General features: G+C 38.5%; 1 non-coding gene across 1 annotated transcript; it reads right to left on the minus strand.

The window, feature by feature from the left end:
• Positions 1-41,278: 41,278 nt before the first annotated feature.
• Positions 41,279-41,384, minus strand: LOC122096499. The gene has a single exon (XR_006145322.1). It is a non-coding gene; the product is annotated as a U6 spliceosomal RNA (small nuclear RNA).
• Positions 41,385-72,089: the final 30,705 nt, after the last annotated feature.

A 72,089-nucleotide genomic window follows, 5' to 3' on the forward strand; every position in this document is an offset into this window, starting at 1 on the left:
TACTTCACAGTACTTTTGTAAGCAAAAAAGGACCTTTCTTGTCCTCTTTGGTCAATCATCTTGAGGCATAAATTTGCTGTAGGCTGCTGCTAGGCCAATATTTCAAAAGAGTTAATGATGAGGGCATAAGAGATACACCGGGGAACGTGGGAAAAAAACATTCAAATTAGACATATTACTCATAAAAGGCAGAGAAGGGGTAGGAAATTTGATAACAACCCCAAGTGTATTAGCCTTCATTTAGATAGATATGCATGAAATCTAATAAATGATTTTTTGATCAGTCTAGGGAAACATTCTCTAACAATGCATTTATTTAGTGCAGTGGGAATATATTCCTAAGAAATTAGACTGTAATCAGCAGATTTTAAGATTAATTGGATCTTGTTGGACTGGTATATGCCTTCCTTTGCATTTGCTTTACAACTAATTATAAAGCATAGAATAGAGACTACACTTAATTTAATACATAATTTAATTTTTTACAATATGCTTCTAGATTCAATATATGATTATATTAATCCTTGTTGTAGTGGGTTAACACACAATGATAGAAATCGCTGTATTTGCTGGGCACTGGTGGCTCTAAAGCTAGCTACTCAGGAGGCTGAGATCTAAGGATCACAGCCTGGGCAGGAAAATCCATGAGACTCTTATCTCCAATTAACCACTCAAAAAAGCCAGAAGTGGATCTGTGCCTGAAGTGGTAGAGCACTAGCCTTGAGCAAAAAAGCTCCAGGGCTTCACTCAGCACTAAGACAAGCACTAAAAAGAAAAGAAAGCTCCTTTTCCCCCAAAATATTCAGCAATTGCATATAATTGGTACAACACGCAATAGCTGGAGCAAGAAGGCACTACAGATTTTTCAGAATGAGATTGGAACTATTCACAGGTCACTGTATGTGACTGCACTTTCTTCTCAGATACAGCTAGAAGTATAAATAATAAACCACACCCGAAGAATATTGTATTAATTTAAAATAATCTTTCCTATAACTAATTCTCCTACTTCCATGAAGAGATGAAAATGCTGTAGAATGTGATTCCAATCCATGTACATACTTAACTCAATGATATATGGTAATTAATTCAATAACTAGGAAACCTGCTTCGAGTAATTGATAGATGTCAATTCTTATGTTTCTGCCTGTCCTGTCACATTGGTGCCTGTATGACACTTCATCTTTGAGTATTCTCAGGGTGTAGATAGAAAAGGTTAGGAGTATGACATTTACTTTCAGACAGAAAACAATTCACATTAATAACTAAAATATCTCCCACAAATCAACTAATAATGGTACAATAATCAATAAGGGGCATCCTCTAGCAATCATATTTTTGAAACTCTGTAAAGCATAGAATCCATGGACAGTTTTCAACCCTTCTGTTTTTATTTTCAGCCCTCTGTACTTTGTCCATCAGGTAGAGATGAATAGATGCTAGAAATTCTATAATTGTCAGGGTTCAGATACAGTTGGCTGGAGCCCAGGTTCTAATCACAATAGCATCCAATCTTGATTGTCTAACCCTTATGATGTGTTCAGTGCATGTTATTCTCCCACTATAAATAAATGGTGTCTCAGAGTCATGCTAAGAAGTCTAGGGACAGTACAGCAAGCAAAGTTCAACTGGGCTCCTGTGTCAACACACAGACCTTCACTTCCATGTTTGTACCTGTCCTTGCACACGGTATTAGTCTTTGTAAGGTAATCATCTTGGTTTCAGTTCTGATCAGGTGCTGAATGCTGTGTTTGATATGGAAAGTAATCTCCATAGGAACTCAAAAAATATAATTGAGTCCCCTTGGAGTATAATTATATTTTAGAAGCTTCTCTGAATACTTCTCCCACAGGAATATTAATACGTAGCATAAGAATGCCTTTCAATCAAAGGCATAGATTTCCTTTGCTCCTTTTTGAGAATCAGTTTGGGACTGTAGGAAACTGAAATAGAGCCAAAAGGAGATTCAAAAATATTCAGGAATGAGTACTTGGACTCTTCATTTGATGTCATTGTGGAATCATCTGGCAGTACGACAAGAAACACCTCAACCACTATCCTCTGGTAACTGGTAAGCCAGTGTATTCAGAAGCAGCTCACAGCCTTTGCTTCAGGGCAGTACATTTCCCACACATAACAGATTTTAAAATGTCATATATTTACCTCCTCAGAGCAGAGAATGCTTGTGTGTGTGCTCTCTCCCACTTTCTATAGTTCTAGGGATCAAATTCAGGGCCTTACCCAGGTTGCACAGGCACTGTACTACTGAGATACACCCCCAGCTCTTGCTTTTACTTCTTTCTTTTTAGAATGGGACTTACAATATAAGCACAGACTGCCATTAAAGTCATTGTACTGCCCAGACTGGAACTACAGGCACAAAACCACCACCATTTCCTATAACTTCGTATATTTTTAAACATAAATTATAACCCATGGTTATCATTTTCAAGTAATTTCTAACAAGCCTCTTCAAAGTATGCTCCACTGACTCTGGTTCTGGAATTTATTTTTCTCTATCTGGAATATATTTTTCCCCTCTCTCTGCCAGCCAACAATTAGTCAATACCCAGATCAAGTTTCATTCATCCATGCTGCACTTTCCAGCCTACATCATTAACTTTATTTTCAGCATTATAGAATTATTCCTAAGATTCTGCCCCTTGGGCATGTTGTTACCATGTGTACTTAGAACAATACCTGGCATATTTCTGTGTACACGGGGGGCATATGAGCTCTCTCTGAATTCTTTCACAGAGGGAGAAAGTTAATGACTGGACATAATTCTGTGTCTCTTTTTGCTTGTGGCTAAAATTGAAGTCAGTGTAAATACTAAATATAGATTTTTTTCTGTAAGACTAAACACTTTGGCATCTAAGAGTTTTATGAAATGTAGTTTTCAACAACTGGGAACTAGTCATCTGAAACACCTGCGCATTTCCCTCCCCTCCCAAACAGGCACTTTCTTTCCAAAAAAAGTGTACAAAGCCTTGGCTAAGGGAGGCTTCACATCAAAATTCACCACCTCCCAGCACATATTCACAGTCTGTGGAGAAAGTGGGAAAGAGGTGTTCGAATGGGCCAACCTAGACGGACTTCCTGGTTTCATCATCTATGACCTGCATGAGCTTGAGCTGTGTATTTGGCATCTCTGTTTCTCAATTGACTCTTCCCTTAAGTGAGTTGATAGGACCTCATGTTGAATCTGTGGGAAGAAATGAGATCACATGCATAAAGAGCTAACACCTTGCCTCAGAAGAAATTTTAGATAAAAATTGATTCCTTCCTCCTCTCACCATATTCCCTAGCTTTCTCTTTCCTGTTTCAAAATTTATAATATTTTTGCTTTCTCTTAATCTCACCCAATATTCCCCTCAGGTAAGATGATAATGTGTGTGTTAAGGGTGGGCACAGGACAGAGAGGGTGATACAAAGCTTGGTCAGCAATTCTGACAGTAAGTATCTCACCCATATGTCAGCCTGGGTTGGGTTTGATAAAAGGTACACAGAATTTTCTACCAAAAGCTAACTGCTGTCCACTGCCACAAGCTTGAAACTCTTGCGACTTCCACATGAGAAAGAAATAGGGATTCTATATTTATCTCCTTCATCCCCCAATATTGCCCTCCAAAATGTTAGAAGTTAGTTAGACACAGAGTTCCAACAATGGTATCTAAAGGGAAAGAGAAAAATGCCAGAAAAAGATATAAAAGACTCAGAAAGTAGAGCAGTGATTAAAGCATTGGTCCTACCCGGTAGACCAATGTTCTGACATCTTACAAAAGGAACAAAATTAGAAGTTATTGTGGTTTGAGATCAGATTCAAATATGACGCTGAAGTCAAAACTTTAAAATTGATATAGCAAACCGTGGGAGTCTGGAAATGATTAAAAATCCATGATTTTGTAGTAATATGTTTCTGGATCATTCAATTAACACCAAGAATCATTTCTTTTTCTTTCATTAATAAGTTTTTTTTATTGTGAAAATACCATAGAGGGGTTACAGTTACATGAGCAAGATAATGAGTACATTTCTTATCAAGCATTGTTGCCTCCTCCTTTGTTTACCCATACCATCCCTGCCCTCCATCTCCCCCACAACGCCCCCCCTCCACCAAAGTTGTAAAGTTCGTTTTTCAACATAACATCTTGTACAACGCTTTGTTGCAATGGGTCCACCTGTATCCCTATTTAAGCAATTTGTTTTTTCCCTTCCCCTCCACAAATTATGCCAACATCAAATTAATTCTATTGTCAAGGTGATGTACAAATGGGTTATTGTTATGTATGTAATAAGGTAGTGAGTACATTTCTTGTGAACATTGTTGCCCTCTCCCTTGTTTTCCTCTCACTGACCCCACAAGTTGTAAAGTTCATTTCCAACATGTCTAATGTTTCTAAGTAACCCTGAAACAATTGGCATATATATATATATATATATATATATATATATAAGATTAAATGTATGCCAATATGTTAGTACAATTATTCATGACAATAGACTAAGAGGCCTATACTTTTTCAAAAGTTTTTCCTAATTTGTTGATGAGAAAACTAAAGCTGAGAATGTAATTCATTTGTCCAGGATCACACGTCTAAGTGATTAGTGGGGAAGGATTTGAACTTGGACTCCAGTTGGATATAAATCCTAGAACTGATACACAAATGGCATTCAGCTTTCACTCTCCTTCATTTTCTATTTGAATATGAGATGAGACCCTTCTAATAAAACAGTGTTTTGTTTCTCTACTTTGTCTCTCTGGAAATTTTAAAGAGCACATTACTTCCTTTGTGAGATTTTTGTCTTGTAATTATTTGTATGTATCTCCCTCCCATTAGGTTGGGAATACCACCAGACCTTTATGTGTACTTCTTTCTAAAATACTTACTGAAAGAACGTATGCTAGCTGATTTTTTTTACATCTCTAATCCCATTTAAAATAAGAGCTATATTCACATTCAAAGTTGCCATAGTTGCAGTGATGGCACAAAAACCTATTTATATCCAGCCTTTCAGTCTTACAAGATCTGGTTTGATCCTCTAGCATATGTCTGCATCCTTTTAGCCTTCCCAGAGAAAAGCAGATAATTTGCCCAGCATAGGTGGAAAGGAAGAAAGAAACACACCCCAAATATCACGGACACACTGCCTAATAGCTGGCATCGTCCAGAGGGTTAGGGGGAGGTGGCCCCACTCACCTCCTAGCCTGCTTTCAAAACGGAGGTTAGAGACATGAGGATGGAGACAGAATTGCAATGATGATAAAAATGTTATTATAGCTAGGCACCAGTGGCTCATGCCTGTAATCCTATCTATTTAGGAAGCTGGGATCTGAGGATTGTGGTTCAAGTAACCTGGGCAGGAAAGTCTGTGAGACTCTTATTTCCAATTAACTACCAAAAAAGCCAAAAGTGGAGCTGTGACTTGAGTGGTAGAGTATTAGGATTGAGCAAAATTACTCAGGGGCAAAATCCAGGCCCTGAGTTCAAGCCCCAGAATGAGCACGCACACGCACACACACACACACACACACACACACACACACACACACACACACACACACACACTAACAATAACAATAGTTTTGGATTCCTTAAGGGATAAATTTTTAATTATGCCAAAGAAATACTGGTAATTTATGATCAGAGAAAATGTACAATGAATGACAAACATTCCAACATTACCAAAACTTGAAAACCTTCACATAACGCAGCCTATACTTTTAAACATCATTGTTTACACAGTGAGGTGTCATTATCAATCAGGTTGGTGAAATTTATTGCTCTCAATAATATTGAGACAGAACTTTTAATCTACAATATAGGAAATATAGGCTGCCATAGTTCCGTCAGAGATTTTGTAAAGATGCACATACCTGTGATCAAGTTTAGGTTGTAGACCTTACTATTGTATGGATGCAAAGAAACATGTACCATGTTCCTATGTTTGATGGGGCTAAAAAAGAGTTAGAAATGATTGAACTAAAAACTACCTTCGACAGGAAAAGGGTTACATTGTGATATTGTCATAAAAGGTTGAAAATAAACAAAACAGGGTGACATATATCATCACTCATGGATCTCAAAAACATGTCTCATGAAAAGTCAAGTGGGACAAGAGTAGTATTTATATAAATGTTAAAGCCTTATGAAACTGGATTGTGTTGCTTATGAGTATACTTGAATGTGGTCAAAGTATAAATAGATGCATGGATACGACATAAAGCAATTGTGGAAAGTGGTTGTCTCTGGGGAGAAGAGAGGAAGTATTTCAGAATGGGCACAAATGTGCCTCATTGACCTTGCTTCTGATTTGTTTTGTTTTGTTTTGTTTTTGTCAGTCATGGGGCCTGAACTCTGGGCCTGGGCATTGTCCCTCAGCTCTTCAGCTGAAGTCTAGCGCTCTACCATTGAGCTACAGCGCCACTTCTGACTTTTTTTGTTTATGTGGTGCTGAGGAACAGAACCCAGGGCTTCATGCATGCAAGACAAACACTCTACCACTGAGCCACCTTCCCAGTCCCAGACCTTGCTTTTGATTTAAGCCAGAGGAAAGGTACAGCAGTGTCTACTTTTTTTCTATCCTTTTAGAAACTTAAACTTTCTACAAGTGAAAGTCACAGATGCCTATAGTGTTCTCAGTATTAAAAATAGAAAGCAAAGAAAATACCTAAATTTTAAAAAATAAGCTCAGTTGTTATATTATACCAGGAATCGGGGGGTGGGGGTGGCAAGTGGATCACTCAATGGAGGAAGAATGGCAAACTCATTTCTTTTCATATTCAGACATATTCAAACAGTAGTTGTATGCTACATTTCGATCTAGAAAAATGCTCTGGAACTCACTCTGAAAACAATCACAGGCCACATACACTCAATTATTGAGATAACCATTTCTTCGACTCCAGAACTTCAGCAATTTAGAATTTGGGAGGCACATTGGAAACCCAGTGTAGAAATGTGTAATAAGGGGCCTGGGAAAGTGGCTCAGTGGTAGAGTGCTTGCCTTGCATGCATGAGGCACTGGGTTTGATTCCTCAGTACCACATAAGCAGAAAAAGCTGTAAGTGGTGCTGTGGCTCAAGTGGTAGAGCACTAGCCTTGAGCTGAAGAGTTGAAGGACAGCACTCAGGCCCAGAGTTCAGGCCCCACAATTGACAAAAAGAAAAGAAAAGAAAAGAAAAAGAACTGTGTAATAAGCACAAAAAACTTTCTGGTCAGAAGTCAAAAAATTAGAGAAGGCAGTAAAAGAGATTTGTACAACGGGAATAGATTAATGTTAACTTACCATATTTTCAATATCTAAAAAATGTTATTGGTCGAGGAGGAGTAGGGAAAAGAAAAAAGAAGAAATTGATGGGTTGAAAATAAGGCTTGCATCGGCTTCTCCTGAGTGTCAAAGATTTTTCATTTTCCATCCTCTGATTGGCCACAATTAGTCATGAGGTAGAGAAGTCCTGTAACCTCAATCTTCTGCTCCTTCTATATAACTAACTGTTTTTGTGTCACTGAACACTTTGTAAAGAGGACTGTCTGAGTGCAATGACAAAGAGATAAACAACAACAGCAAAAAAGACATAAGACTTCATCACTTTTTAACTTTTTAAGTAAAAAATTTATGCATATAAAATGAAATATACTGTATGAGTCAAGCAGAAAAGGTCAGATAAGGTGATGTTAGGAAAATGAACCCTAAGATATGTATTTAAATGTTTTTTTTTCTTTCATGCATTTGTTTCTAACTCATTTATAAGATTCTTTCTTTGTTGCCTTGTATGTCCCTCCCCCACAGTATAACCCCTGCTTTCACTGTATTTGATGTCAGTATAATTTGTGGAGGGGAAGGGGGAAAACAAGTCATTTAAATAAGGATACAGGTGGACCCGTTGCAGCAATGAGAAGTACAAGTTGTCATGTCCAAAACGAACTTTACAACTTTGGTGGGGGGGGGGGGGGGAGGATTGGGTGGGAGGGTGAGGGGAGGCTGGGAAGGGATGGGAAGGGTAAACAAAGGAGGAGGCTACAATGCTTGATAGGAAATGTACTCATTATCTTGCCCATGAAATTGTAACCCCTCTGTACAGTATGTTCACAATAAAAAAATGAAATATACTAAATATTATTAAACATTAAATATAATCAAACACAATACTATAATTGAATTAACTTGTGTATTTAAAATAAATATAACTAATTCCTTCCCAATATTTTTGCCCTTGAATCTTGCACTCTTTTGTTGTTGGTGGTGGTGGTGGTTGTGGTAGGGCTTGAACTCAGGACTTTAGGCACTGTGCCTGAGCCATTTTGCTCAAGACTAGCACTCTACCACTTAAGCCACAGCTTCACTTCCAGTTTTCTGGTGATTAATTGGAGATAAGAGGTATTTTATCTTAAGTCAGTAGTGCTAGCTTTAGGATGATTGCCTATTACAGGTTTAAGATATAGTATTGTTTAGTAATTGATACTATGCCTATAAACAAGTTAGCTGGGGATTCATTCTCATTTTCATTTTTCTCAGTAATGTAAATTTCTGTGTGTGTGTGTGTGTGTGTGTGTGTGTGTGTGTGTGTGGTGTGTGTGTGTGTATGTGTGCCAGATATTGGGCTTGAACTCAGGGCCAGTGCACTGTCTCTTAACGGTTACACTCAAGGCTAGCATTCTACTACTTGAGTTACAGCTCCATTTCTGGCTCTTTTGGTAGTCAATTGGACATGACAGTCTTATGGACCTTCCTGTCCAGTCCAGCTTCAAACTGTGATCCTCATATCTCAGTCTCCTGAGTAGCTAAGATTACAAGGACAAGCCGCTGGTAAAGTAAATCATAAAATGAGAATAGACCACCCATTGAATTGGTGCTAAGCAATAAAAGGGAAATATTCTTGCATGACCTCAAGTCTGGAGAGTGAAGTTTATCAAAAATCCAGTGATCACAGAGATGGAGCTGGAAGAATTCAATTATTTCTAAGAAGTCTGCAGAATTCGCCAGAAAACAGCTTGATGGAGAGTGTGGCACCATATTATGTGGACTCAACACACACACTGGAGATTCAGCAAATGTCTAGGCTCATGCCTTGAAAGCTCCATTGCCTGTGATCTGACAGCGGCTTTCTATATTAAAAAAATTCCCTAATGATCTAAACCATCCCTGAAATGTCCTTTGCAACATGGCTCACTATGACTCCAAGTGTTTCGTTTTCTTTTGTTTAAAGTAAGTATTGAAGAGAACTATGTTTCTTTGACATCTCAACAAATAAAATTTACTACCTGCAGAGTGCCACTCTAGCAAACCAGCGGTTCTCAGACAGGGTTATTTTTGTCACCTACAATGCATTTGATAATGCTTGGAAATGTCTAATTTTTATGATTGAGAGTAGAGGGCGAATATTGGAATTTATTTGGTAGAGGCTGGAGGTGCTTTTAAACACCCTACAATACACTGGGTAACTCCTACCCCCAGCCTCAAAGCATTAGCCAGTCCAAAATGGCAACAGAGACAATCTTAATTCTGATGCTCTGAAATAAGCCAAGAGAGAAAAAAGAACTCTACTATGCCTTTGATAACTCTTCTTCTCATCTCCATGTTCTTTCACCAAACTCAGCAGTATAAGTCCACAGTTTTCCAAGCTGGAACAATCCTGTAGTCCTTTGTGCAGCAGCCAGCTCAGAGGCAGGTGCTCAGAGAACAATGGTTCTTCTTGGTCCTCTCCCAGCGAGCCTCATTTAATAGACGGATGGCACAGCCCACCAGAGAAGATGGCATCTGCTCCCCTACCATCCTTTCATGGAATCCTTTGATTGTCATAACAGGAAGCCAATAGAAAGTGTTTAGGAATTTATTATGTGACTGTAAAAACAATCAATAAGACTAGAAGACCAGAAAGGAAAATTAAACAGTTTCTCTTGTCTACTGTTCAGAATCTTCTTTCCTATATGAAATTACAGATTCTTGGTGCATGCATGATTCTAAACACGGTAGAGTGACTATCAGTTAATTTTATCTTACTGTCCTCATCTTTCCCTCTCTTTCTCTTTCTCCTGCTCCTTTCTCCTCCTCTTCTACCTCCTCCTCCTTTCTCTTCCCCTCCTTCCCATCCTCTCTCCTCCTCCTCTTGATCTTGCTGTTAAGCTTAAGCTGGCTGCATACTCCTAATCCTCCTGTCTCAGTATCTTAAGCACTGGGATTATGTCTCCGTGCCATACCTAGCTTGTTACTGTTTTCCTTTGGTACATACAACAATGAGATGTACAAAATGCTATGTTGAAAAATGAACTTTACAACTTTGGCGGGGGTGAGGAGGATGGAGGGTAAAGAGGGTAGAGGAGTATAGGCGTGGAGATGGGAGGGCAGGGAGGGTAGGGGAAAAACAAAGGAGGAAGCAACAATGCTTGATGAGAAATGTATTTATTACCTTACTCATGTAATTGTAATCCCCTCTGTACGGTATTTTCACAATAAACAACTTATTAATAATAAAAAATTATAGGCGGACTATTTCTATACTCAATACAGCATTACATTCTAATGAGGTAATACAAGTAAAGCATGTGTTTAGACATCCCATAAGATAGGACTCTGTTCTCAGTCAAGTGGGAATCAGGCTGTGAAGTCAGAAGAAAAGCTTTCCTGGAGATTCTCAAGGGAACGAAGTGGAACAACAGTGTGGAGTATAAACACTGGTCCCCCCAGTTTATATCACTCTTTCTAAAGTATGCTGTTAAGACATTGCAAAAGGATGGCAAGCTTATGTGCACATCATAATAATTAGGTAATACTCTTCAGTGACAAGCACTAGATACGGGTGCTTTATAGTGTTGTTTTAGAATTCACTGGATTTCACATTTACCTATTGATTATAGTGTATCATGCATAGCAATAGATTATGAAAGTGTGCTGTTGTGTAAGTTATCAACAGCTAACTTGAGTACACTCTTGTGTGTCAAATACACATTTGTAGGGTCAAGTACTGATTCTACATATATTGTTGGTGAAAATTTTAGCTGATATATTTACCTACGTTTTCTTGTTTCTTTATCAATTTAGGTGTGTTTTCCAAAGGCATTATTACTAGGCATGTATGGCTTTGTAAAATCTAAATCTAAACTGATTACAATTTAAACTTAGCTTGCTTTATTATTTTACTAAATGCTGTTTATCAAGTAGCAAAAGCCCAAACATGCCCAATTATGACAGAGGGAGCTCTCCTCTTCCTTGGGCAGACTAAACATGTTCTCATGTTTAGTCATATTATGCTGCCATGTTTAGTCCTATATGCTTCCCTCAAACATTTATACCTCAAGCCCAAATAAGGGCACTATAAAGGATAATTAGCATTAAAGTTTTAAATTTAATTTCTCAGTTGCACTAGTCACTGTTAAATTGTTGTATGCTTATGGTAAGCTAAGTGTAATGGTATCAGACAGAGAGATGCAGACATTTCTATGTTCACAGAAATTTCTATTGGCTAACACTGAACTATATTTAGATAGATTTAGTCCTAAATCATTCATTTTGACACCCCTCATTGGTCATTTTCCCATTCTAGTTCACATAAGACTGATCAGTTCCTCGTAGCTGATTAGTCTACAAATTCCCTAAACCTCTAAGTAGATTGGAAATATTAAAACTTGATCTTAACTGGGCTTTGTTCCTCAACTATAAAGAATTCATCAACTGGAAATTCATTGCTATAGTTATTTCTATTCTTTTAATATCATAAAAAATCAGTAAGACATAGAAAATGCTGGAGCATGGCTTTATTCTGTGCTGGAAAGCTCAATGGCAAAGTATTCTGCACGGTGTCAGTAAACTCTTAGATGCAATATCCACCTAAGGGAGGAGAATGTACTGGGGCCAAAATATATACTATGAATATTTTCTATCAGGGTGGAATGTCTAATCTAAATCTTCCTGGCTTTTGAGTTGAGAATGAGTATGATACCTCAAAACTCTCTACATTGTTTAAAATATCCTCCAGTTATGTCATCATCTTTCTCTTACTAATGCTAAACCATCCCTCACATCTGTTCCAGGTCCTTAGCTTAAACTAACACTCTCTATCCTGGACGGGTTTGGAACACCTAGGCTTGGTCCTACTTCTAATCTCTTTAGAGATGGTACTCTTTGAAATGAGCCACTGTTCATGGACCTTCAGCTCCTACCATCCCTGTTTGTAATTCTAACATTCTTCAGTTGGACTTTCAGACACTCCTCAGTCTCACTGTGGGACACACCATCTTCCCCATGTCTCCACAGTGTCTTTCTTTTATCCCCACAGCAACTGCCTCTTTGCATTGCTATTGTTCCTGCTGCTGATGCTCTCTCCTTTCCTTTCACCAGCGGATACCAATTTCCCCTCAGTAAGAAGCCATTTTGGCAGGACAGCCTTCCCTCTGCCTCAAACTGAATTTCCATTAGAGGCATATCCCAGTTTCCTTTCACAGCAAATGCTGCAAGTGCCTTCACTTGAGAGACTAGGATTCATATCTGCCCACCTTACTTTTTTACCATGTGGTAACAGGACCTAGATCTCTTTGCTCAAGATAACCATCTGATACCTAGAAAAAAAAGAGTAGGCTCTTAATAAATATGTGTACAATGAATTAATGAATAACAAGTCAATTGCCTATAGTAAAATGGAGCAAAGGTGATATTTCAGTGTAAAATTTGGGAGATGCTGAATGCAAGAAATCTTATTCTACAGAAGCAGTGGTGGATTTTTATGCCAGGTTGATATAACAAGTATTCTCAGAGTTGACATAAGACACTCTGAACTAACACTACCAGAATGGTTGTTGCAAATATAAAATCTGAAACACAACTATCCGGGTTCCAATCCTAGCTCCTTAGTTAACCAGCTCTGGAAATGTATGCTGTCCATATTACTCTCTGTTTGTTTTTTCTTTTTTCTTTCTTTTGTTTTTTAAGTGCTAGGGCTTGAACTCTGGGCCTGGACGCTGTCTCTCAGCTCTTTAGCTCAAGGCAAGCACTCTACCACTTGAGCCACTGTGCCACTTCCAGTTTTCTGGTGATTAACGGGAGATAAAAGTCTCACGGACTTCCCCAACTGGGCTGGCTTTGAAGTGCCATCCTCAGATCTCAGCCTCCTGAATAGCTAGGATTACAGGCATGAGCCACCAGCACCCAGCGTCATTCAGCTATTTCATTTATTTTATTAGTTCTCTTTTCATGGAAAAGGAATCCTTGCTCTTTGGTGAAGATGAGATTTCTTTTATGATCTGGATGCTCTCTGTGTCCCTTCCATATCAAGACTTGTTAAGTCTTTAGCCCACTTATTTATTGGGCAGTTGTTTCTTTGAGGATTTGTTGTTGGGGGATTTAATTTTTTGAGTTCCAAGTATATTTTAGGTATGAGACCCTTGTCCATTGTATGGCTAGTGAAGATCTTTTCCCAATCTGTGGGCTTTCTATTGATTTTGCTAGCTATGTCCTTTGCCATGCAGAAGCTCTGTAACTTCATGCAATCTCATTTGTCCAACCTTTCTTTGATTTGTTGTGCTTCCGGGTCTCTATTAAGAAAATTTTGGCCTGCACCAAGGAGACCTAGGGTTTCTCCTATTCCATCCTGTAATGTTTTCAGAGTGCCTGCTTTGACTCTTAGAGGTCTTTGATCCATTTGGAGTTGATTCTGGTGCAGGGTGATATATAAGGATCTAGCTTCAGTAGAAACTTCTCTGAAGAAGAAATAAGAATGGCCAATAGACACATGAAGAAATGCTCAACCTCCCTAGCCATAAAAGAAATGCAAATCAAACAACACTGAGATACCACATCACCCAGGTAAAATGGCAAAAATCAAGAACTCTAATAACAACAGATGCTGGAGGGGATGTGGACAGAAGGGAACCTTACTTCATTGTTGGTGGGAGTGTAAACTTTTTCAACCACTTTGGAAAGCAGTATGGAGGTTCCTCAAAAGACTTCACATAGAGCTCCCCTATGACCCAGCAATCCCACTTTTGGGCATTTACCCAAATGAGCACAAGCAAGACCACACTAAAGCTACCAGCACAACTATGTTTATTGCAGCATTATTTACCATAGCTAAGATATGGAACCAACCCAGATGCCCCTCAGTAGATGAATGGATCAAGAAAATGTGGTATATATACACAATGGAATTCTATGCCTCCATCAGAAAGAATGACATTGCCCCATTTGTTAGGAAATGGAAAGGCTTGGAAAAAATTATATTAAGTGAAGTAAGCCAAGCCCAAAGAAACATAGGTCCCATGGTTTCCCTTATTTGCAATATCTAGTATATGCATGAGTCAAGCAGAAAAGGTCAGATAATGTGATGTTAGGAAAATGAACCCTTAAATATGTATTTAAATGTTTTTTTTTTCATGCATTTGTTTCTAACGCAGTATAACCCCTGCTTTCAATATATTTGATGTCAGTATAATTTGTGGAGGAGAAGAGGAAAAACAAGTCGTTTAAGGATACAGGTGGACCCGTTGCAACAATGAGACGTACAAGTTGTCATGTCGAAAACGAACTTTACAACTTTGGTGGGGGGGGGGGAGCATTGGGTGGGGGTGTGAGGTGAGGCTGGGAAGGGATGGGAAGGGGAAACAGGAGGAGGCTACAATGCTTGATAAGAAATGTACTCATTATCTTGCCCATGTAATTGTAACCCCTCTGTACAGTATTTTCACAATAAAAAAAGACTGTTTGAATTGTCTATGTTTCCTATACTATTCTTGTCACCTACCCAAAGTGTTCCACCAAAATATCTTTTTGTACCTGTCTTTTATTAACAGATATTAATTGTACATACCACTGGAATCTACTGTGATATTTCCACACATGCAAAGTGTGCATTGATTACATCAATCTTCCTTTCTTCCACACTCACCCATCCTCCAGAAATCTTTCTTAGTCCCTATACTGAAATGCCTTTAACCAAAAGTAAAATTTTTAAAAAAGTTTAATTTTTAAAAAATCTTGTAAATTTTACATTATTTTAACTTCTATCAGCACTTGACACCATTTAACACTTCCTTCTTTTAAAAAAATTCATTTGTGAACCTTGAACTCAAGACCTGGGTGCTAACCCTGAGCTTGTCTGCTCAAAGCTAGTATTCTACTACTTTAAGCCACAGCTCCACTTCTGATTTTCTAGTGATTAATTGCAGATTAGGGTCTTATGGTCTTTCCTACCTGGGCTGGCTTTGAACCACAATCCTCAGATCTCAGCCTCTTGAGTAACTAAAATTACAGGTGAGTTTCCAACCCACTGCTAATACTTGCTTCCTTTTATAATCTTTTTTTCTTGATTTCTTCAGCAAAATGAGGTCTGTTTGCCATCACTCTGGTTTCTGATCCCCCTTGCTTCCTCCCTCCTCTCCCTCTCCTTTCCCTCGCATCCCCTGTTTTATTTTGTTTTGTTTTGGTCCTGGGAATGGAATCCAGGGCCTTGAGTATGCTAGCTTAGAAAGCTATCACTGAACTTTATAGATCTAAACTTTCTCTCGTTTTGAAGAATAGGAATTTATGAGGTCTATATTTATATACCTAGTTTCACTCATTCGTTTATTAATCCAACAAACATTTATTTGATCTGCCAGTACATATGATAGAAAACTTCATAGGCTATAAAACCATACATATCAGAATACCTGCCTACTATTTGTCACAGGTTGGAGAAAGACACATATACACCCCTTATAAACAAATTCTAACAACCAAAATAGCAACAATCATCATCTTGTTGTATTGATTGAATCTTTGTACTTCTTGCCACCACCAAGGATGCCACCTCTATTCAAGCCATCACTGGCTCTCCTTTGGTCCTCTCCTGATCACGCAAGCTACTCTTCCTCAAAGATCTTACCATACTTTATTCCCTCTTTTGGTGTGCTTCCATTGAAAGCTAGGAATACTCCCCAGAATAAAAACTCACCCACACATGCACAGCCACACATTTTGCAGAGGGATAATCTTGGGATTTTACAGGCATCCTGACAGCTACCCTATTTGTATCTCATAGGCTGGTAATTCCCAAACATGAACCTTCATCACAAACTCTCCTGAGATGCAAACCTGCAGATTTATTCACTAGTTAGTAGGCCATCTCCCCCTGAATGTTTCCAGCCTCAGCACTTCTAAGTTACCAAAAGCAAATGAACTAATCATCTTTCACCCTCAAACCTACTTCTCTAGCCATGTCCTGTGCAAGCTCATGAAGGTACATTTCATGTAGTCCTAGCCTAATCCAACTCGAAAGTCCCTTTGAGACCTTCTTTTCCCTCATTATCACTGTAAAACAATGACTTCATTCCACTTTTTCTTCCTCTTCAGTCTGCCTATAAGCCATCTACCTCTCTGTGTACTCACCCTCTAAATGTTAGCATGCACCTCCATGTTCCTCTGCATAGATCACTGCAGCAGCTGACCCTTTGGTTTTCTTATTACTTGTTTGCCTGCAATCCATTCTTTGTGCTTCACCACACAGGTCTCCTTCGAAGCTGCCTCCATGTCAGTCAGCAGACATCCTACTGTTCTTGTGATAAATACCAAGCTTACCAATGACTGTCCTCTTCTCCCACCCCACCTCCCCCACTAGAAACCACTATCCTGTGTCTATGCTAATATTTTCTGCCACAGTCTATATTCCTATGTCAAAGTCCACAGTATTTCTTCTTTCTAGAACCCCCTTTTCTTTGGCATCTCCAATCCCCTGACTACTGTTCTACTCTTCTTTCAAGCCACTGCTCAGTATCATTTCCCAATAGAGACTTTTTATTATATCCCAGGCTGATTTAACTATAGCTGCCTTGACTTCCCCATCATACCCTTGTGGAAAGTTTATTTATCTTACTTTATCTATCTTATTTTATTGCTTTGCTTCTATTTTTAAACATTTTTATTGCTATTTTAAAGGAGATATACAGCAGGGTTACAGTTAGATAAGTCAGGTAATGAGTACGTTTCTTTCTGAACCATGTCACCCCTTTCTTCACTCTTTCCAAGTTTTTCTCTCCCATCCTCACCCACAAGTTAGATAGTTCATTTCCACAATAGTGTCTAGAGAGTATCACTGCTGCATTTGTTCCCCCTTTGTCCCTCCATTTCTGTGCCACTTTGCCCTCCCAAAGATAAACAAACAAGACAAAAGGAAAAAAAAAACAAAAACAACAACAAAGAAAAAAGCCTCTTGTTTCCATGTCTCCATCTTTTTTGTTTTTGTTTTGTTTTTTGGTCAGTTGTGGGGCCTGAACTCTGGGCCTGGGCACTGTCCCTCAGCTCTTCAGCTCAAGACTAGCACTCTACCACTTGAGCCACAGCGCAACTTCCGGCTTTTTTCCCCTGCTTATGTGGTGCTGAGGAATTGAACCCAGGGCCTCATGCATGCAAGGCAAGTGCTCTACCACTGAGCCACCTTCCCAACCTCTCCATCTTTTTTTAAAAAGAAGTTATACCCATGTTGTGAAAGCACTGTGTCTGTCCAATAGTGTAATTTCCAAATTTTCTCTCCATCATTAATTCCTTGGTCTGTTCTGACTGGGCTGCTTTGTTGTAAAAGTGGATGTGAACGCCCTTACTTCTTGCTTTTCCTCATGCAGGTATCTGCTACTGCTCTGAGTAAAATGTCCCACCATGCTCTTGAGGCTCTTTGAAGATTTGGTTTTCTCACCTCAGATTTTTTTCTTTATTGAAAAGATGATGAGCAGGGTTCAACAGGGGATCTCAATAACCCAATTGGTAAGCACATAGGGCCATACATAACGAAGCGTATCAACATGAACTCTAAGAAATGGAAGCAAGAGGTCCTTAATATGTCCTGTATGTAGTTAGGTTTTTTTGTTTTGTTTCATTTTGTTTTTTTTCTCGTTTCTCATAGTCTTCTGCACCTTGTGTCTTGTATATAAGTTTGTTCGATCTGCAAAAGGGAAAGGGAATCATGGAAACAGCATGACAAAAGATGAACTAATGCAACACTGTTAGTCACATGACACGATGTTGGAAATTAACTCTACAACTTGCAGGGGTGAGGACTATGGAGGGGCAAGCAGGAGAAAATGAAGGATGGGGTAACAGTGTTTTAAAAAAGGCACTTTTGCTTTTATTTTTATCTTCTTTAGTGTGTGTGTGTGTGTGTGTGTGTGTGTGTGTGTGTGTGTGTGTGTGTGCCAATTCTTGAACTTGTGCTCAGAGCCTGGGTGCTACCTACTACTATTACTACTACTACTATTACTATCTTTAAAGATTTGTACAAAGGAGTTGCCATATACCAAAGCAGTTTACAAATATATGTGGATCAATATCACCCCTTTCAACATTCCCACCCATCCCTCTCCTACCCACCCCCTTCATCACTCCTCTTAATTTTGCAGGATACCCCTTGTTCTTGTCTGTATTTCCCCTCTCTTCTCTTCTTCAATATTCGACCCCTCTTCTCTTGATACCACCCCATCCCTTTCAAGTACCTGCTTCCTAGTGTTTTATTTTGCTAAGCTTTTGATTTTGGCTTTCTAAGGAATGTTACTATTTGAGATCTCTCTTGAATCTATTGTATTTCAGTTAATACATTTTTATACACTTGCATTGTATTTACTTACAATTCTCTAAGCTAAATCTAGCTTCTGCACATAAGGAAAAACATGGGCCTTTAGTCTCTCTGGGGCTGACTGAACATAATTTTTCCCAAGAAATTTGACTCCTGTGCATTTACCCAAAAGATTACAAACTAGAATACAATAAAGCTACTAGAACAACTGAACTTATCGCAGCACTATTCACCATAGCCAAGGTGTGGAATCGGTCCAGATTCTCCTCTGTGGATTGATCGAGATCGATCATTAGAAATAATGATAGTGTGTCATTTGTAAAGAAATGGAAAGGCTTGGAAAAATTTATCCCTGAGATTTTTTTTTTTTTTTTTTTTTTTTACTCAAGGCTAGCATTTTACTACTTGAGTCACAGCACTACTTTTGGCTTTTTTTGGTGATTAATTAAAATGAAGAGTTTCACCAGCTTTCCTATCCCAGCTGACTTCTAACTATAATTCCCAAATCACAGCCTCCTGATGGAGGCACTGTTGCTCAAGCTATGTTATTAGATTTTGGCCTTAGACTCAAGGTCTTCTTGCCTGTTCTTCTGGAGTGCTGTGGTTACATACATACAACACCACATTTATCTAACTTACTTTTTGAGAGTCTTTTTTCCTGTGAAAGAACGAGCCCTGAGAGGAAGGTGGGATGCCCTCACTCATTGTTCTGTTTTCAGAACAATATACAGCACCCAGAAAGCATAGTTACTCACAGGATACCTGAGTTATTCAACTATGTATAGGCTTTGTGTTCTAGTACGGAATCTAAGTCCTACAGGAATCAACACATCCTCCCCAACAATAGATGAAGGGAAATGGGACAGGAGATGGGGACAAGTCTTGTATGGGTGAATCTTAAAGAAATGGTTGTTTAACATGTTGAACTGAAGCACATTTGTACAACTATTTAAATATAATTTTAAAACATTAGAAAGAAAAAAATAGATGTTCATATTGGTGGAAAGAGGAGATGAGATATCCAAGTAGTAGAAAATGTTCAAGCAAATATGAAAACAAAAGATGATTATGGGGGGCTGGGAAGGTAGCTCAGTGTTAGAGCACTTGTCTTGCATGCATGGGGCCCTGGGTTCGATTCTCCAGCACCACATAAGCAAAAAGGAAAAAAAGCCAGAAGTAGCACTGTGGCTTAAGTGGTAGAGTGCTAGCCTTGAGCTGAAGAGCTGAGGGACAGCACTCAGGCCCAGAGTTCAGGCCCCACAACCAGACCCCCCCCCATGGGGGTTATAGGGGACTCCATATGTGTAGTCTTTTTGAGGGACCTTCATATTACTTTCCAAAGTGGTTGAACAAGTTTATACCCCCACCAACAATGCAGTAAGGTTCCCTTCTGTCCACATTCCCTCCAGAATCTGCTGTTATTAGATTTCTTGATTATAGCCATTCTAACTGGGGTGAGGTGGTATCTCAATGTTTTGATTTGCATTTCTTTTATGGCTAGAGAAGTGTCTGTTAACCATTCTTATTTCCTCTTCAGAGAAGTCTCTCTAAGCCCACTTATTAAGTAGATTTGTTGTTGGGGGATTTAATTTTTTGAGTTCTAAATATATTTTAGATATGAGACCCTTGTCCATTGTATTGCTAGTGAAGATCTTCTCCCAGTCCATGGTCTTTCTATTGATCTTGCTAGCTATGTCCCACATTTGAGCATTTACCCAAACAATAACAAACAAGGCCATACTAAAGCTACCAGCACAACTATGTTTATTGCAGTATTATTCACCATAGCTAAGACATGGAACCAACCCAATGTCCCTCAGTAGATAAATGTATAAAGAAAATGCTATATATATATATATATATATGACATATATATATATGTCATATATATATATATATATATATTAATTCTATGCCCCCATCAGAAAGAATGACACTGCCCCATTTGTTAGGAAATGGAAAGACTTGGAAAAAAATTAGATTAAATGAAGTAAGCCAGACCCAAAGAAACATAGGTCTCATGGTTTCTGTTATTTGCAATAACTAGCATACATCTAAGATATTCTTACCAGACAAGCAGAAAAGGTCAAAAGCTATGTACATATGACCATATAAGATGATGCTAAGCAAAATGAACCCCAAGATAGGGAGGGACACAAGAGGTTTTTTCTTTGTCGCTGTTGTTTTTAATGTATTATGTGATTTTTTTTGTTTCTTTTGTATGTTCTTCCCCCATGGTATAACCTCTGTTGTTACTGTATTTGATTCTGGTGCCCTTCACCTTGTATATACATTTCTTTTTCTAATTTGGGAAGGGGAAGAGAAATAACAAAATGTTTAAACAAGGATACAGGTTGACCCATTGTAACAATGAGGTATACAAGGCACCATATTGAAAATGAACTTTTGGGGAGGTGGGGAGGAAAGGGATGGTAGGAGAAAAACAAAGGAGGGGATAACAATGCTCAATAGGAAATGTACTCATTACCTTACTCATGTAACTGTAACCGCTCTGTACAGTATCTTTACAATAAAATAAATAAAATAAAATAATGCAAAAAAGATGATCACTGTGAAAAGATCTGGCTACCTGAATTAAATTACTGAGAATGGAGAGTAATGGGGGTAAAATGTTGAGGTGGTTGAGTCTCTCAGTATGAATGGTACAGGATGATTAACCTCACCTGTGGACACAGTTACCCAAGATAAAACAGAATATATTAGATGACAATTGCAAAAACTCTTGAGGAAAGGAGAAATCATTTATGAATATGTAAAAGTTTGCCCTTGTATAGATTTCTAGAAGTAATTAATTCTAGCCTCAGGCTCTCACATTAGTTCTAAGATGAATCAGGTCCCTTTGGCCCATGGCAAGCAAAGGCAGGGAGGATACAAAAAGGCTGCCATATACACACAGTGCGCTGGCATCTCATTGTGTGTGTCAGCACAGCCTGTCACCTTTTAATTCCTCTGCCACAGTTAGCTAGAGGACTGGAGAGATGAAGTCTCTAGAATTGAGGAACCAAATTAGGAGGAAGGGGAAGTCTGAACTGCTTGCCAAATTCAATTCAAGAATACGCTTTGGGGCTTGAATTCTTTTGACAATTTGTAGTCATGTAGTTTTCAATGAATATCGAGTCTGTGGAGTAGCAGTCAGTAAATCATTTTTCCCCCAAATTGCCTGAATGCAGTAGAAATTACCTACACATACTGAATATTGAAAATGGGGTCGTAATTTGAAAATATTTGCCTCAAAATAATAACAAATTAAGATAGCTAAATTCGCTTTTGAACTATTGGCTTTTGGAGAGGGGAGAGGTGGTTAAAAAGTTTAAGTGGCAATAATGACAACCTTTGCCAGTTGTTGGCAGTGTAGATTCTAACAAAATGATTTTTTCATTCCCAGCTTAGCTGTTGGTGCCATCTAGTGACCATTCCATCAATAAACAAGGCTGAGCTCATAAAATGCCCTCAAAGAATTTCATACAATTCTTTCTTTAATATCACTAAGATTATCCCAAAAAGAAATTGAATGTTCATAATATTTACACTATAGTTTAAGAAGTTATAAACGGTAAGCCACAAGAAAGAATGATTCACATGTTAAGACAAATATATTTTAAATTAAAAATGAAATACAATATTCAATTATTAGCAAAGAAGCAAAGATTCTAGAACCATCCTTCACATATTAAGGATTAAACAGAGAAACAATGACAGATTAATAAAGATTTTCACTCCTCTGGGAATATTATATAACATGAAGTATTAATATTTTTAAACTGAGTAATGGGAGGAAGTGTTAACTCAATCCCTACGCAGATCTCAAAATAATTTTATCGTTATTAGTAGCCAGAATGGTTAATATCAAAATATTCAAAAACTTACGATGTTGTTTAGAGACAACTTTCTCTCTAGGTTTATGGATAAAATACAGGTCTGTGTCTATGTAATAATTTATTTTAGAATATTTGTTTCACCTTTATATTGGCTACTTTGTATTACTGCTTAAAGCCAGCACAGCCAGTCTGTTTGGTCACCACCAAGTAATATAAACAGTGGCAATTGAAGCCTTACTTTAATTTCTGAGGGAAAACAAATGCAAGAGTCTGAAATGGTCCTGTGAGACCCTGAAGTTTCATCCGTGGCTCTACTTCCTGCTGAAGGCTTTCTGCTTGAAGAACTAACCAACCTCTAATCTGTTATAAAGGAACTGGAGAGGTCTGACCTCTTTAGTTTTAAGTTGCTAGATTGTCTTTTGATGTTTTGTTGTTAGGGAAGTTCTTAGAGTATAGTTCAATAGAGACATGGTTCAATAAAGAACACCATCAAGCTTTGATGAGATTCCTCTACAATGAAAAGATTGTTCTTCAGACGTTTCGATTGTTTCTCTGGGTGTGGAATAAGTTTGCCAAAATCTTTGTCTCATTCCTCTTATGAGCAATGGTTCTCCAAACAGCCTTTGAGTAATGGCTAAGGAAATATAAAAACAAAAACAAGGTACCACTGTATTCCCTTCTTTCACATCATTATATTTATATAAAAGGCATTAATATTCAAAATCATTTGGTATTTGCTCACTTATTTAGTCAATGATTAATTCCTTAATGTTTATCACATTACTGTTGGACAGAGCCTGTATGCTCAGTCACAGTTCTCGTTCTCAGGGAGCTACCAGTGAGAAAAAGACCTATCTTTCTTTCTTTCTTTCTTTCTTTCTTTCTTTCTTTCTTTCTTTCTTTCTTTCTTTCTTTCTTTCTTTCTTTCTTTCTTTCTTTCTTTCTTTCTTCTTGTCAGTTGTGGGGGCTGAGCTCTGGGCCTGGGTGCTGTCCCTCAGCTCTTCAGCTCAAGGCTAGCCACTTGAGCCACAGCGCCACTTCCAACTTTTTTTCTGCTTATGTGGTACTGAGAAATCGAACCCAGGGCCTCATGCACATGAGGCAAGCACTCTACCACTGAGCCACCTTCCCAGTCCTGAAAGACATTTCTTAGTGAAAGATAGCATCCACCAATAGAAACCGAGAGTTGAAGAGATATTGTGATTTTTAGATTTCAGCAGCAAAAGCAATGCCAGTATTCTGGGAGGTCAGGAAAGGAATGTCCACCATTTTAAAGCATGGTGTGTTGCTTAGGCATTGAAGGGTATGCTTGGCTGTGGTTTCCATGATCTCCCTATGGTTTATGTGTCAGAAGCATGGTGCTCAGTGTGGCAGTGTTGAGGTGATGGAGCCCTTGGGCTCCACCTAGTAATAGGTCATGAGATCATTGGGCCCCCACACTCAGAAGAGGATAATGTTAACCTTGTGAAGTGAGTTAGTCACCATGCAGCCAGTCCCCTTGTTTTATCATATTGTTATACAGCCAAGAAGATGACCCCTAGAGTCCCTACTGATGGAGAGACATTGGGTTTGGACTTTCAATCTCTAAAATTGTGAGATAATTTGGGGAGAGGGAAGTCGAAGGAATAACAGAAGAAAATGAGGGAGTGGTAACAGTGTTAAAAAAGAAATGTATTCATGATCTTGCTTATATAACTACTGAACCCTCTCTGTACATCACCTTTACCATATATTTTTTTAAAAATGATGCTTCTAGAAATGAACTCCAAGTAACTGGAAAAAGTCTGTGAGATAATAAAGCTCTTATACTAACAAAGTAACCAGCTTCTGGTATTTTATAAAAACAGAACGTAGACTGGTATAAATTGTTTAGGTTTCAGTGGAGATAGATAAAGGTACTGGCATTCCATCATCAATTGTAAATAGGATTACCTGATACAAAATAAATCTACCTCAAAACAATGAGCTATTAGGCTATGCATGATTGAAGGGTGAACATACTAGAATTTGACTTGGCAGTCTGTGAAGCTGAGAGAATAAAAATGTATAGGTATATAGTGGACTTATTGAATTAGTATTTGATCAAAGGTCATGGAAAGGTCACATACATTGACCCAAGATAATAAAGGAGAATAAAGAAAAGAGCCAAGAAGACTCATGACAAAGAGGTCAGAACTCGAAGTGCAGATCTTGGAGAAGAACTGATGGAATGTTAATTATCTGGATTTGGGGAACAAAGAGAAAGAGAGGATGTACAAAGCATAACAGCAACTTAGTTTAAAAGCCCGGGTAGCTAAAAGTATGGAGAGAAATTAATAGATAGATAAAAAGAAGAAAAGTGAACTTCTTTGCTAGAGAAGTACTGTGCTGAAAACAGACTACAAATGATCTCACTTTCAAAAATACACACTGTACTTCAAGTCTAAAAGTCTGAGATTGGAAGATATTTCTGAATAATGAAGTTCCATTTTCACGAGGATAGAATCCATGATTTACTGTCCCCAGTACAGCTAGAGAGCTAATGATTAATTAAATATGACCTTGGATAAGGATCTCGGTACTTTGGCAGACCAACCACATGATTTTTGATATGCTATTTATTATGAAGTCTTTTATTATAATTACCTAAATTTTTCCTGTAATTACTCATTTGTTCACCCTAGTTCTATTAATGCCTAACAGAACATTCTCCTTTACAAGATGTCTTTCCTATTATTTCACAATAATTAAGTTCCTTTCGACTCTTCACTAAAGCAACAATTATCAATTTCTTCATCTATTCCCTAAGCAAAATTACACATGCACTGCTAACCTGATGACTTTTTCTGAAAGTTCTTCAAGATTCCATATCTTTCAATAATACCAAACCTACCATGGAGAAAATCTCAAGATATATCCTGTGTCTACCATCTCGCTTAATAACTAATACAGAGGTTCCTTCCTTGAATGTATCAGTACATATGAAAAATTTCTCTTTAAGAAAGTCCAAAATTAGAGTTATGGAAAGATGCTCCTTGATTTAAGGACAGCACTTAAGAGGAACTTAGAATTTTAGCAATACTTTGGAGACAGCCCTATTGCTAGGCTCCAAGTTTATATCAGGAAAAGTTCTCTTAAGAGGTCACTCAAGGGCAATCTTGGGTTGGCAGGTAAAACATCTATTCATCAAACTAATACCAGAGTCTTAACTCTACTACCATTAAAAAATTAGATCATTGGGCTGCAAAGGTGGCTCAGTGGTAGAGTACGTGCCTCATATGCATGAGGCCCTGGGTTTGATTCCTCAGCACCACATAAGCAGAAAAAAAAAAAAAGCCAGAAGTGGTGCTGTGGCTCAAATGGTAGAGTGCTAGCCTTGAGCTGAAGAGCTAAGGGACAGCGCCCAGGCCCAGAGTTCAAGCTCTATGGCTGATTAAAAAAAAAAAGAAATCATGGATTATACCTATATACCAAATTTAGTTGTGTATATTAGCTGGATTATACTTCTATACACAATTTAGTTGACTAAAATGTATATTCAGGAATAAAACTTCATGTGGTAAGCCTTCTGAACAATTAAAAATTTAACAAAATGAGTATCAGGACACTGACAATTGTAAGGGGGTCGGGGATTAGTGTGAGTGTGGTAAACGAAAGAAAAAGGCAACATCAAACAAATACAATAAGAATGCTCAATAATATATATGGTAAAGGAATTAGGAATCTAGGGTAGAAAACAAGGTGGGGAAGAAGAAAGAAAGGAATGACTGATCAAGAAGCATGGACACTTTAACAGTAAATCCCCTTGTACAACCTTTTGAAATTCAGGAAATAAAAAAAAATTTAAAATGAGATTCAGTTTCTGTTTTACAAAAATGGGATAAAATGGAATCCAAGTCATATGATCATATAGATATAAAAATTGGGCTGGTGACATAGCTCAATAGTAAAGTACTTGCATTGAATGTAGAAGGTCTTTGGTTTCAGCCCCAATATCACACACACACACACACACACACACACACACACACACACACACACACACACACACACACACACACTCAACATCAAATTGAACAATATATGGCAGGTAAACCACATGAGCATTTCATAATTGCAAGATGGAAGAATGGAGACAAGTTGTTGAGAGCCTTACACTAGGAGCTCATGGATTAGAGAAATCTCTATACTGTTAGAACCATTGAATCTTTGATTAAAATTTAATTTAATTGGGAGATAGAGTATGCTACCCTATACCTATAATACTTCTAACTAAAGTTATCCTGCCCACCAGTACTCTTCTTTGCCTTTCCATTACAGTTGCCTTTGTTCTTTAGCTCAGTTCTCCGTTGTTCTCATTCAGGCACTAGACAAATCAAGTGCCACCAGACACTGGTGGCTCACACCTGTAATCCTAGCTACTCAGGAGGCTGAGATCTGAGGATCACAGTTCAAAGCTAGCCTGGGTCTGAAAGCCTGTGAGACTCTTATCTCCAATAAGCAACCAGAAAACCAGAAGTGGTGCTGTGGCTCAAGTGGTAGAGTGCTAACCTTGAGCTGAAGAGCTAAGGGACAGCGCCTGGGCCCAGAGTTCAAGTCCCACAACCAAAAAAAAAAAAAAAATCAAATGCCTACCATGCCCAAGGCACAATGTTAACTGCTTTCAATAAAGATGATAGACTTACTATAATTGTCCAGGATTTCTCATTTTTTTCTTATTTTTTCCACTGGTACTGAGATTTTTGAACTCAAGGCTGCATGCTCAGTTAGCTGGTATTCTACCACTTGAGCCATACTTCCAGCTTCTTACTGGTTATTTTGGAGATGGAGTTTCATATATTTTTCTTCCTGGGCTAGCTTCAAACTGTAATTTTCTCCATTCCATCCTCCTGAGTAGCTAAGATTCCAGGCATGAGCCTCTGGTACCCAGCCTGTGTTCTTACTTGACTATGCTCATTGAAATGACTTGAATAATGAAGTCCAATAAAAAAAAGTATGGAGAGCCTTGAAATAATCATGCAAAAGTGATGGGAACTGGGCACTGATAGCTTACACCTGTAATCCTAGCTACTTACGAGACTGAGATCTGAGAACTACGGTTCAAAGCCAACCTGAGTAGAAAATTATGTTATCCCCAATTAACCACCAAAAAGCTAGAAAAGAAGATGTGGTTAGAGTGGTAGTTCATTAGCCTTCAGCACAAAACTTAAGAATGGTGTCTAAGACCAGCACCAAAAGAAAATAGAAGTGATAGGAATGTTAAGTGGCACCGCCTGTTTGAAGAATAGCCATTTAAATAATTGAATATAGTTTCTATATGACCTAACAGGTTCTCTCTTAGGAATATACCTACAAGATTAGCCACACAATGAAAATGAATACACAAATGTTTATGCAGGAAGTATTTATAGCAGCCAAAATAAAATGTAACTCAAATATCCAGTAATGGATTAAAAATGCAATATCTATGTACCAACAGAGTATTAGTCAACCATGAAGAGGAATAAAGTACAGTTTGCTTGTGTCTTAAAAATACTCTACTAAGTGAAAGATGCCAGTCCTTCAAATCCACATAGTATTCCATTCATATAAAATTTTTGAACAGGGAAGTCAACAAAAACAGAAGGTACATCAGAGGATGTGTCAGGCTTAGGGTACATCTGGGGATGAGTGATAGCTGAAAGTTTAATATGGAGTTTCTTGGGGGGAGGTATCATTAAACTGTTCTAAAACTGATCACTATTCTAAAATACCCAAAGTTTATATAATAGATAACTGAATTCACAGTATGTGAATTGAATTTCCAAAATGGTGTTAACAAGAAGAGTCAGGTTAAGAGCTTCCTAGAATTTAATCATCATGAAAAAGTACAATCTATTGAGGACAGCAAGAAAGGAATTCGATTCAGAGATGAAAGATTAGAAAAATGACTCTCGCATGGAGACATGCACATAGTTGCAGTAAAATGAGGTTGACTATTGGACATTTTAGGCCAGCCTGGTCTACATAGCCAGCCCCTGTCTTTAAAAAGAAAGACAGGAAGAAGAGGAACCAAAAGCAATGCTAAAGCTGAGATTTGAAATATGAGTGGATATCTAGTGTCCAGAGTGGCTTCCCTCTGCACCTTTAGCAAAGTGATGTTTCAAGGTGAAATCTGCTCATGCAGAGAAGCACACAGAAGGACTTCCTAAGTTACTGTTCATGTTCCATTTCTCTATGTGTATAGAGGATACAAAAGTGTTACTTTTCCTCTATATAAAGATTATAGATGCATTGAAATGGATGATATATTACAAAATGAAAACAAAATCTGATTCTATCACTGCCCTGCCTGAAATCTCTCAGTAGTCTTGAATCACTGTCTCTGGAGAGGTTGCAGTGCTAAGTCAGGGCTGTTCTGAAATCATTATATTTGTATCCTCAGCTACCTGCAGAGTACTCTAAGGGGACGGGGGGGGGGGGTGAGGGTTGGAGAGGCACCAATAAGGATGTAACGTGGAACACCAAAGTCTCCTGCTATGTACCTTTTCTGGATGACTGAACTCTCCCATTCCCTCTCATCTACATATCATTCCAACAGCACTTAACTATTTGCAGTTATCCAAACATGAAAACACAAATAGTTCCCCAGTGATCACAACAATGCACATCTTTTTCTTATTGCTCTTTGATAATTCACCTATTTCTCATCTCTGAGGAGGCTGCTGAGCTTAATAGATAATAAGGACTCTGGAAGCAAAGAAGAGTTGGGTGGTTTTCCAGGCTTTAAAATATAAAGAATTTTATAGAACATAGGTCTCAAACCTTTGGTCTCGGAACCCTCGTATATTCCTAAACATGATTGGTGATCCCCAAAACCTGTTTATAATATAAATTATACCTACCAAATCTGTGAGACAATATGTTGAATGGATAGTGTATTTTAAATGTGTCATAAAATATATTAGCACAAATGGCATAGTTTTATTAAAAGGATCTACATTCAGTGACAAGTTTGGCATTGTTGTATATTTTCTCATGCCTTTACTGTGTGGCTTAGTAGAAGACTCAGGTCAATCCATGCTATAAGTAGTTTGGGATGAAACATGATGAAAACACAGCTTCACAGAGATAGTAGCTGGAAAAGAGAAGTATACTTTAACAGCCTTCTAAGTTCGATATTCGTTGAAATAATACCAAAACTCACTGAAATATAATTTCTGTAATATGAAGAAGAATGTTGAATCCAAAGCCAATTGCCTTTACATGTTTTGTTCATTTGGAAAGTTATTGCTTCACTGAGTTGTACAAAATTTTCAAATGTTCAGATTTAATTATTGAAAAATTGAAAAATCATGTTCATCAATATCACCACCTATTTCATCAGGCAAGTTTTTAAGTATTGGAGGCTGGTACTCCCACAGTGATGAACCTCAGTTTTCAAATTTTCATCTTTGAAGGTCAACTTTTATTAGTGACAACCAATACTGTATGTTGTTTTTCTTAAAAGGAAAAGTTCATTTTATTTCATTTTTAAGAAATTGTCTTCCAAATGTGCAAATAGGAGTAATTTCAGTTAGAAAATCATTCTTTCAGGTAAAAAATTATGCTCCAAGCATAATACTGTTACATCCTGATTAAAAGCATCCGTTAGTGATTTCTGACATTTTCTTTTGACTCCCAGTATGTAGTGCTCAATAACAAAACAGCAAATAGAAAATACCAAGTTCCTTTAGATAGCTTTACCTACACCTAAACTCAGTAAGGTAACTCCATAACACCCCTGTATTCTTTTGACAATAAGAATGTTGTCCTCAGGGAATCTCAAAGTCTTAAAGTACTTTAGAGATCCTCTAACCATGCTTTGGGATGCCAAAGTAGAAAAAAATGTTTCCTAAATTATTTGTATCATTGAAAAGGATGCGAAGAGTTTATTAAGTTACACGCATTCAGATAGAATCAAAATTATAATCAGATACAACCTACTTCCATAGTTCATCATAACAACACTTCCTCATCCATCCTAGCCCTTGTTGCCACACACTGGGCCTTCAGCTAAGAGTTTTCCTTATACACACATCATAATATCTGGCCAGAGAATTCCAAAGTAGCGAATGTAGGTGACTGGAAAGAAGCAGAGTCTGTATTATCCTAAACCTATGACTTCATTGCGTTGAGTTGAAGGATCACTGGATTGCAGTCAAATTCTTCTCCTTTAGGTGTCCAAAATAAAAATAAAGAGTACTTTGCCTATATTACACTTGAATTCTACCCATCTCTAAGGTTGAAAGGCAGGCATGAGGAGTGGGAAAGATTAGGGAAAAGAAAACAAAGGCAAAGTTGAACTCTCTCCTTTTAATGCTTCCCTTGAGGCGGGTTCTGCTTTATTTTTGTTGTTTTTATTTTGTTTTGTTTTACTTTGTTTATGTTCTCATGTATGTGTGTCAGTACTGGAACTGGAACTCAGAACCTCATGTTTGGTTCTTTTGAGGCCTTTTCAAAATCATAGCTAGCAGTCTACCACTTGAGCCATACCTTAAACTAGCCTTTTGCCTGGTTAATTGAAGATTAAGATTTCCCCCCCTAGGGTTGACTTTGTAACTCTGTACTCAGATCTCAGCCTCCTGAGCAGCTAGGATTACAGGTGTAGGCCACCAGCATCTGATTGTTCTGCAGTTTTTAAGGAAGAATAGCTGTATCTTTTACCCAAGAAAAATGAGAGGAAAATACTTGGTAGTTGTTTAAATAAAAATAACACATCCAGGAATTTTAGTTGGCCAAAGCCTAGGCTGATTTTTCAGGATGCAGTAGGTCATACGCTTAGGGAAAGCCATCTGCTATGTGTCCTCATTCTCCTTCTGCTTCATCTCTTACTAGACCAGATCTGCACCGAGAAATCTGCATCTCTAAGGGAACTGCTAATAACCATCAGACCTTGTGCTTGAATAGCCTCATAGTTTGCAAATAGTGTCTTAGCATTTGTTAATCACCTAGACTGGTTAAGGCGTATGTGCATTTATTAGTTTATTTAGAAAGAGTAACGACTTATTGAGCATTTAATAGGTGTTAGATTCTGTGCGAAGCCCATAATATGTTGTCTTAGTTATTTTTCTCTCTGCTATAGTAAGACACCTGATAGAGGCAACCTAAGAGAGGAAGGACTTGTTTTTACTCACCATTTCAGAAATTTCAGTCCACAGTCCTTGACTCAGTTGATTCTGGGCCTCCGGAGAGGCATCATGGTGGCAGGAACACCTGAAAAAGAGGCTGTTCATCTCAGAGCAGACAGGAAGTTGAGAACAGAATACCTGGGCTAAGTGGCTTTCTCTGTTTTTCCCTTTTCTTCCATGGGGGTCCACAGGGACAGGATGGTGACACCTATAGTTAGAACAGATCTTCTCTCCTTCATTAATCCTCTCTGAAACACTTCCAGACATATCCATGGGTGAGCTTTACCACACTCTTAGGTGCTTCCCAAGCCCATCAGGTTGACAATCAAAATTAAACATCAAATAGATATAGTCTTTCTTCAATGCCTTTCAGATAGAGCTATTGGTATCTTCATTCAACAATGAGAATGGCCTCAGGGAAATTAAGTAATTTGCTTGGTGTCACACAATTAGAAAAGGCTAGAACCCATACCCATAGGAAGATGAAGCTTTAAACCACTATACTGTTTTAGCTACAATTGGTCCAGAACGAGACCAGAAAGTTAGTTGAAGTATTCAGGTCTTTAAGAGAAAAGGAAACATTTATTAAGATACAGCAAACACAGTTTTTCTTTTTTCCCCCTCTCACTAACAGGATTCTTGAATAGTTTACCTGGCCAGAAGAAAAGCATGAGTCCTCTTACCAGGCTTTGTGGTAAGTGAGTCCCAGAAGAAGTGCAATAGCTCCATCACTGAAGCAGGCTGCTGCTGAGAACGAAGTGGTGGCCAACAGTACATTTTAGGTTATAGAGATTTCCTCCTTGTATGTCATCAACTCCCTACTTGCATCAGATGAGGTGGGACAATATTACATTCTGCTCCTGGGATTACATGGATCTTGGATGACTGTTGTCACACACACAGATCTTCTCCTGGAGGTAAATAGGTTTCCTGAGGAGGCCTCAGTTTCAGGCTAGGCAGAAATCATTCCACTTACAGATACCCAAAATGTCAGGTGGAGCCACTTCTGCAGGGTGGACTGAAGGCTTGTGTGAGCAATGTAGATGTCCGGGGAGGTTTGTTCTAAAATCAATACAAAGTCTTCATTTGTCTCTTTAGAAATATATTGAACCTTAATCGATTAGTTAAACTATGTGTTGTATTTTCTTTCTGTTCCCTAAAACAATCTTTATGGCCATAATCTCTATTCTTGATGGAAAGAAGGCAATGCCTCACCTTTTCTTCATAGATAGGAGGAGGAACAGAACAGGATCCAGTTTAATAAAGTGAACTGTTAAGATATCAACAATCTCCTCCATTTTGGATCCTTAGATTTCTGGCTTTTATTTTATTTTGTTATCCACAAATAGTAAAATCCTCAATGATTTCACCCTGTTTTGTATGTCATAAAGAAAAAGGAATTGGTCATTTAGGGCATTAACTTTTGCCTAAGTCACTCCTCCTGGGGACCTAATTTGGTGTGGGCAATATGAATTTGAGGACAAAGCAAAGTAACGGGGACAGGGATTCTGGCATTTTTCTCTTTCCCAATCTTCTGGTTGGTGGTCTGTATTCTACTTCAAGAAGGAAGGACAACGTAAGCATAAATGACAAGGCAGTGCTTGATAGTAATTGCAGCAAAATGTAATTTATGGTTTGGATTAACAGGGTCAGTTAATTATAGTGTGGTAGCTGTGGTCATGGACCACATGTTGCTAACAAATTCATACGTAGTCGACATCAGAAAACATACATGAAGGTGGTGCTATAAGATTACAATAGAGTGGGAAAACCTGAGCCTAGCGGTCCTAACATCACAGCACAGTGCATTGCTCATATGTTCCTGGTGATTATGATATTAATAGGCTCACTATTCTACTTGCTCCATAAAGTTATAGAGCACACTCACTTATATACAAACACAACTATACATGATCCCAGGGCATCTAGGATTTGGTGTGATGTTTATACAATGACCAGGGCATTGTCTAATGATGACTTTCTTAAGACAGTGACATGTGGGTATCAACAGTTTCAGGTAGCATCCAAAGAAATATAAGGTCCCAACTAAATATTACCAAAAGAAGTACTACTGCTATTCTTTTTCTTGGACGCCAAATACGAGTGGAGCACATCCTGATTTAACCTTTTGTTAACTGTTTGTCCCCAGGCAAGTTGTTTCCTACACATACACCTCCCATATCTGTAAAGGGGAAGCATAGTAATAGTTCAAAGGATGATTATGCAGATTAAATGAAAAATGCATGATACATATTGGGCCCAAACGAAGGCATTGCAACTGAGAAAATCATAGCCCCATTGGAGAGCATACACAGGAGTATCTGGTAAGATCTCTACAGTCCATCTGCCTGGGTTTGAATACCATGTCTACATCTTCCTTGCTGGAACACTTAATAGGAGTTACCTACTATCTCAGACTTTCATTGTTTTTCTTGGTAGAATAGAAACAATACTGTTCAGGATTGTCACCAGGATTCATTGTCTAATTCACCCCCCAAAAAGTCCTAAGTGTTTATAGGGTTAAAAAAATGGCCAGGTGCATACCCTTGTGGCCATTGTTTTGCTGTAAATATTAAAGGGCTATTTGGCTCTGCTTTTCATACTTGAGTCCCCAAGATGTGTCTGACACTCAGGTAAGAAAAGATACCTTACATACATGGAAGATCTCTCTCTCTCTCTCTCTCTCTCTCTCTCTCTCTCTCTCTCTCTCTCTCTCTCTCTCTCTCTTTCTCTCTATATATTTATTTATATATGTGAAATATATATATACATATATATATATAATTTACCTTAGAAACCTGGCAGGAAAACAGGAGAATCAGGCTGAACAAATGAGAATTAATAAGAATTTTCATGGGACTCAGCAGCTAGAGGTATTTAGGCAGACATGTCAGAAACTCACCATCTTGTGATCACCTTACTTCGGAACACATTCCCATTCCCAGTAGTGTACTGTCAGAGAAAAGGTAATTTCCCAAAAGAAAATCTGCTACCATTATTTAGGGAAGCCTGGCTCATTAAAAAGGAAAAAAAAAACTGATCCTATTAGCATACTTTCCTTCAACATCTAAATAAAGAGCACAATTTTCTTACGGAATTTCAGAGCCCAAGTGGAGAATTAGAATTACATAGTTATTATAGTGGCCACTAGATGGCAGCCCTAAGGGTTAGTCATTATTTAAGCAATCCTGTGATTTTGAAATTATGATTCCAAATATATGCACCTGAGGAAACTGATCCTCTTGGAAGCTCACCAACATTCCCCATGTACAGGATTTTATAAGTAATAAGTAGGCCATGTTCTGTGCATTCTTCACTAGCCCTCCTAAATTATATTTTTTCAACATTCAAAGTCTCTAAAACATAAAAAATACTTGTAAATTATGAGGGATAAGCACAGTATTCCACACCTATAGGCCCAGCTACTTGGGAAGTTGAAACAGGAGAATTGTATGAACCCAGTAGTCCAAGACTAGCATGAGTAACATAGTAAGATTCTGCCTTAGAAACAGAAAGAGGAAGAGAAGAGGAGGAGAGGGCAGAGGAGGGGAAGGAGAAGAGAGGAGAGGAAAAGGGGAAGGGAAAAGGAGGGGAAGGAAAATGTAAGAAGAAAGTAAATTTAGAGAGACCTTTAAGATCATCTACTCTAATCTGTTCATTTTTCCAAGTGAGAAAACAAGAGTCCCAGAGAATTTAGGTCAACTTTTCAAAGTTATTCAATTGATTTGTAGCTCAATCTAGACAAAACTCAATCTTGCCTAAATCAGGGCCAATTTAACAAAACACACTTCTTTTATGTGCAGACTTAAACCAGTCTTTAGGATAGTATCATCTGCTCAAGAAGCAGATGCTTACGAATCCGTGGACCTCTTAGGCATCTCGATTGATAATCAAGCCCAGACTTAGCTGTGTCAGGGATAATCTTGAGCACTGCTGTTCTCCTCTTGGCTATAGGACAGCTGCTGTAATGACAGATGTGTTTTGTGGTGCACCCATAAAATGTCTGCTCTCACATAGTGAATTAAACGACATAGTGAATCAGATAACACGAATAAATCAAAGAAACATGTCTGCTGCCAGAAAAGAGCACTGGGCAATCTTCTCACCACGCATAGGGAAATGGCCTGTGCTTCAGCCTAACTCACAGGACATTGATCACACTGAGAAAGAGCCCGCTGTCAACACGCACAAACCCAGAGAATTACAATTCATTCACCTTGGCAGAGTTTTGTTTTAGTTCAATGTATAATGGAACTTTTCAATATTCCTAAGTGCCATTTCTCTGTGTGTAGCAGTTTTATTATTAAAAGCATTCTTTCTAAGGATATGGTGCTGGGCCATGAAATCTTCAACCAATACAACATTCAGAAATCATCAGAAAAATGTTTTCCTTATTAAGTGAATAGCATAGAGAACCTTGTAGTATAGAGAACTTTAGCATGAGTGCTGGTTCTACAACTAGCTGAGATTCTGGGAGAAAGTCATTTGAATTTGCCACTTTTGTGTGAAGTCATCTATAGATAGGATAATGATATCTGTCCCCAATTTAGCTAGGATTACTTATTTGCTGGTGAAGATGAATTTAGACAGACACTAGAGGTTCACACCTGTAATCCTAGCTGTTCAGGAAGTTCAGACCCCGCTCAGGCAGAAAATTCTGTGTTTCTTATCTCCTATTATTTTTAGAAATTTGATATTATTTTTATTAACCACCAAAAAGCCAGGAATAAAACTGTGAATCAAGTAATAGAGTGCTAGCCTTGAGCATAAAAGCTCAGTGACAGAGCTGAGTTTAGGTCCCAGTACCAGCACACACACACACACAAACACACACATACACACACACACAAAACACAACACACATGTGCATGAGCACACACACATACAATGTGTATGCGCACAAACAATAATATACATTTAGCAAATTTTGAAACTTATTTATAATTAGATATATACTAATACTCAGGAAAGATGAAAAGATTTCACAAGGAACTAAAGCCATAAGTTAGGAATATAAAATATATGAAACCAGTAAGGACTTGTTAATGCTAGGCAAAGTGCTCTACCATTAAGCTACATCCCTAACTCCATTTCCTCCTTTCTCTCACTGTATCTTCTTCAATCTTCTTCCAGCTCTGGGCTGAATAATCTTCTCAGCTTTCCTGTCCATAAGCAGCCTCAGTGTGGAAGAGCAGCTGAATGTGGTTGGCTATGTGGGCAAAGTCACATAGCAAAAGCTCTGTGGGAGCACTTGCCAACAACATGTGAGTTCACAATAGTTGCTGCTCACGTGTAGGTGCGCATGTATGTGTGCACGTGTGTATGTATGTATTCATATATGCATATGTGTATGCAGTATGTGTGTGTGTGTGCATGTGTATGTGTGTGCATGTATCACACACAGCACTGGGACTTGAACTTGAGGCCTCTACTTTTAGCTTTTTACACCTAAAAACTGGAGTTCTACGACTTGAGAAACATTCCCAAATCCATGTATGTATGCATATATGCATTGTGTATGTGTATATGCATGTGTATGTGTGCAGGTATGCACACACAGCACAGGGGCTTGAACTCGGGCCTCTACTCTTAGTTTTTTACCCTTAAAAACCAGATTTCTACCACTTGAGAAACATTCCTAAATCCAGGTTTTTTTGCTGGTTAATTGAAGATAAGAGTCTCTGATGTGTCTGCCTGATTGGCTGACTTTGAATCTTGTAACGTGTTTAATATAGCATTAATTTACTCCAAATATTAAATAGTATAGCTATCACTTGTAAAGATCCCCAATCCCTTTATCCTCAGCTTTCAAGCCAAGAGCTTGGAAAATGGAAAGTTTTTTGTTAGTTTTTTAGTTAAATTATTAGATGTCAAAATTGAGGTAGAGCAGAAAACTCTTAATATTTATTCCATTTGGTATGACAATGTGCATAATTTTGCTAGTATTACTTATTAGCTGTATAAAATAATGACTTGCTATTATATTCTTATACGTATTTACTGTGACCTTCCATCATACTCATTTCCCTACATCCTCTCTTGTTCCCTCCACTCTCTCCCCTTAAACAATTGCCCTCTATTTGTCTTTCTGAGTTTGGTTTCTTTTCTTTGGCATGATGGTCTCCAATTGCATCCATTTTCCTGCATAATTTCTTTCTTTCTTCTTTTTTTGTTGCTGGAAATAGGATTTGAACTCAGGGTCCTGTACTTGCTAGACAGGTGCTCTACAACTTAAGACATACCCCTAACTTTTAATTATTTTTAATAGGCATTGCTGGTCACAGCCACTATTTATACTTTTATATATTTTATTCCTCCTAGTTTCACTACTCATGTAACCTGGATGATAAGTGTATACCACTGTACTCAGCATTTTATTGGTTGAGATGGGTATTTCTAATTTTTCCTGGGCTAACCTCAAACCACAATGTTCCCAGTCTCTTCCACTCTGTGGCACGAACCACTATGCTTCCTAGAATGTTGTTATTTCTGGAAGAATAATACTCTGTGTGTTTATAGACTACATTTGCTTTAGATTGCATCAGATTTAAAAGTTTCTGCTCAGAAAAGGAAAGAAATATCACAATAAAAGACAACCTACAGAATAAAGAACATTTCTGCCATCTGTCCACCTGACAGAGGATTAATATCTAGAATACAAAGATAAAAAACTCAAGCACCAAAAGAACAAGCATTATAATCGATAAATGAGAAAATGAATTAAACATTTCTCAAAAGAAGCGCAAATGGCTAAACTATATGTAAAAAATGTCCAGCAGTGTTGAAATAGAATAGGGGAATAAAAATCAAAACTGCTCTGATTCTATCTCACCCCAGTCATAATGGCCATCATCAAGAAAACAAACAAGAAATACTGATAAGAGTGAAGAGCAAGGGAATCCGAGTACACTATTGGTGGGAATGAAGACTAATCCGTTTATTATAGAAATCAGCATGGAGATTCCTCAAAAAACTAAAAATATATATGATCCTGCTACACCACTCATGGCCATATAGCTAAAGGAATGTAAGTCAATACACAATAAGATACACCTGTATGGCCATGGTCACCACAGCATTATTCCCAATAGCCAAATAACGGAACCAGTATAAGTGACCACCTGTGTCAGATGGCAGGGATTTTCTCCATTCTATAGGCTATGTTTTCATTCTCTTTCCCTTGCTGAGAAGAAACTATTTAATCTAATGCAGTCTCAAATGAGATTTATGTATGCATGTATTTTGCTACAGAAATGGCAGAATATTTGATTTTAGTATGTTGGTCAGAGCCCAGTGAGGATACTTCACAATACATGACATAGTCCCTTTATCTTTCTAATATCAAAGTTTGAATTCTTAACAGATAGAGTCTCAAGATGTTTTGATAAGAGATTAAAGTTTGCATGACTGTTGCTAAAAGTTTTAAATTTGGTTTAGCCTTTGGACGGCAAGCCTATGTAATACTAAAATCAATGTTTGAATATTGTTAACACAACAAACTTCTCACTGGTTTTTAGTCTTAAAAGATTTGAATTGTCCCTTCTCAAGTGAATGTCACACTGTTCAGCAACAGCAATAACAACCTAAACAAGGGATCTATACCAGTTATTAAATAGGTCAGAGAAGAAGTACATGGTATTTGGTCATTTTCTCATCCATATAATCATTGATTCAATAAACCTTTTACTCCCATGTTTTCTGTGTCTATATACTATAGATAAAACCTAAACAAATTCAAGGGAGGCATATGCAGCCCTGATATTAGTGATATCTAATTTGCTTCCTTTTTCTCAAAGTTATGATAGAAAGCACATGAAGGAAAGGAATTGCAAAAAGCCAGCTCCTACAGGGAGCTATTTACTTTATTGACACAGTAGACTCTTAAGTTTTTGTAGCTCTCCTTCACCAATGACAGGGATCTACAGGACTGGACTGCATGCCTGCATTTTACATGCTTGTAGTCTGCCTTTTCCTTAGAAGTCTGATCTCCAAGGCTAGCTCTCTGGCAAAGGAGACCAGGCAGAATGGATTTTGGCCTAATTGTGTCTGCTTATTGCAATACAATGTCCTTAGACTCCCAAGGGCTCTGCCCCAAAGCTTTTGCCTACACAGCCAACTGCATTTGGCAAGAAATCTAGCAGACAAAGCAGTGAGATTGGTTCCATTACTGTTCTGGCTTTGCAGTCTGTAGTGCTTTATGGCACAGGGCTCAGATTCTTTGGTTTTTCAAGACTTTTTATACTCAAGGAAGCAGGTACATTTAAAGACCTGGACTTCTTTATCAAAAACTGATTATATCTTCCATTAAGGATGCCCACAAAAGTCAGCCTTTCAAGCTGAAGTTTGTTTTATAGATGAAGAAACTAAGGTATTATCATTTGTATCTTTTTCCCTCCCAAACTCATGTTGAAATTTTATTGTTATTGTAAGAAGTGGGACAAGCCTGGATTACACACAGTTATTTCTGGTTCTCAGGAAGCTCAAGCAAGAAGATTGCAAATTCAACACTAACCTGGGCTCCATAGCAGAAGACTGTCTCAAAGAGCAGGGAGATCCAAGTGCTGGTGGTTCAGGCCCATAATCCTAGCTTCTCAGAAGGCTGAGATCTGAGGATCACAGTTCAAAGCCAGAAAGGGCAGGAAAGTCCATGAGACTCTTATCTCCAGTCATCTTCCAAATCCAGAAATGGAGCTGTGGCTCAAAGTGGTAAAGTGCTGGCCTCGAGCACAAAAGCTCAGAGACAACACGTAGGCCCCAAGTTCAAGCCCCAGGACAGACAAGAAAAAAAGAAAAGAGTAGGGAGGAAAGGAAGGAAGAGGAAGAGGGAGAGAGAAACATGCGACCATGAAAAATCATCATGAATGCAGTGATGTCATTGACAGAAGAAGAGCTATTTTACCAAAGGACAGGTTTGACCTTCTACAAAGGGATTCCTTCTGCCATGGTATGATGCATATGGAAGGCTCTTGCCAGATGACAGCCCCTTAATTTTGGACTTCCCAGACTCTGGAACTGTGAGAAATAAATTGCTTATTTTCCAAATTACTCAGTCTGTAGGACCCTACATCACAGAACAGAACAGGCTAAGAAGAAAGTCACCAAGAGGTGACACTCTGCTAAATCACTAGGTTCTTAAGTGTTCATAATAGAGAATAAACCCAGTCAACTGCAGACATGAGACCAAAGTTATACAAAATGATTTCCCCACTCCATTAGACAAATAGAGACATCTACTGACAGTGCAGAGAATGTGTTCAGCTCCACTTGGCTTGAGTGGGTCCTGGGATATGGGTAGAACTTTGCCAAGCATATTATGGATAGGCTTAGAGGGAACCAGGGACTGAATTCAGTCAGAACAAGATTCCCAAAGACAGACAGATTTATGACAACATTGGTAAGACCATAGGAGATCATTTTTTATGAAACTTAAAAAAGAATTTGGCTATGTAAAAAACAAAGGTAAAGTGGCTGTATGTTGAATCAAGGAGGGCCTCATTATCCAAGGTGCTTTTTTTTTTTATTAAAAATATGGGCTGGGCACTGGTGGCTCATGCCTGTAATTCTAGGTACTCAGGAGGCTGAGATCTGAGGATCAGCGTTCAAAGCCAGCCAGGGCAGGAAAGTCCCTGAGACTCTTATCTACAATAAACCACTCAGAGAGCCGGAAGTGGTGCTGTGGCTCAAGTGGTAGAGTGCTAGCCTTGAGCTGAAGAGCTAAGGGACAGCGCCCAGGCCCAGAGCCCCAGAGTTCAAGCCCCACGACCAGCAATAATAACAAAAAATATATGGAATGTTTTACAAATATGTGTGTTCTCATTGCTCAGGGGCCTGCTAATCGTCTCTCTATCATTCCAAGTTTAGTATATGTGTTGCTGAAGTGAGCACCCAAGGTGATTTTTAATCCATCCTGTAGACAAAGCCATGATCAGGGAGGCCGGTTAGCCATGAATTTAATGTAAGCAAATTTCCCCTTAAGAACATTATTCTCATGGCAGTGCTGGGAATGAATTGGAGGTAGATAGAGATCAGGTTTCCAGAAATTTTACAAGAATATTACAGCAGCCCAGGAAAGCTTGATCAATACAGTTCTTAATGCATTAGCAGTGGGAAGGAGAAGCCCAGTTTCTAGGGACATTCAAGATGGAGAAACATCAGGTACAAGTGCAATTGGATGAAAGGAGAGAGAAGCCCGGAAAAAGTCCCAGCTTTCTGACTTGCAGAATTACAATGACATATAGACATACCTTTGTTTCTGTTATCTTTTTAATTTCTGTTTTGATTACTTGCATAGGGCATCTATTGAGTGCCTCCTTTGAGCCAAAATCTCAAGTAAAAGCTAACAGTTGTAAGATGGGTTACAAAGAATGCTTTCCCTGGTTAGGGAGACAGACACATAGGTGGACAATTTCAACACAATGTAATAAATGTTATAAATACATGCACAAGAATCACTTTCTGGAAGTGTAATTACTCAGTTACACTTACCGAAGCATTTCTTAATCATCCTTGAGTTCTCAGTGAGGTGACCATTGCCTCTCAAATAGGAAGGACTGCGCATTGAGCTGGGTGGGTCCTTGGGTCAGTTAAGATCTCTTTAGATCTAGTAATTTCTTAGGAATCGTACAGGTTCCTATTTATCAGAGTGACTAATATATGCTAATCTCATGACTGTATATATTCTTGAACCCTTAGAGTTCATGTCTATAAAAATGCATGTTGAAACAGCAAGAAACCCGGGAAAATGGTTTCCCTTGTTTGCAAGGACTAGTACATGTCTAGGACAAGCAGAGAAGGTCAAAGGCTATGTACATATGACCATATAAGATGACGTTAAGCGAAAATGGTTTCCCTTGTTTGCAATGACTAGTACATGTCTAGGACAAGCAGAGAAGGTCAAAGGCTATGTACATATGACCATATAAGATGACGTTAAGCGAAATGTACCCCCAAGACAGAGGCACAAGTGTTTTTTTTCTTGCTTGCTATTGTTTTTAATGTACTTACAATGCACTATGTGATTCTTTTGTTTCTTTTGTATGTTCTTCCCCCACAGTATAACCCCTCTCCTCACTGGATTTGATGCTGGTGTTCTGCACCTTGTATATATATACTTTTGTAATTTGGGGAGGGGAGGGATATGGGGGAATGCGTAAATGGGGATGTATTGTGACAATGAGATGTACAGGACACTATGTTGAAAATGAACTTTACAATGTGGGGGGCGGCGGGGATGGAGGAGTTGGGGAGGTGGGGAGGGAAGGGATTGTAGGGGAAAAACAAAGGAGAAGGTAATAATGCCCAATAGGAAATGTACTCATTACTCTACTCATGTGACTGTAACCCCTTTGTACAGTATTTTTATAATAATATATATACAATAACATATAATTATATATATATACAATAATATAAATAATACATATACAATAATATATAATATGTATACAATAATATAATATATATACAATTATATATATATATATATATATATATATATATATATATATATATATATATATATGAAGAAACCTGGGATAGATCCTTCTTGACTTTGGGAAGCCCCACCATTTCATTGGAATCAGGAATTTCAGAATATAAAGACTCTAGAATCTTGTCAGAGAATATCACCTAGGTGAGGTAACCGATTCTTTGACCCTTACCTAAGATATCAACCTTCCCAACTTAATGAAATCATTAGACAAACTTTCCAAATGGTTATCCTGCCCTTGCTATCTCTGAAAAAAAATGGAGTAAAAAATTTCTTTTGGGGGAGGGAAGGGATGGTAGGGAAAAAACAAAGGAAGTAACAATGCTCGATAGGAAATGTACTCATTACCTTACTCGTGTAACTGTAACCCCTCTATACAGTATTTTTACAATTAAAAAAGCACAAAGTATTCCTTTGAACAATATTGTGTGCCTAATTAGGATACTCACAATAGGTTTTTAGTTCAAGTAACTTCTTCAGGTATTTATGAGAAAAAAGAAATAATGTGTGCTTTTTAGCCTCCTGTCACTTACAATCACTTAGTTTTAGTTGCGTTAGAAAGATTTGCATAGATTATTTCCAAGTCAAATTGTCCAAAACTTAACAAAACGTTCACACATTCAATTCTTCTCTATGCAATTCACAGAACACACAAGGTGTTTCCTGTTCCCTAAAGAGATGAAACTAATTTAGTGGTTTATATAGAAAACAGTCTGGTTCATAAGGCCTTAAATGAAACAATTCTGAATATATGCAAATATATACATTATAATTGTCCTACTTGCACTACAAAATTGTTCAATATTAATCATTGGCCTGATAAAAACACCTGTTTTTTCATGTTTAAAATTCTGTGGGTCATGAGATGTACAAGTCATTATGTCGAAAACGAACTTTACAACTTTGGTGTGGGGGGGGGGAGGGGGAGGAGATTGGGTGTGGGGGTGGGGGGAGGATGGGAAAGGGAAACAAAGGAGGAGGCTACAATGCTTGATGAGAAATGTACTCATTATCTTGCCCATGTAATTGTAACCCCTCTGTACAGTATTTTCACAATAAAAAAAATTGTGGTACCTAAAAATAAATAAATAAATTCTGTGGGTCAGAAATTAGGACAGGAAAACGTGGGGATAATTTGGTCTTCAGGTGATCAGCAGCAAAGCCAGAGCTGCCCTGGTATCTTGGGCTCGAGTCATTAAAGAACTGATGATTCAATGTCTGATTTATTGGCAATGATGACTTGAAGACTAGAACTACTGACCAGAGCACCTGTGCCTACTTTCTCTGTGAACTCCACTTCTAGGAGCATCATGATAGTTGGCATGACCTTGGCTAGGAAATCATACAGTGTCCCTGCCATCATACTCTATTGGTTGAAACAATGAAAACCCTGCCAGGATTGAAGTAGAGGAGAATTAAACTTCATATCGTAGTGTTGTGCTGGCAAGGGCACATTGGAGTAGAGCACATATGTGATGGGAGATGTCTTTGAAAGTTAGAACTTGATACTGTTATTATAATTTCATATAAATGGAATAAAATTTCCTTTTGAAAGCACTGCAATTTTTAATATTTTGATATGAAGAGCCAGAAATCTCAATATTCAAGCTCTAAGAGGTTTTTAATGTAGCTAAAGGCAGGAAGCTTCTGGGCTTAGCAGCGTACATTATAATCACTTTAAAAATCATATATAAGTAGTAAATGGTTTATTTCCCAGCTGTCCAAATGACATTTTAAGCAGGAATCAAGAATAGAAAAAGTGTACTTTCAGAATTTTTAGTTCACCTCACCTGCTTCAACAGGTCAGATGGACCACATCACTGGTATGGAGAGGCTATAGAAGCTTAAAAGAACAACAACTCCTAGTGTATTTTTCTGCCTTTGTATTTTTGTTTGTTTGTACATCTGCTTTTAGCCATGATAACATATTGCCTCATGGGAATAGAGTACAGATGCCCTCTACGTAAAGCTACGGCAAATGAACAACCACTGGCCAACAGGAAGAGTGAAAAGTGAAAAAAGCCTTTCAGTAAGGGAGGTGGGGAGTCGGAGAGGAAGCCACTGGCAGCAGTTGGCCAGGAGAGAGAGTTACCTGGGCCTGGGCCTAAACCTATGAGCTATTTAGCTACCTGAAATGTAGAGAAAGCAGAGTTTTAGGGAAATCTGGACCAGACAGGTTTTCCTTACAGTACAGAAGCTTAAAATTTTTTCAAATCCCACAGAAGAGGTAATACAGAATGGCCTAGGAATGCATCTAGTTATTAGAAGCTGAAAGCAGGCTCACATTCCCCACAGGTGGGCATATTGAAACAAAGGGTTCAGAGACCTAGAAAGACTTGAGCTTGGTCTTGGACACCATCAATAATAGGAACTTTGACTATGTACATAAAGCCTAAGGGAGTGACCACACAATGAATTTATATTGCTCAGCTCTAGGGATGCCCTGCTCCTGGCGCCTCTCTTGGTGCCTTTTTATTTTTTAATTTAATTTAATTTTGTTGTAAAGGTGATGTACAGAGGGGTTACAGTTACATAAGTAAGGTAATGAGTACATTTCTTTCCTTATTTTTGCCAGTTCTGGGGTTTGAACTCAGGGCCTGGGCACTGTCCCTGAGTTTCTTTATTTTTTGCTTAAGGCTAGTACTTTACCTCTTGAGCCAGCACCATTTCCAGCCTTTTGTGTTAATGTGTACTGAGGATCAAACCCAGGGCTTCATGCATGCTAGGCAAGCACTCTACCACTAAGCCACATTCCCACCCATGAGTACATTTCTTTTTGAACATTGCTACCTCCTTCCTCATTTTTGTCCCACTTGTGCCTCTTGTTAATGTTGGGACTTTATCACCACCGAAGTATGCGGTTTTTGTCTTTAAAAGTCTGATATAAGCTCTCTTCTGGGCTGCTGGTCTTTGAGACAGAAGTCCACCATGCAGTCGCTGTCCTTTTAATAAAGACTTCCCATTCAACCTCTCAAAATGTGGTTTCTCTGTTTGCTCACCATATAGCAAGAGGAGTCTTCTATTTTTTTTTGGTCGGTCGTGGGCTTGAACTCTGGGCCTGGGCGCTGTCCCACAGCTCTTCAGCTGTAGGCGAGCGCTCTACCACTTGAGCTACAGCGCCACTTCCAGTTTTCTGGTGGTTTATTGGAGATAGGAGTCTCACGGTCTCTCCTGCCCGGGCTGGCTTTGAACCGAGATCCTCAGATCTCAGCCTCCTGAGTAGCTAGGATTACAGGCATGAGCCACCAGCACCTAGCCAAGAGGAGTCTTACATACATGCAGCCCACCTACCACACTAAATATTAGTGATCTGTACAGAAGAGAAAAATGCTCCCCTCTGCCTTCCTGGACACAATGCTGGTGCTCTGCAAATTAGACTGATAAAAGATAGACTAGCCGGAGGCAAACAGCAGAGGTTTATTAACATGTGCATGGCCCTTGCTTTTGGAAGCACTCTGTGATGATTAACTTAAAGTTGTGGTTAGAAATTGGGGTCAAGAAACATTATAGGATGGAATAGGAGAAACCCTAGGTGTCTTTGGCACAGGCCGAAATTTTCTTAATAGAGACCCAGAAACACAACAAATCAAAGAAAGGTTGGACAAATGGGATTGCATGAAGTTGCAGAGCTTCTGCATGGCAAAGGACATAGCTAGCAAGATCAATAGAAAGCCCACGGACTGGGAGAAGATCTTCACTAGCCATACAACAGATAAGGGTCTCATATCTAAAATATACCTGGAACTCAAAAAAATAAATCCCCCAACAACATATCCTCAAAGAAACAACTGCCCAATAAATAAGTGGGTTAAAGACTTAAAGAGAGACTTCTCTGAAGAGGAAAGAAGGATGGCCAATAGACACATGAAAAAATGCTCAGGTTCTCTAGCCATAAAAGAAATGCAAATCAAAACAACATTGAGATAACACCTCACCCCAGTTAGAAAGGCTATAATCAAGAACTCTAATAACAACAGATGCTGGAGGGGATGTGGACAGAAGGGAACCCTACTGCATTGTTGGGAAGTATAAACTTGTTCAACCACCTAGAGCTCCCCTATGACCCAGCAATCCCACTTTTGGGCATTTACCTGAATGATCACAAACAAGACTATTCTAAAGCTACTCCCACAACTATGTTTATTGCAGCATTATTTATCATAGCTAAGATATGGAACCAACCCAGATGCCCCTCACTAGACGAATCGATCAAGAAAATGTGGTATATATACACAATGGAATTCTATGCTGCCATCAGAAAGAATGACATTGTCCCATTTGTTAGGAAATGGAGAGACTTGGAAAAAATTATATTAAGTGAAGTAAGTCAAGCCCAAAGAAACATAGGTCCTATGGTTTCCCTTATTTGCAATAACTAGTATATGTCTGATACAAGCAGAAAAGGCCAGATAAGTTGATGTTAGGTGAAATGAACCCCAAGATAAGTATTCAAATGTTTTTCTTTCATGAGATTGCTACTAACATATTTATAAGATGATTTCTTTGTTGCTTTGTATGTCCCTCCTCCACAGTACAACCCCTGCTTTCACTGTATTTGATGTTGGTATAATTTGTGGAGGGGAAGGGAAAAAACAAATTGTTTAAATAGGGATATAGGTAGACCTATTGCAACAATGAGATGTACAAGTCGTTATGTCGAAAAACGAACTTTACAACTTTGGCGGGGGGGGGGGGAGGAGGGGAGGGGGGAGTAGGAGATGGGAAGGGATGGGAAGGAGAAACAAAGGAGGAGGCAACAATGCTTGATAAGAAATGTATTCGTTATCTTGCCCATGTAATTGTAACCCCCTCTGTATGGTATTTTCACAATTTAAAAAAAAAAGAAAAAAAAGAAATTGGGGTCTTGATATTTAATTTCCTAGAAAAAGCGGAGAAGGGATACTTATAGAAGAACAAATGACTTTCTGGAGATTAGAAGACCCTTAGGAGAATGGATGGGAGATAATAACTTTATAATAATGCCTAGTAGGTATGCTCTCCTGGGATAAGAGTTCATCTTCACAGGGTACCTGTAGCTCACACCTATAATCCTAGCTACTCAGGAGGCTGAGATCTGAGAATCATGGTTCAACATTATCCCAGGCAGGAAAGTCTTTGGGATTCTTCTCTCCAATTAGCCACCATAAACCTAGCAGTAGAGCTATGCTCAAGTGATAGAGAGCCAGCCTTGGACAAAAATGTTCAGGGACAATACCAGGCCCTGAGTTCAGGCCCTAAGACTGGAACAAAAACACAAGTTAATCTTCATTTTTTAAAAACAAGTTCTGCTTTTAGGCAGCAAAGTGAGCTCAGAGAAAGCCTCTTTCTCCTTTTATTAAATATCAAATATCTTCAACTCAACATAAGCCTTATGCTAGAATAACGTGTTTTAGGATGGCCTTTTTGGAACCTCTTCAGTTCATTTAAACCTTTCCTTTCTAGAGTGGGAGCACACACTGGGAGGTAAGAATCTTTCTTACATATATTTCTATCACTAGGCCTGACACTAGGGGATTCTTCAGTCATTTCCAACCAGAAGACTCAATGATCCTCATCAGTAGCAATCTATAGATAAGGGCTCAGTTGCATGTGTTACTCTTGGTTTGTGTAAGTAAACAGATCAGATGTAAATAAATGGCAAAAGTTGCAAGTTTGAAAATTCATTCTCCAGCATCCTTCTAAGCTTACTGTTGTGACTTTTACCTTGAATTATGAAAAATTACATAACTAAGATTCCCAACAGAGAACTGCACTTGAAGCTCATTCAGTTTTGTTCCAACAAAACTCAGATTCTAGGTACATAATGATGATACCCCAGAGCTATTATCTGTGTAGATTGTAGCTCTGGTGTTGATAATGAGCATATCTGAGCACATTCCATTCCTCTCTCTGTTTTAATCTCCACAGTACTCTGGTCATAAAGCAGTGAGCATGGCCAGTTCTTTGTGCTTTGTGTCTGCTCTGATTCTTTTCAGCATTGTCTTAGGTTAAAGGTGAGATTCCATTCCTGGTTCTCAGCTTTAACTCACCTGGAACAAACCTTTCTTTGCTTTTCCTGTCTCTATTTGTGCTTTCCAAAAAAAAAAAAGACAGGCTTTGGGACTACTCCATGTTCTGTCCTAGAAAATTTTTTTTTCCCTCAAGTCTGTAAAGGGAATGTGATAACTATATTCCTTTTGGTCACACCCCACCCAGCCATATGTTCTTGTTTTTTCAGCACACTTAGATTTTTTTGCAGGATGGCAATATGTTGTTTTTTGGGGGCTGCTGCTTGTTTGGGAGTGCTTTTTTGAGTCCTGTGGTCGTGAGAAATATGCCACATTTCTGGGATGGGCCTTCTTTGACCAGATCCCATATTTCATGAGAGCGAGCTAGTATCTGACTAAAGAATTTCAAGGCAAGGGAAGGCACAGCACTTTTGTCTCCTGAAAGGCCTCCAGATATGGAATGAGAAGTCAGTGAGCAAAACAATCTCCATTTTAATTCTTATAAGTAAAAATGATGGCCTACTCCTAACACACTGAGAAATCTATCTGGTTTTGTTATTTGCTTGAGTCCATAGTCTTACACTCACTCAGATGTAGGTAGGGACAAGATTTCTTTCTTGTTTAATTATTTCAGTATTGGCTATTTAACTTCTGTTCTTATATATGCCCTTAACTAGGGTGAATACTTTTTTGTGATCATTATTTCTCCTACCACCGGGAGATGTGATTTTAATAACACTATTTGTTAAGACAATAGACGACTTACTCTCTCTGTATCTCTCTGTCTCTGTCTCTCTCGTACTGACTCTCTCATTACAGTATACCACTTGTACAAAAGGTTTCACTGTGATATTTTCATACATGCATATAATGTACTTCAATCAAATTCACCCCCTCTATTGCTGCCTTTTATCCCTGCTACTCCACCCACAGCTTCTGTGAGACAGGTCTGTGAGATAGTGAATTTGCCTAGTCATGGAGCCACCAAGCGGCAGAACTGAGAAAGTGTAGCCCCTTGATGTCTGGTGTGATATTCTTACCAGGTCTTAATCTCTTGCCAGGAGCTCTCCTCAGTAAAATGAAATCTGTAACTAGAAACAGTTTACAAGTTTCTCTCCCAGCAAAGCTTGTCATTATCTCCATCTACATGTGGTTTGTCCTCTTTGAACTTCATGCAGGAAATCGTTCTATTCATTCATTCGTTCGTTCGTTCGTTAATCTATATTTTGGTTTCTTGAGACAGGGACACCTAATATAGCTCAGGTTGGCTTTGAACTCTCATCTCTCTTGCTTCAGCCTCCCTAGAGCTGGGATTGCAGCCTGGCTCCACCATGCCATCTGCTTCCTCCTTTTCTGTTGTTTTTGGTGTGTGTGTGTGTGTGTGTGTGTGTGTGTGTGTGTGTGTGTGTGTGTGTGTGTGTGTGTGTGTGTGTGTGTGTGTGTGTGTGTGTGTGTGTGTGTGTGTGTGTGTGTGCCAGTACTCCAGTACTGGGGTTGAACTCAGGGTCTTAGCGCTGTTCTGTAGCTTTTCTGCTCTGGTCTACCAGTGGAGCCACAAGTCCCCTTCTGGCTTTTGTGCTTACCTGGACTTCCCAGACTTCCCTGTCTGGGAAGGCTTCTAACTATAATCCTCAGATCTCAGTAACTAGTGTTACAGTCATGAGCTACTTCCTTCATTTGTATTCATACTCCTAGAAAGACTATTACATGCTTATCTTAACTACCATTGTTTATATAGGTGACTTAGTTTGTACAGTTGATAAGGGCAATAAATGTGGGACTTGTTCTCACTCGTGGCTTTACCTTGTTAAACATTTCATTCTCTGGGTTTAGAATCAGGCCTAAATTTGAATCCAGAGCAGTTTGCTTTTATCTGCTATTGTATAAAATGCTTTTATATAAATGGAGGTAGCCATGTCAATCTATAGAGGTATTATGAAGAACAACAATGTGATTTCTAATTACTAATTGAATGCTATGTATTTGACCTTTAATCCCCCCCACATTTTGTACAAAAATTGATGTGGCTCTCTAAGACTTCCGCCCACCTCTCTTTTGTTGTTGGTGGAGGTAGTTATGGAGCTTAAACTCAGGGCCTAAGTGCTCAGTTCCTGAGCTGTCGGGTTTTTTTGTTTTGTTTTGTTTTTTCTTTTTCACACAAGACTAATGCTCTATCACTTTGAGTGACAGCTCTACTTCCAGTTTTTTAGTGGGTAACTAGACATCAATCTCATAGCCTTTCCTGCCAAGATAGCTTCAAGCCGGGATCCTCAGACCTGTCTCCTGAATAACTAGGATTATAAGCATGAACCACCAGCACACTATTTCTCCCTGCCCCACTCTCTGTTTCGTGTGTGTGTGTTGGGTTCTGAGCCAGGGTCTGGATACATAATCTAGTCTATCCAGATTAGCATCAAACTCTTAATCCTCCTCAAACTCCTCAACCTCTCAAGTCCTTGGATTCCAAAGATATGCTATAACCTCAGCTGTCCTTGTAGTTCTTAATATCCATTCCTTTTGCTACACAATGACCCACTGGTAGATTATCCTTTGTAGGTACTCATTAAATTTTTAAGTAAGATGCTCTCATAGTCAACTGGAGAGAAGGAAGGAGTAGCTCACTTTGGTCTTCTGCTGCCACTTGGTCCACCTGATAAGTGAGTCACAAGGTGACAGTAACCTGGAGGCTGGCTTCAGTTAGGAGTGAGTATTAGGATGCAAAGGAGCAGCTATAGCCACACTGCACGTGTATTTTTAACTGCCAGGGCCTGCCTCTTTATATCAGCCTGATGATTTGATTCTGAGAGTGAGTCAAATAGCTCAGAACAAACAATACCAGCGTCACATATTAGGAGCTCAATAAACATGTGAGATCAATAGAATGACATAAGAATATTTTTTCAAATTGAATACCGAGTAAGACACTTAGAGTCACATAGACCCCAGAGACCCTTAATCATAGTCATAGTCTCTATATTGATAAGGGGAAGTTACCAGATTTATCATTGTTGGCTTACATGGTATGTGTATTATATGCTATAGTCACACAGAGAAAGGAGGAGAGAAAGAGAGAAAGAGAGAGAGCATGCAAAATTATCACTGGTAAAAGAGAAGGAAACTATCTCTTTATTTGTTCTTATCATAAGATTTAAGGTTTAAAAATGCATCTCTGGTAAATTGCTTGAGAATCTTCACACTCCCCCACCTCCTAGAGGAACAGGTGAGCAACTCTTCTATTAAAAACAAATTTAAAAAAGAACAGAAGAAAGCAATACATTTCTTGCTCATAGAATAAATAACATGTGTTAGCGAAGCCAAGTTTAGATTCTCGATTGCACAGGATTTCTAAAGCCAAGCTCCTATTTTGTTCTTTGTAACTATTTATTTTTTTCCAGTGCTTCTTAAGACTATTCTTTTTTTAATTTTTTTATTATCTTTAAGTGGTTGTACAAAGAAGTTCCCATTCTACAAAACAGTATATCAATACATGTAACTATTGAATACATGTAACCACTTATGACCATAGAATGGTGCCCCATTTTATCCATCTGTTTAAGACAGTGCCCTAAGAGCAAATGCATTATTGTTTGTCTGCCCTTTTGAAATACTCCTGACTGATGTGTCTTTCTGCGTGTGTCCATCAACACACCCATTTTGCACATGTCCCTGTTTGATGCACAAACACCTGCACCTCTCCACTTTCCAGCCATGCCAAAACTCCAACTGCCAGTTCCAAAAAAGCACAGAAACATACTTTCTGTCTAGGCCTTTGTGTATGTTTCTTCATCTGTCTTGAACATCTTTTATCCCTATCCTCATTGCTTTCACCCACGCACAACTGTGTCACAGGAATAAGTCCTACTCAGCAGTTAGATCTCTACTTAGTCAATTCCTGGTTGCACAATGCTTTCTGAACCCAACAAAGCCAGGCAGGGTGGCTTGCATTTTTAATACCTGCTGTACAGAAACTAGAGATTAGGAAGATTGCTTCTAGACTTTAGACTGGAAAAAATTAAAATTTAAAAAAAAAGTTTGAGAGAATCTAATCTCAACCAATAAGAAGCTGATCCATAGTGGTGTGTACATATCATCCCAGCTACACATGAAGTACAAATGGGAGAGTTGACATTCAGACTGGGCAAAAATTATAACCCTATTCAAAAGATAAACAAGCAAAGAGGGTTTGGAGAATAGCTCAAATGACAGAAACTCTGCTTAGCAAATGCAAGGCTTTCCATTCAAATCCTAGTACAGCCTCAATAAAATAAAGAAAATGTAGGTTTTACTAAATGTACATCTGTGATGGAACTTACAACAGGATATAAAAATGAAAATCTTAGCCAAGACTAAGAAAAAAAGCCTAGAACACAAAAATGTATAAGAAAGCAGTTAAAAAATGGTTACCTGACTTTTTCTTCACTTGTTTGTCACAGTTCTGGAAGACATCGAAATATCTTGGAAGGGTCTGCTGCGTCTTCATTGATGCTTGTCTTTTCACTCTGACCCTACCTGATTGATGACATAGAGGTCTCTTTGGGGTTACTTTTATAAGGGAATTCATTGCATTCATTGAGGGCTCTATCATCATAAATTACTCGACATTTTTATGAAGTGTTACTGTTTGCCTCTACTTTGTATTGTTCAGAAATGGCAAGTGTAATATAAAAGTAATAAATATAAATATCTGGTTTTAATGTAAAAAAATAAATTACTTACTTTCCAAAAACCTTATCTCCAATCATCATCACCTTGGGAGGTGGGATTTCATCATATAAATTTTATTATTTTTTATTGTGAAAATACCGTACAGAGTGGTTACAATTACATGGGCAATATAATCAGTACATTTCTTATCAAGCACTGTTGCCTCCTCCTTTGTTTCCCCTTCCCATCCCTTCTCATCTCCCACCCACCCACCACCCCACCCCCAGCCAAAGTTATAAAGTTCGTTTTTCGACATAACGTCTTGTACATCTCAATGGGTCCACCTGTATCCCTATTTAAACGATTTGTCTTTTCCCTCCCTCTTCACAAATTATACCAACATCAAATACAGTGAAAACAGGGGTTATGCCATGGGGGAGGGACATACAAAGCAACCAAAAATCATCTTATAAATACGTTAGAAACAATCGCAAGAAAGAAAAACCATTTGAATCCTAAACTTTAAAGAAGCTTATTCAAAGGTAGCTCCAAGCCCTTGGCTCAAAAGATGTCCCATGACAAGGGTAGCATGCAAACACTTGTCAAATCACTGCAGAGGTGGTTTATATGCTAGTTACTTGCAAAGCTATTAATAACAAAATAACTTTCTAGCAAATATATCATAAGTTGATAGCCTACCTCTTGCTTGGAGGAAAAGTCAAATTCCTAACAGTGGTCTAGGGATCTGGTCCACCTTCTACAGCACTCTCTGTACCCTCTTAGCACCTGTCTCTCGTAGTTGCTCCCTCAGCTCTGGCCTCTTTCCCAGCTGTTGGTCCTCCAATGCTGGCGAAGCCTGCTCCTGCACACCTGCTCTTTCTTTGCCTGTAATATCCTATTTGCTAGTATTGGAGCTTAGAAAACAGTATGTCCAAGTACTGATCTTGATATGCTAAGCACTTTGAGCTAAAGAAGCTCTTGGGAAGTCTTTCTCATCTTCCTCAGTCCTTTGACCCATACCTATCTTTGTGTCCCCCTGAAGCACAGGGAGATGATTTCTCCCTTGTGTGACTAAGGGAGTTTCTACAGAAGAAATGTAACCATCATGAGTTCTCCTTATAATCTCATCAATCTGAATATCAGACCATGCCCAAAACCCAAGCAAACTTTCTCCCAGGGCTTTAGCTATTCCTGCATCCTTTCATCTCTTTTAACAACCATTTACTTAAATTGCCTACAGCCCACAGTTCCTCTTCTTGTGAAGAAGGATATAAAACTCCTAAGTCTCACTGGACTATTGAGTAGTCACTTCTAATTTCCTATGATGACACTGTGCATATAATAAATGTGAATGCCATTGGGCTTCTATGAATATGGAATTGTCCATTTATTTCAGTGGATTAAGTTACTAAAAGTCCACAGGGAAAAGGAAAATATACCTCCCTACTCCACTAGCTCCCTTAAATCCTTTTGGCTTTTATTCTGGTAGTCCTTTTTCAGTGCGCTTTACCCTAATTAAAATCTTATGTGCATCCTTTCTTCTGTTTTGCTTCTCTTTTTTGTTTTTTTCTCTGTGCCATTATGATTCTTAAAGAGTGAAGGAAACTATCAAGGTAAAATTGAAAACTGATAGGAGAAGACAATTTTACCCTAAAAAAATGTCCTAAACAAAGGAATGAGGAATAAAATTCCCATTCCCATGTTGTCCTAGGAAAAAGATAAAAGATCACTGCTGTATTTTTAAGTTTTTAAATCTCCAGACACATGGTGCCCATGGCCTGAGCTTTGCTCTCGGTATGAGTGGACCAGTAAGGTTGGGCCCTCAGGGTTCTGTTTTGATGCCTTAAAACCAGGTCACCAATGATAGCCTAAAACTATCATCACAGGCTCTTTAGATGTAACCATAAATAAAGACTTGAGATGTTTTTAACTTTTTCCTGTATGTACAAAGGAAACAGAAAATGTAGCAGCAGGGAAGACAATCACAGATTAACTTTCAACCTTTTCTGCCTGACATCTTCTGGTATAAATAGGAACTTGATCTTGAAGTGTCACACCCACTCGTGGCAGCTTAACACAACTCAGGAGCCAGTATGGCACCTCACTCTCTCCCGGGACTCACAACTCAACCTGTCCAAAAAGAGGCAAATGGAAAATACTTTTAAAATATAGAGCACAGATTGTGCAAGCCAAACTAAATTTTTGTCAATGTATCTTTCTTTAGCACAGTCTACTATGACATTACATGTGTATGCACCTACATACATATGATGAGCATATCTATATTATGTCTTTGAAGTTCAAAATTTTGTCCTCAGGACATTGACACAAAATTTTAAGATTAGTAGTTACATTGAAGTAAATAAGTTTTAGCTAAGCACCGGTGGCTAACACCTGTAGTTCTGGCTACTCACAAGGCTAAGCTCTGAGGATTACAGTTTGAAGCAAGCCATGGGCACAGGACTGTTATCTTCAATTAGACACAAATATGCCACAGAGACAACATGCAAGTCCTGAGTTCAAGCCCCAGGACTGGTGCATGAGCACACACACACACACACACACACACACACACACACACACACACACACGTTTATGTCATGTCTCTGATTGTGAGACTGGAGAATAATGAACTAATTTCTACCATCTTCCACTACTCCTCCAATTTCACCTAGAACGAATCCAAGTCCTGGTAGAATAAGAAGTCACCTAAACCACTTGATTGGAGTTCCAACAGTCAGATTGATGAGCAAGGCTAAAAGCCCTGTATTGTTACTTTCAAAGCAAGTGAGTTTGGACAATCTGAAAGATCAAATGATCTATTTTCAAATTTCAGCTGCACTACATACTAAATATATATACTTCTACAGGGTTAAATCCATCTAACTCAGATTTCTTATCTTCACAATGAGAATATCAAAAGTACCATCTTCATAGGTGGTTGTTAGGATTTTTATAAATCTAGCAAACTAAAGAGTTTCTTCATGACAAATGACATAGCCAGCAAGATAAATAGAAATCCACAAAATGGGAGAGCTTTACTAACTATGCATTAAGGGCCTCATAGAGAAAATATACTTAGAGCTCAAAAAATTAAACACCCCCAAACAAATCCTCAAAGAAACATTTCCATCAGTAAGTGGGCCAAAGTCTTAAAGAGAAACTTCTCTGAAAAAGAAATAAGAATAGCCCATATACACATGAAGAAATGTTCAACATTTCTGGCCATAAAAGAAATGTAAATCAAAACAACATTGAAATTCCACCTTATCCCAGTTCGAATGTCCATTATCAAGAAATCTAATAACAACAGATGCTGGCAGGGATGTGGCCAAAAGGGAACACTACTACAATGTTGATGAGAATGTAAACTTGTTCAACTGGAAAGCAGTATGGAGGTTCCTCAAAAGACCTAACATAGAACTTCCTATGACCCAGCAATCCCAATCCTGAATATTTACCCATGTATATAACCACAAACCAGCCTGCATTAAAGCCACCAGCACAATCATGTTCATTGCAGCATTATTTAACATAGCTAAGATACCGAATCAACCCAGATGCCCTTCAGTGATGAATGGATCAAGAAAATGTACAATATATACACAATGCTTCTGTCAGAATGAATGACATTGCTCAATTTGTAAGGAAATGGAAATACTTGAATACATAGGCTGCATGGTTCCTCCATTTGTAATAATTAGAATATGTGTATAAATCTACAAGTTAATCCAGTGGATAGTAAAAAAACAAATAACTACACTTGAATATGATTAATGAAACTGCACTCTAAACATTCACACAGTGAGGAGAACAAAGAAGGATATTCATAGGAGAGGATCACAGTGACTCATTAGCTATGTACATATGACCTCATAAAATGATGCTTATTGAAATGAACTCCAAGAAATGGAAGAAAGAGGCTTTTTTGTTGTACTATTGGCAATTATTTCTTTTTTCCTTTGGTTTTTCCTTTTGTCGCTGTTTTTGATCACTATACTCTTTGTCTTGTACATATATATAAACTTATATATATAAACATATATATATATATATATATATATATATATATATATATAAGTTTATCTGATTTGTGGAGGGGAATAGGATTCACAGAAACGGTGGGACAAAGGATGAACCACATCAACAGTAATACTTGACACTATGTAGAAAGTGAACTTTACAATTGAGGAGGGGAGATGGGGTCAGGAGGAGAAAAAGTGGTAAAAAAATGAGGGAAGTGTAACACTGTTCAAAAATAAATGTACTCAGGGCTGGGAAGTTGGCTCAGTGGTAGAATGCTTGCCTCATATGCATGAGGCCCTGGCTTCGATTCCTCAGCACCGTATAAACAGAAAAAAGCCAGTGCAAAAGCTCAGGCACAGCACCCAGGGCCTGAGTTCAAGTCCCAGGAATGGCATACACACACACACACACACACACACACACACACACACACACACAAAGGATAGAGTAAAGGCCAGAACAACAGGTGCACTGTCTGCTCCAGAGTTTGTCTCAGGGAGTGCACAGTCAGGGAGGTATGCCACTTATAATGATTGATGCTTTTGGGGGTGAACAAGTTCAGCAATGATACTCACTAGACACCATGTTGGAAATGAAATATACAACCTGGGGAGAGTCCAGAGGGGAAAAACTTGGAGAAAATGAGGGAGGGGTGACACTGTTCATAAAGAAATGTACTCACAACCTGACTTATATAACTGTAACCCCTCAGCTTTACAATAAAATAAAATTTATTTTTTTTCCAGTCCTGGAGCATGAAGTCAAGGCCTGGGCTTGTTTTGCTCAAGGCTAGCATTCTACTACTTGAGCCACAGCACCACTTTCAGCTTTTTCTGTTTATGTGGTACTGAGGAATTGAACCCAGAGTTTCATGCATGCTAGACAAGCACTTTACCACTAAGCTACATTCCCAGCCCTTAAAATTTATTTTAAAAAAGAATGAAAGTCTTAATTAGGCACCAGTCTTAGCCAGTTTTGGCTTATGTCTGTGATGTCTTATATCCACTCAAGAGACTGAAATTTGGAAGAGCATAGTTCAAGGCTAGCAGTCCAGGCAAAAAATGTTTGCTAGACTCCATCTGCAAATAACCAGCATAAAACAGGGCTGGAGGAATGACCAAGTAATAAAGCACCAGTCTTGCAAGTGCAATACCCTTAGATCAAACACCAGCATGAGAGAGAAAAAGAGACAGACAGACAGCGAGAGAGAGATAGAGAGAGACAGAGAAAAGTAAAATTTTAGGACCCCTGAACTCATCACCTTCTAGAATTCAGAGTTTTAGATACCTATATATGACTGCCTACATGATACCTCCACTAGAATATGAAGACACATGCTATTAGTCTTAGCATCCTACACAGAATTCTTGAATTTTAACCACCCAACCACACCCACCATCCTGTGGGCTAAAGAGCACCTGTATCCCCAGTCCATCAAAAGCCATCTCTGATACTCTAGTCCCACACATACCACACTCACAGTGAGCTCTGTTGATTCCAACTGCAAAACACTGAATTCCCAAATATGCTATTAACCCTTTACTCTCTATATGGCTACAAACAAGAGTCCATTTATATGATCTATCTCTCTCCAGTGTTCTATGGTCTTATCCTTCTCCATTCTGTAGTCCATCCTCCAACCAGCTGGCAGAGCAACGTGGCAATAAGGCTCTGCACAGATCATGCCACTTACCACTTTTTAAACCTTAATCTAGTGACCTCTCTCTGCAACTGGAACAAAAGCCAGACTTTTCCTCACAGACTATGTTGTGACTTCTACATTCCTGCCTCACTTCTCTTCGTCCCTCACCTCTCATTCATCTTGTCCACTCCAATCAACCCTCTGTTTCTTATCTTGCTCCTTGTCCTTGCATGCACCTTCATTGTTCCGGGCCTTTGTATTTATTATTCCATTTACATAGAAGGGTATTTTTTTCTCTTGATCACCATATGGTGCCTTTCTAGCAACCCTCAGGTCACAATTCAAATAACACCACCTCTGTGTAGCCTTGGTTGACCTCTAAGCTAAAGCTACAAGTTAGCCATTTGCTACAACTTTAGTATGCTTTATCTTACAAAACACTTTAAAACGATCATACCTGAATATATATACATATATATGTATATATATATATATATATAAAATCTTCTTTGCTCCCTCCTTCCCTTTCTTCTCTCCTTTTCCCTTTTGAAATTATCTTGTTTTGTAACCTAGGCTGACCTTGAACTTGCAGTTGTCCTGTTAAATGCTGGGATTATAGTTGTCCCACCATACCTAGCCTGACATTTTCTTTCATATTTATTTGTTCATATGTTTAATATCCTCTTAGAACACAGAGGTTAATGTTTATAGAGAGCAGGACCTAGTGTGACTTGTTGATAATTTTATCCCCAGCACCTACAATAAGAAATAAATATTTGCTGAGGGACAGACCAAACAATAGATGCCGTTCAAGTCAGAAAACACTGAGTGAGGGCTGGGAAGGTGGCTCAGTGGTACCATGCTTGCCTTGCATACATGAGGCCCTGGGTTCGATTCCTCAGCACCACATAAGTAAAAAGCCGGAAGTGGCGTTGTGGCTCAAGTGGTAGAGTGCTAGCCTTGAGCTGAAGAGCAGACAGTGTCCTCGTCCAGAGTTCAGGCACCAAGACCAACAGACACACACACACACACACACACACACACACACACACACACACACACACACACACACACACACACACACACACACAGAGAAAACATTGGGTGAGGTGATAGAGAATAGAAAACTATGTAGCAGAAGTGAGGCCTTTTCTGCCTGGGATTCTCTGCTAGTGCTAATGTAAAAAAAACAATATATAACAGAGGACTCAGAAGCTTCAGACACTGGCTGGCAATAAAATAGATGATAGTCTAAATCCAAGCTCATAGTGACTAGGTGGAATCTGTGATTGGAAAGAGGAGTGCTAAGAGGCTTTCATAGGAAGGAAATAGCTGGGACTCCCTGGTCCCACTTTGTTTGAGGATTCTGAGTACTGATGGGGAAGAAGGGAAGCCGGCGACCCTTGGTTACTTTGGTCCTTCTCTCAGTCATCATGTTTGATCTTTTAGCCTTAACATACCTTTTCAGATCTGCTGGAGTTTATAAATATTTTTTATGTGTCTTCAGCAAGACTAGTTGCATGGTTGTGGGACCCAGTGCAGAATGAAAATGCAGAGCATCTTGTTTGAACACCATGAAGAACTTCAAGACACTAACAGAAGATCTTTAAAACCAAGTTCAGGATAATTCTATGAGTGGGGCAATGTGTGACTAAAAGCCCCTCCCACAGCTGCAAGTTTATACCTGCGCCTCCTCCTAGTTCAGGGCCCTGGCTGAGTGCATCCAGAACGTCCCTTACCCTACCTCGTAATTTTAGCTCCTTCCCTTTACCTTCTGTTTCTTATTGTTTTGTCTTTCTTGATCATTAAAAATGACACTAATATTTAGCTTGTTATTGCATTGGGGACTGAATGTAGATTTTTATAAGTTTTCAAGTACGCATTGTCATGCTGACATGATATATGGGTTGTTTTTTTAGCCAGATCCTCAAATGTGGGGATAGCCATGGAATGAGGCATTCTGAGCGCATTAGACGCATTACCTGACCTGACTGCAGGACAGCCCAGTTTCAAGGAGCTTCTCTAAAATAAAAATTACTGTCCTTTTCTCATTCAGTTCAATTTACTTTGGTCTAACATACTTATTAAGTAGATAATACATGAAGATAAATGGGACCCTGGATACAGTCTTAATGGCCCAGAGGGAGTAACATCTCAGAAATGCTTACCAGCTTGGAAACAAAATGATGTTCTTTAAAATATTATTGAGAAGTCAAGCCCATGTCATACCATTGGTACAAAATGTTCCAGAAGATGATAAGATGATAAGGTCTACAGTTAAGGGTATGCCCTCCTCCAACCTTTGTTGTCACCTTCCAATCCCAACTTTCTTCAGATATGGGCTTTTAAAAGTCTCATTCATAGATGAACAGCTGATTTTTAAAGACATTGAAGTTTCTGATAAGAGGAAATTTCCCTCCAGGCTTCCACCTTCTGACAACTGGCATGCATGTCAGACCTCCCTTTAGTCACGGCAAGGCCACCCTGCCACCGGGTGTGAGATTATTTCCTTCCTGTCTCTCTCCTCATTGCATACGTTCCAATCTACCCCTGGGCATTAAAGCAACATGACATAAGAATATATTTTCTAAATTTGCATAAAATGAGAACTTCACAGATGGGCAGCACATGCTTCCCATAAGTCCAGTGTGAAAATGGCTCGATAGCACTTGTCGCTACACACATTCTTTCCACATTTCTGGCACACGTACATCTTAAACAAACAGGAATTGCGACAAGCAAAACAGATGGGCAACAAAAAAAAATAAAAAAGTTTCCAAGGCACGCATCCCAAAATTCTTCCTTGAACATGGTACTGTATCACTTGTCACAATAAATCTGAAACTAGTTTGGGTATTAACAGACAGTCTTTGCTGGAGGGAAAGCTCAAGATATTCATTTCCATAACTCAGGGGGGGAAATTGTTGGAAACACCTTTAGCCTCCCTTAATTATGGCGAGACACGCTCCAAACCAGCCCCCTGCCTATCGGTGACTTGCTAATTGTGTAGGAAGCTTTCTCTGGTGTCTTATGCTTTTGTCAGCACACAAAAATAGACGTGGTACCACTAGAGAGCAGGAATGGACTAAAGCATATTTCCTGGTCCACACACTGTCAAGCTCCATCCTTGATTTGTTTAGCTGAAGCAATGCTTTAGTCAGGTAGTTTCTTTGCAGATGTGTGTAGTTCCTATTGAAAGATAAGATATGATGATAGGTCTAATGAAATGTCTACATTTCTAAAGTCATGAAACCAGGGCTTTGGCCCTGCCTTTCTCACAGGCTACACAAATTCCTCAAGTTCTATGAACTTGTAACCTGTTTAGTCAGTTCATCAATGGACCCCATGGCTCAAATGATCATGCAGCAAGCTTGACACACTGTCCTCTCTCAAGCTACCAATCTTTCTCACACACTGGCTGAAGGTACCCTACAGAGGTACCCTACAGGTACCTTACATAGCAAAAAATATAATGGTCCCAAGTCTGCACTAGAATCTCACTGCAACACCTATATTTTTGCAGAGCAATCATTTTTCTACTGCTTTGAAAGCCACAGATGATAGATGTATCATTTATCTCTATCTAGCCACAGCTTCTTGGTGTTCTCCATGAAACTAGCATTTGTACAACTAACAGATGTATCTTGGACAATTTATCAATTTTCGACTGTAGAAACTGAAATTTCCAGTCATCTCCTAAAAGGTAGGTCTTCTAAAAAATGTTCCACTTCAGTTACCTTGTATTTGGGAATATACTGCACATGTCTATGTTAAACCTACGTAAATGAAATGACTATTGGCTGTGTTTATTGACATTAGCATACATGAGGGGCCAGGCACTGTTCCAAGCACTTTATTCATTTGAGAAACCCATGACATACATAAGATCATGCACAGAATACGATACTAAAGAATAAAGACAAAGACACTGTCCTCATCTGCACAGCTACAAAGTGGAAAAGCTCTTTGCAATTCTGGGGAAACTGGCTAAAGATTTAATGTTCTGTACTGCACACCAGTGGCTTATTCCTGCAATCCTAGATACTCAGCATGGCTGAGATCTGAGGATTGCAGTTCAAAGCCTGCCCAACAAGAAAGTCCAGAAGATTCTAATATCCCAATTAATCACCCAACTATTGAAAGTGAGTTGTGGCTTAAATGGTAGAGCACTAACCCTGTGAGATAAAGCTAAGTAATGGAGCCAAAACCCTGAATTCATGCCCCAAAAAGTAATTACCAAAAGTAATTAAATTTTTAAAAAATTAAAAAAGGACATTGGGTATCAAAAGGACACCAATTTAGATAAACAGTCTGTCATGGATAATCCCTATTGTTAAACATAGAGATTAAATATTATGCAAATAACATTCCCCCAACATGTATTGCTAAATTAGAGCATTGATCCCTTTTATTTATTTTTAATCAACCAGGTAAGCTTTCTAAACTCCAAACTCACCTTAAAGTTACTGGTGAAAAGATGTCATTGTGACATGGTGGGCCACAGGGGACAAATTCCAATAATTCACAACAGTATGGTGGAATCTTTTCTTCCTGTTTGCAGGAAAAGGCAAGCTTGGGGAGCCAAATCCCTCATCCAGATAATTAGCAACTATCCAATCTGTTAATTGAGGACATGTGTGCCAAACCTTTTTGGCAACCTCAGTCAGACAGTTGTCGGGTGGTCAGTCAGTCAGTCAGTCGTCACAGTTATTGAGTGCCAGAGTAAGCTCGGCCCTACGTTAACTTTACATTGAAGACAGATCAGATGTGCTCTTTGACTTGAAAGAATAAATGTGCTAAATCACTAGGAACTTGGCTCTTCTTAGTCCTAAATTTGGTGATGCTAAGAACAATATTATCTTATTAACCCTATCTCTTTTTAGGGTCTTCAATGAAATAACTACTCCTTTCTCTATTTTCACTGTAACTTGGGGAAAAATAGGACAAATTGGGCATGGCTATGTCTAAACGCTGGTAGCTCAACCCATAGAGGCATGAATGCTAACAAGAAAGAAATGGGTCCTTGGAAGGGATCATACACAATTGAGATATTTCATAAAGTTCTGCAGCCTTCTACTATGTTTCTAAGATTTCAGGGGAATTACCTGGGTCTCTTTCTCAAGACCAAACACAATCATTACATTAAAAAGATTGTCAGTCCCAGGGACTGACTTCCACAGGGAAGAGAAAGACAGCAAATAGGTCAAGGGAAAGCCATGGGACTGGATAAAGCAGGAGTGACAGACCATCAAATTGTGGACTAGAGCCAGTTTAGAAAATAAGAAGTATCCTACTTTTGGTATTCCAATAAAAATGTAGATATGTCTCCGTACCAGAGAGTAATATTCCTGTAAAGAGCATGCACTGTTTGGTTTGAAATGATCTTCTTTGCCTGGAGCTAGTGGCTCATGCCTGTAACCCTAGCTACTCAGAAGGACGAAACCTGAGGGTCAAAGTTTGAAGCCATCCAAGGCAGGAAAGTTTGTATGACTCTTCAATTAGCAGCAAAAAGCTGGAAGTGGAGCTATCTTAAGTGGTAGAATACCAATCTTGAGCTAAAAAGCTATGGGACAACACCCAGGCCCTGAGTTCAAATACTGGTTCTTGCATAAGAAGGGAAGGAAAAAAGAAAGGAAGGAAGGAAGGAAGGAAGGAAGGAAGGAAGAAAGGAAGGAAGGAAGGAAGGAAGGAAGGAAGGAAGGAAGGAAGGAAGTTATGGGAGGGAAGAAATGCTTTACTTGGAGTCAGAGACTAGCCCACTTAGTTTGAGTTGAACATACAATGGTAAAGAAAGCCCAAGCACTGAGGTAGTACAAGTTCAGAGCTAAGAGTAGCCTGAACAAGAGCAGTATTTCTGCCTGCCATTGGAGGACATTGCAGTTACATAGCTGTGTACATTGGACAAAGACTCATTGTGAAGAAATACACATGCAAGCCTTTCAAAATTAAGGTCAGTTTTAGTGAGTCACAACTTGCTGGGAAAACCATGTTTGTCAAACATGTGAAAAGTGAGTAGGATTCAGCCACAACTTATGTGCATGTGAATACCTCGACTGTAACACATTTGAAGGATTTTTTAGTGTGTTGTTAACTACTTTTACAGTTTTTAAAAAACTTCTACTTGACATTTGGAAGTGAAATGATATGTGCAAAACATGAGTCAGATGGTGTGCCTCTTGCTTTGTGAATGAACTGTATGTAGTCAGAACAAATTAGATCCATGGCTTCAGCTCTTCAGTCAGAGACCCACTAATTGTACTCCCAAAGCAACTGGTACATTGACCACATAAACCACCCAAACCAGTAATATTTCTGATGATGTTTAGTAAGCAAGAGGCAGTTTATTAATTGAGAGAAAAAAGGAATCATCTATGTTGCTCTGCTTAGAATTGTAGTTCCAAAATCCCATGGGTTCTCTGTCTTGTTAAGCATGGTACTTCCAGCACATAGTAGGCATACAATGAAAGCTCGGGCTCTGGAGTAAACATTCCTGCTCTAATTCCCATTGAAGCCTTTACACCTGACAGATTTGAGTGAGTTGCTGATGTGGGTTGCTGCACACATCTGTATTTTCCTCCTGAGACTACAGCAAGAATAGATCATCCATCTCAATGCACAGTACCTTCTGAGTCTTCTAAATTGGTCCCTGTGATGGGGAGCTTAATAACTGGAATTTACTTGAATCCTTTGTTTGAACGAGTTTCAGAGCTTACTCATCTATACTATGTCTGCTATGGGGACTATTAAGATTATATTTTATCCTCATGGTGTAGGGCTGAGGCTAGGGGTCACTTTTTTTCTGGCTTGGTTTTTACAACTCAGGGTCTAAGAAACAGAGCCTGAAATTCTTGAACATCAACATGTTGAAAACACACAGACAACAATTACACCATGAAATGACACAATAATTCCAGTAGTACCTGTCTACCTAAAATAATGATGAAATCTTACCCTCTAAGTTTCACTTCATACTTAATGCTAGGGAATAAATGATCACATATTTTTATTGAGTAAATATAGACTTTCCTGGCACAATGTTTGCTGGCTGTGTCTATTCTACCATGGTCCTTCTCTTCAATGTGTTTTTGGTTCTAAAATTATATCATGCATGTTCTTCCAAAAAACAAAATATTTATAATGCTCCATATATATATATATATATATATATGTAACATGTCTTTGTTAATTAATTGCATATTATTAATATATCAATTATATATAATTATAAAATAATTATATATTAGATTTATAATTATGTGCAATTATAATTAAATAAATAATTATATTATATAATTGTATATTTTATATAATTATAACATATAAGTAACTAATGTATTAATTAATTATATGTATTTAAGTAACATCTTACCGCAACAAAATACTTTCCTAAGTAACTTCTTTTTTTTTTTTGTCGGTCGTGGGGCTTGAACTCTGGGCCTGGGCGCTGTCCCTCAGCTCTTCAGCTCAAAGCGAGTGCTCTACCACTTGAGCTACAGCGCCACTTCCCTAAGTAACTTCTTAAATTGTATCTAAGTGTCAGACCTCTGTTGTAGATGATGCATGATGTTTATGATGTGACCTCCAACACTGCACATGGCCTGAGCCCTCCTCACAAGCATCAGTCTTCAAAACAGGCCTTGAAAGGGCTTCAGAAGGGCTGAGTTGTCTTCAGAGATGTGTGATCACATAGCAGGCAAACTTAAGAGACACCTAATGGACTTTGCAGGGTCTACGTACACTTCATAGAATTGTTGGTTCTCTCCACCTTCTGACCCATGAGTGAACAATTCACTAACAAATACAAAGGATGCCCACCCATGCTATCTGTAAACTATTGAATATGATTGGCAATCTGTACCCACAGACCCTGCATCTGTGATTTTACACACTCATGGGCAAAAAAATATTACATAAAAAGTCTCTTCTACTGGATATGTACAGCTGTTCCCCTCGCCATGATCTCCTGAACTATATAGTATGACAACTATTTGTATGACATTTGCATGGTATTGGAGCTATAAGTAATTTAGACATGGTTTATTATACAGAAAGAAGTGTGTAGGCTACATGCAAATACCACACTATTTTATAATTTGAGTGTCCATAGAATTAGGTATCTATAGGGTGTCCAGGAGTCAATTTCCCAAATATATACAGAGGTAACTACATTTGTATAACAAAATTTAGTATATGTGAATTATGAATTCCAGAAAATATATGAATTCACAAATGTGTATATTTTTAAACATTTTAATTGAAGGATGTTTTTGTTCGTTGTTAGAAATACTAGAATTTGAACGCAGGATACACTGCACTTTCTAGACAGATTCTCTACTACTTGAGCCATACCCCCAATCTTTTTTACATAGTTATTTTTGTATGGAATCTAACATTTGTGCCCTGGTCTAGTCTGGACCATACTCCTCCAACTTATACTTCCCATAAAGTTGAGATGACATGCATGAGCCACCAGGCCCAGACCCACCAGACCCTTCCTTTCAGTAAGATTGATTTCTGAAATAAAGGCATCATCAAGAGTATGTTCTTTTTAAAAGCAGTGGAGGAATTCTTCCTTTCCCCTTGCCAGCTCTTTTTTTTTTTTTTTCATTTTGAAGAAATTTTTATTGTTATTAATAATTTTACAAAGGGATAACAATTCCATGTTAGATTATGAGTACAATGCTTCCGTGAAAGAATATCTCAAGAATAAAATCCTGAAGAAAAATTAATGACAGTAACTACTGTTGAAACTTAAAACTTCTATGACCAAAATATATCATTAAGACAGGCATTAGTGGTTCACACCTATAATCTTACCTACTCAGAAGATTGGGAATTGAGGCTAAGGCAGAACAGTCTGTGAGATTTCACCACAAAAATAAGCATCACAAAGCAGAGCATAAATATGTATGGGTCAAATAATAGAGCCCAGTAAGCAAGGAAGCCAAGAGAGCAGAAGTCCTTGAATTTAAATTTCAGAAAGAAAAATAAGACAATAGACAATGTTAACATTCCTCAAAACAGAAGTAGACAAAGACATCTTCTTTAGCATTTTGGTTTAATAGTTTCCAAGAGTACAACATTAACTTCAGAGATTTACCTAATTGACAAAGTAATAAATATTTAGAAACTCACGAGAGAGAGAGAGAGAGAGAGAGAGAGAGAGAGAGAGAGAGAGAGAGAGAGAGAGAGAGAAACAGGGGCAGTTAAATACTTTTCTCTCTCTCAAACATAAGAAAATCTGAGGAGATTATTGTTTTTACTAATCAATCTATTGAATTATATTATATATACATTGCATATATAGATAAAACTATATGTTCCAAATAATTATGGTAGTTGAGTTCACATCCATCTTTTTTCTAAGAATGTTGATGCAGTTATAGCTTATGAGCTTTAAAACATTTGAATTTTCACAGACTGGATTCCATCCTGTAAAGTACAACAGTCATAAGGATACCAGCCCCTTGTATAATGGTTACTCCATAATATAATTATAGGTCCATCCTGTAACCTACAAGGAAGAAGTTGACAGCATTGAGGAAATTATCAAGGATTTAGAATCCCAGAATGCTTAGTTCAAAGTTTGTCGTACCTTTTCCTCATGGTGCAATCTCAGGAAGATAATTTAACTTCGGTGAATCTGTTTGCTGGCCTATAGAATGAAGGTAATGACAGTATCATCCTCACTGAATTATCACGAGGATTAAATAAGGATCTATGGTGAAGTGTTTTGTTCATCGTCATTTTCCTTGAAACAGTAACTCATCTCTCTACCAGTTGAACGTGAAAGATGCTTACCACATGACATTGTCTGGAGGGAATACTGGCTCTGATGAAGGAGGAAAGATTACCACTGGAAACAATAGCAAGCAGAAACACATTTGCACACATCCATACCAGCAGAGAAATCTAAGTTGCATTATGCAGTTGAGATTTATCGGGTCTGAGGAGGCAATCAGTAAGGGTGAGGGATGGGGGGATGATGGATCGCTTTCCCTGGGCCTTGGGGTATGGCATTTAGATCAGTCCCTTGCCAGCTCTTAATGCTTGCATTTCTCAACTGGCAGGTGCCTTAATCTCTGCATTTGTCTTCACATGGTTTTCCCATGTACCTCGACTTCTTTTAGCCAGCTTCCAGTGTGGCCTGATCTTAACTAATTACAGCAGGTCCTCCATATTGATGGATTCCGCCAAGTATGGATTGAAAAGATAGAAAAGGAAAAAAATGTATCTGTACTTGGTCTATATAGACTTTCTTCTTGCCTTTATTTCCTATGTAATATGGTATAGCATTATTTACATGATATTCAGTAATGTAAATAATACAAAGATGATACACAAAAATGTATGGATAGCCTTAGGCAAAATACTATGTAATTTTAATATAAGCGACTCAAACAATTGTGGCTAGCTATCCATGAGGGTTCTAGAACCAGTTCTTCATGTACACAACAATCCTGCTTCCAAACAAGGTCACATTCTTTTTCTTTTTCTTTTTTCAGTCATAGGGCCTGAACTCTAGGCCTCAGCTCTTCAGCTCAAGACTAGAACTCTACAACATGAGCCACAGCACCACTTTTGGTCTTTTTTCTTCTTATGTGGTGCTGACGAATCAAACCCAGAGCCTCATGAATGCAAGGCAAGCGCTCTACCACCGAGCCACCTTGCCAGCTCCACAAGGTCACATTCTGAGATACTAGGAGTTGGGGCTTGAGCATATTTTTTTGAGATGGATACAAATTGAACTCCTAACCAAAGTAAATCTTGAAATAGAGCTACATATGTTGCAAACTCAAATAGAAGTGAAAGACTGCATTTAACTCTACAAGCTCTTTGGTCAGACTGTTTTCATTTTCTGGGTGTCTCTCTAAAAGAATAAATTATCTACAGTAATTGTCAACTTTTCCAGTCTGAAATTAGGAGTCAATCTGGGCAAAAGACATGTCTAAGCAGTAAGAGATGACTTCAGGAGCTCCCATCTTCTAGAACAGTTATTTAGAAAGCTGTTGACCATAATACTATATTGAACCCTATATTTTTTTAATCTAAATTATGATATCTGTTCAATAAGACTGTCTTCATGAAAAGAAAAAGAATTAAAGTGCACAATGGATAGTAAAGAGGAATTTTTGTTAGTTCTTTCAAATATATAAAGTTAAATGCTTTAGACAGGTGCCAATGGCTCATACCTGTATTCCTAGCTACTTAGGAGGCTGAGATCTGAGAATGATACTTTCAAAAAAGCAGGAAAGCCCATGAGACTCTTAACTCCAATTAACTGCCAAAATGCCAGCAATGGAGCTATGGGGTACGTGATAGAACACTAGCCTTGCCTTCAGAGAAAGCAGCCAGGTCTCAAGTTCAAATCCTAGGAGCAGTGTGTGTGCACACACACTAGCTGTATTAATTTGGAGTGTTTTGAAGTGTGATGACAGTCAAGTACCATTTGTAATGCCTTTCTTGAAAATAAAAATACTATAATGACAAATTGTTTCTTGGGCTGGGAAGGTGGCTCAGTCAGTGGTAGATTGCTTGCCTTGCATGCATGAGGCCCTGAGTTCGATTCCTCAGCACCACATACACAGAAAAAGCCAGAAGTGGGCGCTTTGGCTCAAGTGGTACAACACTAGCCTTGAGCTGAAGAACTCAGGGACTGTGCCCAGGCCCAGAGTTCAAGCTCCACAACCAGAAAAAAAAATTGTTTCTGAAATGTGGTTAAAATGACAAATAACAGATCATGGAAAAATACAGCTTAAGACAAAAATTCTTGTCAATGTTTTTTTTTTAACTTGAGAGAAAAGTATCAGCTTGTCTTTGCCTCAGAAATTAAGGAGAAAAAAAAGTTCACCTTGTACTTATTAAAGTGCTTTATTGTTTTCTTTTTTCTTGCTTTTCTTTCTTATTTTCCCTGTTGTATTTACCATATAAAAGAGATTAGAACTCTCTCTCTCACCTCCTCTCCCTCTCTCTCTCCCTCTCCCCCTCTCCCTATCCCCCCTCTTTCTCTCTCCCTCTCTCTCCCTCTCTCTCTCTCTCTCTCTCTCTCTCTCTCTCTCTCTCTCTCTCTCTCTCTCTCTCTCTCTCACACACACACACACACACACACACACACACACACACACACACACACACAAATCAACCCTGTGCGATATAGACTATTCCCTGCCTGACACCTAGTGGTAATTTCTTATAATTACAGATTTTGACCTGTGAGAGTTTTTCAGGAAAAGTACATGGAGGAAAAAGCACATTCAGACATGCCATTCCATGACTTCAGAACATGAATAGATTACCAAGAACTGACCTTACAAAGTTGAAAGATGAGCTCTAGTGATAGAGCCTCTTTAATGTGGTCATAATGATACCTAATAAATAAGAGACAGAAAATTATTCTAGTAACTTTGGAAATATCACTTCACATTTCTTGTTTTTTGGAGAAAATAATGGAAATTGATGTATAGCTTTGAAATTAGAAAAAATCAGAGTAAGAACTGCCCCAGTACTGGCAATAAACAAACAAATGAATAGATAGATAGATAGATACATACATAGATACATAGATACATAGATACATAGATACATAGATACATAGATACATAGATAGATACATAGATACATAGGAAAAGAACATTAGCATCTGCAGTTGAAATGTGAAAAGAGGAAAATGAGCTGAATCCTCATAATCAGGAGCAAGTAGGGACAGTGAAGAAGCAGAAACCAGAACATGCATGAAGAGGCCATATTATAATTTAACCTAACTGATTGTTAAGCTATTCTTCCCATTTAGTCTTAAGTGACTT

The sequence above is a fragment of the Dipodomys spectabilis genome, unplaced genomic scaffold, assembly GCF_019054845.1.
Source record: "Dipodomys spectabilis isolate Male_0828 unplaced genomic scaffold, ASM1905484v1 ptg000015l, whole genome shotgun sequence".
Taxonomy (NCBI): domain Eukaryota; kingdom Metazoa; phylum Chordata; class Mammalia; order Rodentia; family Heteromyidae; genus Dipodomys; species Dipodomys spectabilis.